Source organism: Sapajus apella, unplaced genomic scaffold, assembly GCF_009761245.1.
Source record: "Sapajus apella isolate SASKATOON/1434 unplaced genomic scaffold, GSC_monkey_1.0 scaffold1, whole genome shotgun sequence".
In the NCBI taxonomy this organism is placed as follows: domain Eukaryota; kingdom Metazoa; phylum Chordata; class Mammalia; order Primates; family Cebidae; genus Sapajus; species Sapajus apella.
Window position 1 is genome coordinate 68,181,071 of NW_022436941.1, and position 64,598 is coordinate 68,245,668.

At 39.7% G+C, this 64,598-nt stretch overlaps 1 long non-coding RNA gene across 1 annotated transcript; it reads right to left on the reverse strand.

The window, feature by feature from the left end:
* Positions 1-4,662: 4,662 nt before the first annotated feature.
* Positions 4,663-53,099, reverse strand: LOC116552106. The gene is made up of 2 exons (XR_004269227.1): positions 52,988-53,099; positions 4,663-4,832 (listed from the first exon to the last, which is right to left on the reverse strand). It is a non-coding gene; the product is annotated as an uncharacterized LOC116552106 (long non-coding RNA).
* Positions 53,100-64,598: the final 11,499 nt, after the last annotated feature.

The window sequence follows — 64,598 nt, forward strand, 5'->3', positions numbered from 1 at the left end:
TTATTTCAGTCCTTTGAAGTTTATTGAGACTTGATTTATTGCCCAACATATAATCAATTTTGGTAAATGTTTTATGTGCACTCAAAAACAATGTACACTCTGGAGTTGTGAGTGCTGGGTTCTATACATGTCAATTAGATCAACTTTGCTAATCGTGCTACTTGCTAATATTTTGTGTGCTTGCTCTAATAGTTACTGAGAAATATGTGTTAAAATTGCTCACTATGGTTGTAGATTTATCCAGTCCTCCTATTATTTTTGTCAATTTTTACTGGCACTCTAGCCAATAAAATGCACATGAGAGAAGAACTTTAAGGTATAAAAATGGGGAGGCAGAGATAAAACTATCCCTATTTGCTGATGAGATTATTGTTTACCAAGAAAACCCAAGGAAATCAACTTTTTAAAAAAGACTACTAAAAACAATAAGAAAATGCAGTAACGTTGTGGGGTAGAAAACATATAAAGAAGTCAATAGTTAGAAGCAAAAACACTATAATGGAGAAAAAGAGTCCATTTACATTAGCCAAAACTACAACAACAAAAAAATGATATTATTTCTTAGGAATAATTTTAACAATAAATGAGTAAGACATGGACCTAAAAAAAACTATTTCAAATATTCCAGGACACACAACAGAAGACATAAACTAATGGGAAAGCATACCACATCTTTTGCCAAGATGACTCAATGTTGCTTGCTCTCTTGTTTCAAGAGTATGCTGATCTTCCTAATTTGATTTTTAAATTTAGCATAATTTCAATAAACCTAATAAACAGTTCTCTTTTTTTAAGGTAGAAAAAAAATCCCAAGGTTCATATTGAAAATAAGCAAAGAAAATTTTCAAAGGAAGCTCTAATTTAAAAAAAAAAAATCAATGAAAGGGGATTACCAGACATAAAAATATTTTACAAGGGCTCAGTAATTAAAACAAGGTAGTAGCAGTTCATGAATAGATGAAGCAATGGAATAAGAAAGTACAGAAAAAGGATTGAAATGGCAAATCAGTAGGGCAAACTTAACTTTTTAATAGTGGTGGGGCAACAAGGTAGCTACGTGGGAAATATCAATGTCAGACTCATTTATCACTCTGTGTTCCATGATATATTCCAAATGAACCAAATCTTTAATATTAAAACAAATCAAAAAATGTAGTAAATAAATAGATGGGATAATTTTTCATAATCTCAGAATGTGGAAGGCTTTTTAACTATCCCCAAATTGAAAACTATAAAAAAGATAAATTCAACTATATAAAAAATTTATTTAAACCTTTGCATGACAAAAGTAAACTTCACCATAATAATAATAATAATAAAGTCAAAGTGGGAAACACAATTATAACTAATTGTAGACAAAATAATCTTTCTAACATATAGAAAGTTCTAGAAATGGATAAGAAAAAGACCAATAACCCACTGGAAAAATGGACAAATACTGTAAACAAGATAATTCAAAGGATATGCAAATTATTCTTAAATATATTTCAATGGTACTTTACCCATAATAAGAAGCATAAAAGTTAAAACTACCTAAGATATCATATGTCACTGTAAAATTGGCAAAAATCCAAAATTTGATAGCATCTTCTGTTGCCAAGTCTATGAGACATAGGCACTCTCATACCATGCTGGTGGCAGCGTAAATGTATACAACCCATACAGAAGGTTGCACTTAGCAAGAGCTAACAAAATTACAAATGTATGTGCTCTTGGATTCAGCAACTACACTTTGGGGGAATTTACCCTACAGATATATTTGCATACCTACAAAACGGCATATATACCATCTATTGATTGCAGCATTGCAGTCAACAGCGAAAGATTAGAAGGAACCTGGATACTTGTCAGTAAAGGACTGGTTAAATAAATTCAGTGGAGTATTTTGTAACAGTAAAAATAACTAAGAAAGCACTTTACATATTGATATGGAAAGCTCTCTAAGATATGTTAAGTGAAAAAAGCAAGGTACAGAATGATGTGTAGAGCATGCTAACATTTACATTACAAAAGAGGGAAAATAAATATTTGTATTATAAATATATATGTTATATGTATTATAAATATAGATAGATAGATAGATTTTTTTTAAGATAAGGTCTCACGCAGTCACCCAGGCTGAGTGCAGTGGTGCAATCACAGCTTACTGCAGCCTTGACCTCCCAGGCTCAAGTGATCCTCCCAGCTCAGCCTCCCCAGTGGCTGGGACTACAGGTGCACAGCACCACATCCAACTAATTTCTGTATTTTTTATAGAAATGAGTTTTTCCCCACATTGCCCAGGCTGGTCTCAAACTCCTGAGCTCAAGCAATCTGCCCACCTTGGCCTCCCAAGGTTCTGAAATTTCAGGCATGAGTCCCCATGCCCAGCCATATTTATTTTCCAAATTTCTCAAAGGGTAAGTAAAAGACTAAAGCAGTGGTTAACTGGCTATTCAGGCCTGGAAAAAGGCAACATGAATGTCCAATGTGAAAAGGAGATTTTTCACTGTAAGACTTTTTATTCTTCTGATGTTTTACTATGTAAATATATTACACTTCCAAAACATTTAAAAATATTTTAATGCAAAGAACTATCCTAACAATGCCATCAAATACATTTACTGCCACACAGGGCTGAAATGCAGTGTAACTCTAGCAAGGCCTCTATGCCATTACTAGGTACATCAGGTAGGATAGTTTTGACTGTAAATGGTAGGAGGACAATGTATTATCTCAATTAACAAAATATCCAAAGTCAACTATCCCAAGGCTGGAATTGCTTCTGCAGTTTCAAGCATCACATAGAGACCTGACCATGAACAGCCAAAATGAGTACTGTCCATGTCCTCTTGTATATGGCCCAGAAGTTTCCCAATAGTCTTCCTCTCAGGTCCAATTGGCCAGTAATGTGTAACGTGTTCATACCCAAGCTGCAACAGAGACTGGGGTGTAGTAGCAATAAGAATAATCACTAAGCTGGGTGCAGTGGCTCATGTCTGTAATCCTAGCACTTTGGGAGGCCGAGGCAGGCAGATTACCTGAGGTCAGGAGTTTGAGACCAGCCTGGCCAACATGGCAAAACCCTGTCTCTACTAAAATACAAAAATTAGCACATGCCTATAATCTCAGCTACTCAGGAGGCTGAGGCAGGAGAATTGCTTGAACTCAGGAGGCAGAGGTTGCAGTGAGCCAAGATCACGCCACTGCCTCTAGCCTAGGCAGCAGGCAAGACTCTGTCTCAAAAAAAAAAAAAAAAAAAAAAAAGAATAGTCGCTAATATTTATTGAGCACTTTATATGCTCCAGATACTACATAAGCACTGTATATGCATTAACTTGTTTACATTTCAAAGCTACCAGTTAGAGAAGTAGTTTTATTACATTCATTTTACAGACAAAGAAACTGAGGCACTAAGACGTCAAATAACTTGCCGAAGGTCACTTAGTTTTAAAGTGATGGAGCTGAGACTCACGCTTTAGCAATACTGGCTCAAAAATCAGTGATCCCAGTGATCCCTATTATGTATATTACCTGAAAATAAATCTTGAATATCTATAGCAAAAGGTTGATTCTATCAGTAAGGAAGAGGGAAGAAAAATGGCTATTGGATATGCAATCAGCAATATTTTTCCCTAGAAACAGATTGCCCAAATTACAGCCCTTGATTGGCACATACCATCCCGTCAGTGTGTGATACTGGCCATTCATGAACATCTCCCCATGTTCTCCCTAGACCTGTCTCTAGTTATCAGGCAGGAAAACACCTTGGGCAATGACTGGGATCTTTCTAAAAGCAACAGCAGCAGCGGCTCCACCTACAGAAATCTCCAAATCCGTAGTCACCATGCCTATCAGGGGACATTGTGATGAACTCCAGGGAGCAGACGTGCTTCCTCCCAGGGGAAAAATGGCAGCAGGAGCCTCGGATCCCCATGGAAGATTCAGGTGCTCTTATAGGCTACCACATATCCACAGTTCAATTGCAGTCCAAGTTTCAGTGCTTTTTTTTATCCAGGCAGAAGTAGTGCAGGACTACTGACCCAGCATTTCACATGCATTGGCAGAGGCACACCCTGGGAATCACATGAAGTTTTTGGTTTGTAAGAAAACCAGCCATGCCTGGATTTCACAGACAGATCCCCCAACCAGTCTGCACTGCTGCTGATCAGATTATCACTGGGCATTTTCCTATTTCAGAGTCCCCCGCCCTCTCTGTGCCACAATTGCCACTTGAAAGCTCCCTACTGCTAATTAAAACATTCGAGATAAAGAGCTCTTATTTTAAATTAAAACTTCCATCCTCTAGGACTTCATAGCAGCTAACTCTGCCCTCATGTGCTAAAAATACTCAGGTTTTTCTCCCCATCTCATTAATCTAGTAGTTTTTTTTTTTTCATATATTTGTCTTTTCATAGAGTCAGAGATGCAGTGAGTCAATTTCCTCACCTCCCAGGCACATCGCCCAGGGAAGGGGGCGGATATATTCTTAGCCTGAAGAGCACTTTGCTCTGTCTTATGTAAACCCCCAGGAGATGGATGCCTCTAGGCTATGACAAAGAGGAGACCAGAATGAGCAGAGTTGGCAAGAGAATGAAACCCTGAACAAGGAGCCAATCTCCTATGGAACATGCTTGCTACCTGCAGATTTAAAATAGAGCCACTAGCCTGTAGGACACCTGCCTTTTCTCTGAGAGGAGTGAGCACAAGGGAGGGATTCTTCTCCAAGTATCCTCTCCCAGAGGTGTCAGAACAGTTGATACCATGCACTCCACGTCTACCCATCAATGTGGAGGCTCGTGGCTATGCCAAGGAGGCACTAGAAGATCTGGCCACCAGAACACCAGAAACTCCTAAGAAGAAATTGTAAGAACTGAAAGTATTAGAAGGAGTATGTCCTCCTGGCCATCAAGACCAACTTTCCTCAGGCTGCAGAAAGACATCGTCATGTTCATATGTGTCCCAACTCATAATGTTAACTGATTTGTATTTCCTAAGCCAAGAAAGCATAGTCATTTATTTTCTCAAGGCTGTGCAGTCTGGTTGATCTACCTGGCTTTGGAGGTTGATATGGTTTGGCTGTGTCCTCACCCAAATCTCATCTTGAATTGTAGCTCCCATAAATTCCACGTGTCATGGGAGGGATCCAGTGAGAGGTAACTGAATCATGGGGGTGGGTCTTTCCTGTGCGGTTCTCATGTTAGTGAATAAGTCTCATGGGACCTGATGGCTTTATAAAGGGGAGTTCTCCCGCACACTCTCTCTTGCCTGCCTCATGTAAGACGTGACTTTGCTCCTTATTTGCCTTCTAATGACTGTGAGGCCTCCTAACCATGTGGAATTGTGAGTCGATTAAATCTGTTTCCTAATTACCCAGGCTTGGATATGTCTTTATTATTAGTGTGAGAATGAACTAACACAGAGGTTAAGCGCTAAAAAGACCAAAGATCTGAGAGATGTGTCCATGTTCTGAAAAACCCTGATCAGGCCTTACAGTGGCTGCTTTCAGCTCTGAAACTTCCCCAGTAGCCTTCAGCTCTGGTGTGGTCACTGACCTTGGCCAAGTCCCATCACCTCTCCAGGCTTTCATGGCCCCATCCTGAGTGAGGAGATGGATTCTGATCCCCACAAACCTAGTCCAGATTAGAAGTTCTAAGCTTCAGAAGAGGCTCGTGCTTCCCTCTGGAGGATGAAAGTGCCTTATGCCTAACCCCTGCCTCTAGCTTCAGGTTTCCTCACTTTCTCTCTTTGACCCTGCCCAAAATCTAGTGGAAATGCTAGGCAGATCCCCTGACAAAGGTCATAGCAGTTAGTTACCTTCAGGTGGCCAACACAATCAATACATTATTTATAGAGTGTGGTCAGCCAAATTATAATCCCCCTAAAAATGCCCACATCCTAATTCCTGGAACCTATAAATATGTCACCTTAATCACAAAAGGGACTTTGAAGGTGGAATTAAGGTTGTTAACCAGTGTCCCGAAAATAGGGAGGTGATCCTGGATTACCCATGTTAGGGCAATCTAACCATGAGCCCCTAAAAGCAATGAAGCTTCTCATTGAAGATGGAAAAGAAATGAAGATGAAAAGGAAAAGCCCGAGAGAGTCAAAGCGTGAGACAGACTTGGCTCCCCATTGCTGGAGGAGGCCACGTGGAAAGCATGAGCTTCCAGAGAATGACCAGCCTCCAGCCAACAGCCACCAAGGAAATGGGGACCTCAGTCCTACAACCACAAGGAACTGAACTCAGCCAACAACCTGAATGAGCTTGGAAACAGAGTCATTCCCAGAGCTTCCAGGAAGAAACTCAGCCCTGACAACACCAGGGAGACTCTAGGCAGAGGACCCAGTTGAGCCCTGCTGTACCCTAGCTTCTGACCCACACAACTATGTGACAATAAATGGATGTTGTTTTAAGCCACTAAATTTGTGGTGATTTATTATAGCCACAATACAAAACTAACCTACAGATGTTCCTGACAATTGCATTACTTTAACATGAAAAGTTTGTCATTCCAGAACACCTCCTTCTGCATCTGATAGTGGAACAGCAAAGGCTGGCCCAGGAGCTGTGCTATTTCTGGCTACTGAGCTCTGTCTTGCTCCCAGAAATTGACATATTTCAAAAACTTGACAGAAGGAGAAACAACAGAGGGAAGAAGGAAAGGAGAGAAAGAGGGAGAGAGGAAAGAGGGAAGGAAGGAGGAAGAAGGAAGAAAGGAAGAAGGGAGGGAGTAAAGGAGGGAGAGAGGGAAGAAAAGAAAGAAGTATGGAAGAAGGAAAGGAACAGGGAAAGAAAGGAAAGGAAAGGGAGGGAGGGAGGGAGGAAGGAAGGAAGGAAGGAAGGAAGGAAGGAAGGAAGGAAGGAAAAGAACTGGTCCTGATGTTGTTATTACTATAACTCCCAAAGGCATCTAACCCCCAACAATGCCATCTTCATAAATTAGGAAATGTAAAGTTGGCTCCACGGCCATATGGAAGAGGATGGGCCAGGAGTGCCCTGAGGATGCTTTGGAATTTAGCAACTTAAATATCTGCACAGAACGTCTTGTGAGCAGCCCTTTGGCTGTGAAAATGCAAATGACCCAGAATGGCTGCCAAGTGTCACCTGGGAGGCTCAACTGGCACAGGAGTCAGGGCTGAGCTCCATTCTTCACTCTCCATCCCATAGAGCCAAACTAGCAGAACACTCAGGTTGTGCCCAAGGGTTCTAAGCCTAGGATGTGTAAAGGGGATGGTCTGTTTCTCTCTCTCTCGCTTTCTCTCACTCTCTCGCTCTCTCTCTCCCCCTCGTCTCTTTCTTCCCTTTGAAGTTCCAAGGTCAAAACTGAAAATTAACCCTGCCCACTCCAGCCCTCAACTTTACGTAATGAGATTATACCATTAAATTTTATTTTTCATAAACAGGAAGAAAAAAGAAAACAAAATTTAAGAGTACATCCAAAAGTCATCTTCCTCTAGCTCTGGAAAGTTCTCCCTGCCTACACAGAGTCATGCAACGTCACTCACGCACATCCCACACCTCTGATCCTCTCCTAGCAAGCACCTCTTGCCAGACCAGGCTCCAGGGAAGCGGACAGCTGGAGAAGCAGAACAGGGGTGACGCCAGATAATCCACCATGGGGAAAGACATGGTATGGTCATCAAGAGCCTTTTGGCTCTGAGAGAGTCCAAGAGATCGTCCCATCTGGTAAAATAATTATAAAAACTGATCTCATTCTTCAAACAGCCCAAGCACTGAGCAGGGACCTGTACTCCATTTTAAAGGTTACAATGCAAAGATTAGGAATAATAATCTATGATCTAAGCCTGTGTTTCCAGAAATTTCAGTAGATGTTCATGAACTTCACATACAGGAAAGAGTAATGTAATAAGGATTGGGGAGCTAAAGGAGGTTCATTTCCCTGGATGCTTCCCTATCTGGATAAATATCACTTCATCCCTTCGTCTACCCAATGACCCCCATATGTGTACTGTATGTGCACGCACACACACGCACGCACACACACACACACACACACACACACACACGCATATGTGCACACACACATGCATGAGCCTCTTGCATTACTCCTCCAAGCCCAAACCTTATCTCAGCACCAATACAAGTCTCTTTCAGAATGCCACTTAAGATATAACCTAGTCTGAAGGATAATCCTTCTCGTACAAGTCAACTTGCAAAAGACACTGGTACCAGGGTAGAAAGAGTACTACGGGAAAGAGAAGAAATCAGGAGATCAAAGTGGGTCCTGCCAGCCAGCCCCATCTCCAGGAAGGAAACCTCTCAGCCTTAGTGTATCTTCAAGATCAATCAAGCCCTCCCTCACCCACAGAGCTGCTGTTGCCCAGCCCCGCTGATCCAAGAAGCCCAGCTGTCTACCGTAATGTGACTTTGCTCGTGGGACTCAGGGCGAAATCTGTCCTGCCATTTGGGAGAGCATTTACCCCTGATTTGATCATTTTTTTTCTTTCTCCAATGCCATCTGTTGAATACTATTACTCTGCTGAAACACAAGCTGTGGTGGTATTAATTTCTTTTTCTCTCTTTCTTCCAAACCTCATGATATGTAAGAATAAATCTTCAAAAAGAGATTTTTAGTATTTGAGTCACTGCTCTGTGAAAAACAACAATAGAAATGAACAGAGCCATGATCATGTGCCAAGCAGTTTACATGAATTAATTCAATTACTCCTCACAACAAAACTATGGGGTGGATTCTATTATTATCCCCATCTCACAGTTTAGGACACTGATGTCACAGCAATGTGGGTTTCAATGAGATACAAGCTATTTAATTAGACATAAGTATGTCATCAGCACCCTCATACCTCTTTGAACTCTTTTGGGGAAGTTAAGTGACTTACCCAAGGTCATAGGGTTACTAAGTGGCAAATCTGGGATTCATATCTACAGAGCATGGCTCCAGAGCGCATTGTCTTAAGCCTCAACCACTGTTCTTTCAAGCGTCCCGGTGGTTTACCCAAGAAATGGCCCAACGCCTACAAAGGCAATGAGGAAATAATGCATACCAATAGCACATTGTTCATAAGAGAAAAGAAATGTGTGTTCTCTGCAATACACTTTCACATACACACACGTACACTCACACACAAACACACTCTTATACACACATTCCTTCTGTGATTCCATTCCTGGATCAAAGAGTTACCAAGGCTGCGTGGGCACAGACACAAGCCTCTTCTTACCTCATTACCTTATGCTTTAGGGAACAGACTAGCCCAGAGGAAATAGAATATTTTTTGAGTATGTTTTGGGAAATAAAAGTAGAGGACAGAGCAGGGCACAGTGGCTCATGTCTGTAATCCTCTGCTTTGGGAAGCAGAGGTGGGCAGATCACTTGAAGCCAGGAGTTTGAGACCAGCCTGGGCAACAGAGTGAGACCCCATCTCCACAGAAATAAAAATTTTAAAAATTAGCCTGGCATTGTGGCAGGTACCTATAGTTCCAGCTACTCAGGAGGATGAGGTGGGAGGACTGCTTGAGCCCAGGATTTCAAGGCTAGAGTGAGCTATGATTATGCCACTGTACTCCTGCATGGGCAACAGAGCAAGAACCTGTCTCAAAAAAATCTAGAGGGCAGAGAGAAGACAGGTTGACCTCCCACCCTTGACAGCCCCTCTTTGTTATGTGGTTGAGGACCAGGGACACCCGCATGATCTGCTTATCGGAGGTAGGCATGCTGTGACTCTCCTTCATCCTGCATCCTCTTCCCTCCTCAGCTCTGCTATGGTATTTACATATGACCACCCTGATCACACCATGTTCCAGCAGCATGTATGCAGATAAGAGAAATGAAGGTTTGGCTTTGAATAACATTTGGGACAACATAAAGAGGGGAAAGGATGATGGCCATTTTCCCTTTTTTTTTTTTTTTTTTACCATTTTTAATCATTGTTTATATTTCAGCATTCTACTAAATGCCACATACAGGAGGGCAAAAGAGTTCAAAGGAACGTGAGCATGCTGATGACGTACTTATATCTAATTGAATAGCTTGTATCGCATTGAAACCCATATTGCTGTGACCTCAGCAATTAAAGGACAGTGCCATTATTGCTACCTGTATTACTTTTAAATCCATAACTGACTGCTATATAACTAGTAGCATCACTGCACCTAACAACTTCAAAATCTCACAATCGACTTTTGTTTTCTGCCCTCCTGGGTCTGTGGGTCAGCTAGACTTAACTCCAAGCTGGAGGTTGTACTTGGTCTGCTCCACATGTCTCTCAATGCAACTGTACTAGCTTCCACTTGAGAAGCTTCTATGATGTGTTCACACAGCAGATGCCAGAAGCCCACGGAGTTATGCCAAACAACGAAAGCACAGGCAAAACTTCTCAGATCCCCTCTACTAACCTTTCTTTCACCAAAGTCACGTGACCAGGTCCAGCTTCAGTGGAGCAGGGAATACAGTCCTCACAGAGACCACGGAGGCACAAAGCAAAGGGCATAGTTATGCAGCTCTGTAACCTGAAGGGAGCAAAGAATTGGGAATAATATCCAATCAATCTACCTCACTACTTGTATGGCCTTCATATTGGATTTTCTCCCCAGAGTACTTTCTCAGTGATCACATCTCAAAATCAGAAAAGCGTTGAAGAAAAGTCAGTAACACATAAAGCCCATTAGGATGAAATGGTGGTGTAGGTATGTCTCAGAGACTCAGGATCCTAACCATGGTTTTGCAAAATCAGAGCTAGACTTTTTGCAAAGTGGCAGTGTAGCTGTGAGGTAGAAAGGGAATTAAAATTGGAATTATACTGTACATCCTTTTATGTAAACAGGCTTTTTAAATCTAGTAAACTATGTCAGTAAATATATGTCATTTTCAATTTTTAGTAATCACAGCATATGCCATTCTCATTATGTGCTAAACAATTTAAAAATTCATTATTAGATATTTTTACCTTCCAACTTTTTACTATTACAAACAATGGTATAATAATATCCTTAACTATACATCTTTGCACACTTGTCCTTATCATTTCTTTAAGAGAATTTCATAGAAATAGAATTTGGGGGTCAAAGAGTAAACATATTTTTAGTTTAGTTTAGTTTTGTTTTGTTTTGTTTTTTTGAGACAGAGTCTCGCTCTGTCACCCAGGCTGCAGTGCAGTGGCTCACGGCAACCTCCACTTCCTGGGTTCAAGCAAGTCTCCTGCCTCAGCCTCCCAAGTAGCTGGAACTACAGGTGCACACCGCCACACCTGGCTAATTTTTTGTATTTTAGTAGAGACGGAATTTCACCATGTTGCCCAGGCTAGTCTCAAACTCCTGGGCTCAGGCAGTCCGCCCGCCTCAGCCTCCCAAACTACTGGGATTACGGGCATGAACAACTGCACCTGGCCATTTTTAGTTTCTTTATACCTATTGCCAAAATGACTCCTGGAAAGCTGTGTGGATTTAGATCCCACAAACCAAATATAGCCAGTGAACTGATTGCAAATGTTGCCCTAATAGACTTATGCAGACCCTCATCAAACTTAGATAATAAGCAAGAGTCCAGAAACACCATGCTTCCAGGATAATTGGATCAAAAAGCAAATGTTATTACTCTGTATCACCTCTGACCCAAGCAAGAGGATGAAAGATGAACGCAACTGGTTGTCCATCAGCCAAGACACTGAGGGCAAAGTGAATCAATAGAATACCAACAGCACTCCATGGTTCAGTAGATCCTTTCAAGACAAATTCATTTCATGAACAAGTTTTATTTAATATAATAATAGCAACACATATCATGGATTTTAAGAAAGAAAAAAACTAATAAGCTATTAAGTGAAAAGTAAAGGCCCTTTTCCCAGTCACCATTGCCATTTTCAAGAATAACTCACTATTAATTGTTCCTTATGTAAATAACCACAAGTTGTCTGTGCATTAGATGCAGTAGGGATATATTATCTTTAAATTCCATGACACTTCCATTTCTGGGAAGATGGAATAGTAGGGACTGGCTTTACCCTACTGCTTTGGACAACAGAAGAACCAGACACAACATGTGAAATAAGACACTGGGTATGAGGCAATGAGGCACACTAATCTTTCAGAGTTGAGAAGTAAATAAGACAGCCTGTGGTTTCACCAGCTTATTATGTGAAGAAAGGGAGAAATGGAAGTATATCACATTGTAAGTTCTTTTACTATACATGAAGTGGCATGATATTATTTGAAAATAGCTCTCTGACTTGTTAAAAAGTATACTATAAATCCTAAAACAATCACTAAAACACACACCTAGGTGTGTCTCAGATGGAGATGAGGAACTTGTTGGAAACTAGTCACTAGAATAAATGTGACTCTTGCTGTGTTTTGGCAAAGAGACTGGCAGCATTTTGACTCTGCCCTAAAACTTTGAACTTGAGAAGGATGATTTAGGGTATCTGGTGAAAGAAATTTCTAAGCAGCAGTGTGTTCAAGAAGTGGCTTGGGTGCTATTAAAAGCATTCAGTTTTATGTATTCACAGAGATATGCTTTGAAATTGAAACTTATGTTACAAAGGAAAGTCGAGCATAAAAGTTTGGAAAATTTGCAGCCTGATGATGTGACAGAAAAGAAAAACCCATTTTCTGTGGAGAAATTCAAGCTGGCTGCAGAAATTTGCATAAGTAATAAGGAGTCAACTGTTGATCACTAAAACAAGTGGGGAAGTATCTCCAGGGCATGTCAGAGATCTCCACAGCAGTCCCTCCCATCACAGGCTTGGAGGCCTAGGAGAAACAAATTGTTTTCTGGGCCAATTACAAGTTCTCATGAGATCTGATGGTTTTTTAAAGAAGCTTTTCCCTCCTTTGCTCTGCATTTCTCTCATTCTTCTCCTTCCTGTTGCCCTGTGAACAATATGTTTGCTTCCCCTTCCACCATGATTATAAGTTTCCTGAGGCCTCCCCAGCACTACAGAACTGTGAGTTAATTGAATCTCTTTCCTTTATAAATTACCCAGTCTTGGGTGTGTCTTTATTGGTAGTGGGAGAACACTAATACACCCACATTAACTAGGAAAACAAATAAATTATAAGTAAAGGGATAGAATAGATATACTATGCTCAAAATCAAAAGAAAACTGGAATGACTATATCGTCCTCAAAATTATCTGGAGCAGACAGTTCCATATAGAGTCTAATGCTCAAATACTTTTGAAGTAATTTTTGATCAGTGTTACCATATTAAGGGGTCATTTAAAACCCAGAAGGAGAGGGGAACTTCTTGCTAGGGCTGAGTCAAGTCAGAGAAGAAAAGTGACTCTTTCTCAAAGACTAAATGTAGGTGTTCTAAGCAGTCCCACCTGAGGCCCCAGTCAACAGCCAGTGTGATCTGTTGCACATGTGAGAGAGAAAGACCAATTTCTTACTTTTGATTTGCCTCAGTTCATATCCAATAGAGCACAAATAGGCTATTCCCACCAATCCTTGCTCTAATTGTAGATGTATAAGGTTATTGCTTTGAACCACTAAGTTCTGAAGTGATCTTTGCAATGGATCGCCACAACTTTCTCCACTCCATCCCTAGCTGCTGCCAACAATCATCACATTCAATATCATAAGATGACAATAGATGTCAGATAACAGTATGCCAACAATTTATACTGATTGAGTTTATAGCATGCACTCAAAAAAATGATAAGAAATGCCAAGCATGTTGCTTTACACCTGTAATCCCAAGACTTTGGGAGGCAAAAGGGAGAATCACTTGAAGCCAGAAATTCAAGACCAGCCTGGGCCACAAAGTGAGACCCCATATATAGTAAAACTTCTGTGGCTTTTTCTTCTCCAACTTCTCACTGCACCCACCAAATGTGTGTGTGTGTGTGTGTTTGTGTGCATGTATGTGTGTATATACACATATATATGTGCATATATGTATATATGTTTGTACCTGTATAATATACACACACACACACACACACACACACACACATACATATACACATTAGGTAGGTGCAGTGGTACACACCTGTAGTCCCAGCTACTCAGGAGGCTGAGGTGGGAAAATCACTTGAGCCCAGGAGTTTAAGGCTGTAGTGAGCTAGAATTGTGCCACTGCTCTCCAGGCTGGGCAACAAAGCAAGGCCCTATCTCTGGACAATTTTTTTAAAGAGTAAGCAAGGGAATGAACAACTGAAAAATTTCAGAAAAATAAGGCTGAGATAACTTTCCTCTAGGTCCCCCACCAATATTCCAATTGTACCATTCAAATTAGAATTCTTTCTTTCTTTCTCTTTCTTTCTTTCTTTCTTTCTCTCTCTATTTCTTTCTTTTCATTTCTCAGCTCCCTTCTTTGACTAGCAAGTTTCAGACTGTAGTGTATTCAGAGTAGCCAGTTTCAAATCCTGGATGTATCATTTTCTTGTTCTGGAAAAGTTGCCTCATTCCCTATGTAAAACAGACAGTGTATACATCATAAGAGGTAAATATGTAAAAATGTTTGGCACAGAGCCTAGTACTTATAACTCTTCAATAAATGTTGTCATTAAATTTAGTATTAGCACAATTATAATTGCAATTTAAGAGAAGTCAGGCGAAGCTTTATGGGCATATGACTTGTGCAGTCAATCAGAAAGGACCCAGTCCTGACATACCTCAATGTAATAAAAGCCATTTATGACAAACCCACAGCCAACCTAATACTAAATAGGGAAAAGTTGAAAGCATGCTCTCTGAGAACTGAAACAAGACAAGGATGTCCACTCTCACCAGTTCTATTCAATGTAGTACTGGAAGTCCTAGCCAGAGCAATCAGACAAGAGAAAGAAATAAAGAGCATCCAAATCTGTAAAGAGGAAGTCATACTGTCACTGCTGATGATATGATTGTATACCTAGAAAACCCTAAAGACTCCTCCAAAAAGCTCCTAGAACTGATATATAAATTCAGCAAAGTTTTCAGATACAAGATTAATGTACACAAATCAGTAGCTCTGCTATACACCAACAGCAACCAAACAAGAATCAAATTAAGAACTCAACCTCTTCTACAAATAGCTGCAAAAAAGTAAAATACTTAGGAATATCCCTAACCAAGAAGGTGAAAGATCTCTACAAGGAAAACCACAAAACACTGCTGAAAAAAATCATTGGTGACACAAACAAATGGAAACACATCCTATGCTCATGGATAGGTAGAATCAACATTGTGAAAATGATCATACTGCCAAAAGCAATCTACATATTCAGTGCAATCTCCATCAAAATACTATCATCATTCTTCACAAAACTAGAAAAACCAATGCTAAAATTCATATGGAACCAAAGATAAGCCTGCATAGCCAAAACAAGACTAAGTAAAAAGAACAAATCTGGAGGCATCACACTCCCTAATTTCAAACTCTGCTATAAAACCATATTCAGCAAAACAGCATGGGTATTAGTACAAATACAGGCACATAGACCAGTGAAACTGGTTAAAGAACCCAAAAATAAACTCAAATACTTACAGCCAGCCTAATCTTTGACAAAGCAAACAAAAACATAAAGTGGGGAAAGGACATCCTTTTCAACAAATGGTGCTGGGATAATTGGCAAGCCACATGTAGAAGAAAGAAATCGTATCCTCATTTTTTATCTTATACAAAAATCAACTTAAGAGAGATCAAGGACTTAAATCTAAGACCTGAAACTATAAAAATTCTAGAAGATAACATCATAAAAACCCTTCTAAACATTAGCTTAGGCAAGGATTTCATGACCAAGAACCCAAAAGCAAATGCAATAAAAACAAAGGTAAATCGTTGGAACTTAATTAAACTAAAGAGATTTTGCAAGGCAAAAGGAACAGTCAGCAGAGTAAACAGACAACCCACAGAGTGGGAGAAAATCTTCACAATCTATACATATGACAAAGGACTGATATCCAGAATCTACAACAAACTCAAACAAATTAGCAAGAAAAAACAGTCCCATCAAAAAGTGGGCTAAGGACATGAATAGACAATTCTCAAAAGAAGATATACAAATGGCCAACAAACACATGAAAACATGTTCAGCATCACTAATGATCAGGGACATGCAAATCAAAACCACAATGCAATACCACCTTACTCCAGTAAGAATGGCCATAATCAAAAAATAAAAATAAAAATAAATCAATTTTGTCAGGGATGCAGTGAAAAAGGAACACTTCTACACTGCTGGTGGGAATGTAAACTAGTACAACCACTATGGAACAGTATGGAGATTCCTTAAAGAACTAAAAGTAGAACTACCATTCGATCCAACAATCTCACTACTAAGTATCTATCCAGAGGAAAAGAAGTCATTATACGAAAATATACTTGGCACACGCATGTTTATAGCAGCACAATTCACAATTGCAAAACTCTGAAACCAACCCAAATGCCCATCAAACAAGTGGATAAGCTGTGGTACATATATATATGTAGCATCATATATATATGAGTATATTATATATATGCCACACTGTAGTATATATATATATGTAGTATCATATATATATTAGTATACTGTATATACCAAATATATAATATAAATATAAATAAGTATATTTATAAATTATATATAAATATAGTGAGTATATTAGATATATAACAAACTGTGGTATATATATGTAGTATCATATATATATAAGTATATTATATATACACCATATATAACATAAATATATATTATATAATTATTTTATAAACATATATTATATCACAATTTGTGTGTGTGTGTATATATATATATATATATAAAACCACAGTTTATATATATATATATATATATATATATATATATATATATATTTATGGCTGAATACTAATCAGCTATAAAAAGGAATGAATTAATGGCATTGTGAATGCACTGTGTGCAACCTGGATGGGACTGAGGACTATTACTCTAAGTGAAGTAACTCAGGAATGGAAAACCAAACGCTGTATTCTCTCACTCATAAGTGAGAGCTAAGCTATGAGGGTGCAAAGCCATAAGAATAACACAGTGGACTTTGGGGACTCAAGGTGGGAGGGGGTGCGTGATAAAAGACTACAAATTGGGTTCAGTGTATATTGCTCGAGTGATGGGTACACCAAAAATCTCACAAATCGCCACTAAATAACTTATTCATATCACCAAATACCACCTGTTACCCAAAAACCTATGGAAATAAAAAAAAATTTAAAGAAAGAAAGGGCCCAGTCTTTCATCTTATGCTTTCTGTTATCATTTTGTTAATAATAATAATTTTCTCTTTAAAATTGTATTTCATAAGCAAAATCCAATGGGATGATGGAGGAGTCTCATGAGCAGAGGACACACATGCAATATGCATGTCTGCTACCATTCCTCACCATCGCTTTCACATATGTCATTGTTGATGCCCTTTCAGCACAGACCTCTGGTAGACCTACAATGTGTGAGGGTTCACTGAGACTCAAAGGGAATATAAGATGAATGTGTTATATTTAAGACTGAACGAGTGAAGGTGCCGACAGCCCCAAGAGACCATGCTTTCATGTCAAATCAGATCTTGCTTCAGATGCTGAAAGAAGGCAATGGCATTCTAAGGAACACAAACCACCAAGGAACCCAATCATTCTTCCTGACCCAGGTTACTTCCCTGTATTAGTCAACCACTTACTCTGAAAATGATTGCATATAAAGAAAAGAAAGATAGGGCAACACATAGTTTCCTTTTCTTTCAGACCTTTCTTACTCACCACTAAGCCAAAGGTAGAGAGTGTTGGTAGAATGTGTGCATATCAATAAGTGAAATAAAAACAGTTCATTTAGTTTTGTGTAGCATTTCCATTGTTCTGGTAAGAACAAAATACATATTCATGTATGAGCTATGAAATACAATTTGTGTAATTTTGGGGACTCTGCATGACAGTTAAATGCTCATATATTTGCATTTAGAACTAGCATTGCACCATATAAAGATGAACTGTAAAATTCATGCTAACAATTTAAATTTTTAATCTTTCTTTACTTAGACTGACATTAAATAGCAATTTTTTAAAAATACCACCATGCCAAGTCAAGGGAGAGGCCATGGAAGAAAGGAAAAAGCTTTACATTTTAGTGTATACTTTTAACACCACTTGTTTTCTATTTTTTAAGAAAAGACAAAAGGCCCTGCCATTTTTTTGCACTAGACCCCACAAATTATGTAGCTGGCCTTGAGAGATGAAGTCTATTCTGCCACAGTGCAATAACTGCAATAATTATAATTCTTAAGAAATCACACATAATAACAAAAAGTACTATAAAAATAGTTTCTTCATTGGAAATAAGAGGCTGTAAGCTAGAGAACTTCAGACTCGTCAAAGACATTTTCCTATAAAATTTTCACTGATAGAGGGAGGATGTTTGCTATTTATAAATATATGGCTACAACACCTAATATCCCTAGCAAATCCAGTATCTGAATAAATCTACTTTTTGCTCAAGAGTAATGGCCTTTCTTTTCTATTGCCACCAATATTATCAGTAGTAAGAGACTCTTTCATGCTCTTATCAGCTTTTTCATCTATTGTCATGTTAAGCAAAGCAAGAAGCCATTCCAACAAAGCAACTGTTTCCTCCATGGCTTGTTTCCTTTCTCTGTGGGTACTACATCCTCATTGCTATTTATTCCCTATTATGATAGCTTTATCATCTATCTGTCTGTGTAATGCAAATCGTATTCTTAAAATAACATCCACTTACATCTACTTCATATCATGAGACACTGAAGAGAAATGTCTATAATTATGATACTTCAACATCTCGACAGACTGAAAAGTAAGAAAACACCAAAACCTGAGAACCTAGAAATTAAGGTGCTATCTGGAAAACAGCAACCCAAAAACTCAAACTTTAAACTGGTTCTCTCATATTATATCTAGAAGGTAACTTGTCAAATCAAATCAATTTCTCTCATGTTACAGCTGTGGAACTTGAAGGCTGGGGACCTTCAACAACTTGGACAGGTACTGAACTCATGGGGGCAGAGTTTAGATACATATATAAATACCTTCGCTGCTGATTGAGAACCGCTCTACCATATCCCGGTGCAATATTTATGTTTGCAAAAAGGATTCTTTGGGAAACCTCTCCAAAGGGGGGCCCAAGTCACTGAAAGGAAAATTCTGGAGTCTTTGTCTAACTAAATTTAATTTAAAATGAAGCAGATCTTTTCTTTGGAAGAAGTTAAAACTATCTGAACTACCCTTAAAAAATAATTTTTAGTTTTTACCTTAAAAAAAGATTTTAAGGACTTTGGGTCTTTGGACAGCACCTTGACAATGTAAGCTAACTTTCATTTTGAGTTTCTTAAAATTCATAAATTGTACCAGGATCAGCAAGTGCCTTTGTTTTATGCCTTCTTGGTACCTCAAGTTAGTTGATGAGGCAGCCATGAACCCCAACACAGGCACATAGATTCAATCCTTTGGACGGAAAATTGCTATTTTCTGAGTCAAATTCAATAATGATCATTTGCAGTATGGCTAGCCACGTGCCAAACACTATCCAAGCTCTATGATTACACACTGACAGCTGAAAGAGAAGATTCCAGCTGTTGTGATTATAACTAAGGAGGGAAGATAAGCACTTGAACATCCGAGCATGACATAACGCGGTGACACACCCTCTCCATAAGCTGAGTGCTGTAGACCACTCCAGGAAGATTTGAAGGATAGCTGCAATTTGCTGATACGCAATGATGAGAGGGGGAAAAAAGTCTGTAGTCATCATTTTAAGTGTGAATGCTTCTTATACTCCTTGGAGGAATATTAGCTTGTTTATTTATTTAGCTTATTTATCTAGGCTCTGGTCATCTCAGTGTAAATGAGTGGATGTCAAAGATCAGAGATACAGAGCACTGAGGAAAAAGAAAGAAAGGAAGGAAAAACAAGAATCCTGCTAAGTCAATTTGTGAGTTATCCCTGTAATTGCACCCCCTTGGATTGTAACATGCTCTCTTGAATGAGAGAAAAAGAGTTATAACTGATGCTTAGGAAAATTTCACATAATCTTTAGTCAATCTTAGGTCTATCACAGCCCAGAAAGCACTCCAGTATCAATGTACTATTAATCAAATGACTATAAACTTCTTTCCATGAAACACACACACACACACATATGCACACATAGAAACTACACATCAGAACTACACAGTAGAAGCAAACATTGCTAGTGATCATTAATATCTAGTTCTCCTCTTCCTAGTCTCCGGCACATAGGAAGAAAACATTATTCGGCCTCCTTGTAATTAAGTGGGTCACATGACTAGGTCTTACCAATGAAATGAGGGTGGACGAGATGTATGTCGCTTCCAGCCTGTGGAAATGAAGTCAGATTCTCCAGTCTCTCTCCTCTCTTATGGATAGCCAAGGAGGCCCTATGTTACCAGCAATGCAAGTACAAGTGAGTAAAGCCTCTGTTAGCCTGATCTGCCAAGCAACTGTGTAAGGCAGAAACCCCCATGACCCTCAGTGCATGTGTACTGTGAGTGAGAAATAAACATTTGCTGTATTAATTACTGATATTTCAGACTTAATATGTTACCACAATGTAACCTAGCATTAAATTGGCTATTTAATTTTTCCTAAAGCATTGGCAGCAAGTAGAATGAGGTTATACAAATCAAGCTAAGCCCATGATGGAATACCATTGTATTGTACCGGGCAGGCCAAGCCTCAGAACGCTTTTCATGCTAAAATTCTTTTAAAGGTGTTTCCTTCTGTGCATATATCCCCATCCTGCTATCACAAGAGCCTGGTCACCCTGGACCCAACTCATCGGATCAAGGACAGGCACCTGCCCTAAAGACAACCAACATACACAGTCTGCCCATCGGCTTCTCTTTCTCAGGAATTCAAACTGGAAATATGGGTGGAGACGACACATAGAGAGACAACATGATATACCTCGAGAAGCAGAGGAAAAGAAAAGACCCAAGCTTTGTTAGTTATGGAGCTCCAAGGTGGGGACCACAAACCTCTTGTTAGGGGCTAAGAAGATTACCAGTTGCTTAGATTGTCTTTTGTATTAATTTGCTAGCATTATCATAACAAAGTACCACAAACTGGGTGGCCTAAACCACAGAAGTGTATTGTCTCATAGTTTTGTAGGCTGGAAGATCAAGGTGTCAGCAGGGCTGGTTCCTTCTAAGGGCTGTGAAGAAGAATCTGCCCCATGCCTCTCACCTGGCTTCTGATCGGTTGCTGGCAATCTTTGCTGTTCCTTTGCCAACAATAGCCAACGGGAGGAAGCAACCCAAATATTCACTGGCAGATGAATGGATAAACAACATATAGTACATACAGATGATAGAACATTATTCAACCTTAAAAAGAAGGGAAAATCTGACACATGCTACAACATAAATGAGCCTTGAGGAGGTTATGCTAAATGAAATAAGACAGTGGAAAAAAAAAAGATACTATGTGACTTCACTTATATGACATATCTAAAGTAGTCAAATTCATGGAAACAGAAAGTAAAATGATGGTTGCCAGGAGCTGGGGAGAGGGGAATGCAAAGCTGTTGTTTCATAGATACAGACGAAGAAAGTCTGGAGATCTTGGGCACAACAATGTGACTATATCTATCACTGCTGACTGTACACTTAAAAATGATTAAGGTGGTAAGTTTTGCATTACATTTGTTAACCACAATTAGAACTTTTAAAATTATTTTTAAAATATTAAATAGTACCTGAAATGAATCTGTTGTTACTCTTATCAACTAGGAAATATAACTTAAAGACTCATTTTGGCAATTTTATAAAGCTACTCACAGCAGATATGAACACCACTTAATTCTTTGATACCATCTGCTCTGCTTCTCCCCCATCCACACTCATTTATTCCTTCACTCTGATCCCAAGATCTGCCACATACCAGGAGTTTCTAACTACAGTGGCTTCCTGAACCCTTGAAATCTTATGCAAAATAATATATGCTGTAAATTTTTCTGAGGAGATGTCTATACAGGTCATCAAATGGCTGATTTGATCAAATGACAAATGTCAAATAACAGAATCAAAAGGAGCAAATAACTTGTCCAAAGTCTCATAACTCATAGATGGTAACAGACCTGGAATTGCAACCCAAGCTTATCTTTGTCCAAACCCAAAACATTGGGTCACCTCTACAGCAAGGCAGAGGTATTAACTATCGGGTTATAATAAAGAGGATGTAATGAGAAAAGATCCCAAAGCCACAGATTAGACCTCATAAAACTTTTGTGAGGACTAAATAAAGATGTTGGTAAAATGCATGGGACATTTTAGGTGTCCCCCCTCTCCCCATACTACCCAGCCTGACACCATAGTGGGAATTAGTTTAAATTGCTGCCCTTCTCAGCAGTATCTGCATTTTAAGTAAAAGACACAGAATTGCAGGCACGAGATCAATTGGAAGATAATATGGGACTCTGTCTAAACTCTCAGATCGTGGGAGGAGGCCATATTCCACTCTTCCTACACAAAAATGCAACCAAGCTCAGCATTGCCATCCTCCTTGAACTTCTCAGGTTTTGCTCAGGGAAGGAATTATTGGTTCTTGTGTCCTGGGAGACAACGGGCTGACCATCACTGGCTTCAGGGTCAATTCATGCCCCAAAACAAGCTCCTCGCTGGGGTGAAGCCCGGGCCTGCGTCTGCTCTGAGGTCTGTTTTTGCAAGCCTGCTTAGGGAATGTCATTTAAAATCTGTCCATCTCCAAGGACAGCATCTTGTCACATGACAGCTGAGCCTGGGGGAGCAGGATGTTACAGACAGAAGTGTCCTTTCTAATGACACATGCAGAGCAGCAGGAAGAGCCTGCCAGGGAAGAGGCCACGGAAGTGAGCACTGACTAACACAGCAGCCTGGAGAGCACGAGCCTGGAGACCACGCCACAGTAAGGAACACCCTGGGATGGGCGCTGAAGAGGAGCTGCAGAGAGCAATTTCATTGCATCGACTCAGGCCCTGTTTCCCCAAGTGGCTTATTCTATAATTTGTTCAAACTTCTGTTGCAAAAGGAAAGTAATTCTGCATTCAGGAAGCCCTATTGATCCTGGCTAATTTGGTCTATAAGGAGCAATTTAAACAGACAGCCAAGTTGTCATGGTAACATCCCTGTTTTATTTATAGTAACAAGTTCAAGGTATGGGAGATGAGAAGCAGTGCATCTTATTGCTGTGATTTTCGAGCTGTGTTCTAAGGAGAGGAGAGTGTGGGGGAAATACTCCAAAGCTGTGAGATAGGGGTGGGGTTCTGGCTTCCAACTCCGTTGCAACTAGAGCAGCCTCACTTTCATCCTTTTACATTTAGCGTTCTGCTCCTTTGTAAATAAATAATAAAAGAAAACCAGAGGGTTGTCTAGAAAGAGGGGGGGATGTGGGGCGGGGGAAGAAAAAGCCACAGCAGCTAAGGTTGATAGAAGAAAAGCTGCAGTTGTCACCCTCAGCTCTCTGTGCCTAGACTTAGATGTGACCACGTGCTACACTCATGCCTGTGTGGTAGGGATAAGAGTTTGAGCTCTTCCTTTTGTTGTTTCTCTCTGTGTGTCTAATCTGACATTGTGACCCCAGGAAGGTGAAGGTGAATACCGGTGCAGGAAGTTAGGAGAATGTAGCATAAGGGAGGTCTCTGCCAGGATCGCAGGAAAGAAAAGTCCACCCCACCTGCCACCTCTGAGGAGTGGGGAAAGGAAAAGAGGAAGGCAAAGACAAGGATTAGACACATGAACACCTCTGGGAACAAAACCCACGAGGTCAGGGGTGGCGGTCTGGGATAGGTTTTGGAAACGGGCTTTGGGTACTGCTGTCTGTCTAGAACTCTGTGGGAGAACACCTAGCAGGTGTCCAAAGACAGCTAGAGTGGCAGTAGCAGAGTGAAACAGGAGGCGTGGAGGAGATGGAGGAGACGGGCAGAGTCAGAGCCTGCCTCCACAGCAGTTTTGTCTCCCAAATGCCTATCTCATGTGCCAGGGAAGGGACAAGCAGGTCATTCCCTGTCCTGGAGGGTAGCTGCTGCTGATAGCTGTGGGTTGAATTATGTCCCTTAAAATGATATGCTCAAATCCTAACCCCTAGTATCTGTAAATGTGACCTCATTTGGAAGTTAGGTTTTTGAAGATGTAATCAGGTTAAAGGAAAGTCATACTGAATTAGGGTGGGCGCTGATCCAATGATTGGTGTCATAGGAAAAGGGAAATTTAGACACAGGCACAGGAGAATTCCAAGTGCAGACACAGGCAGAGATTGAAATGATGCATCTACAAGCCAAGGAATACCAAAGAGTGCCAGCAAGCACCAGGAGCTAGAAGAGGCAAGGAGGGATCCTCCCCTAGATTCTTCAGAGGGAGCATGGCCCTGACCTTGATTTCTAGCTTCCAGAACTGTGAGACAATGAATGTGTATTTTTTTAAGCTACCAGGGCATATTGATTTGTTACAGTAGTCCTAGGAAACTAATATGCCAACACACACATACACAAAATATAGACCCTACTTCCCTAGTAAGCCACTATTATACATAGAAGCATGTTTGGGAAGACAGGTAGGGGAGGGAATGATTGGGAGATGGACTACTGTATTGAGTGGGCTTCCCCTATACTTAGAAGAAAGGTGCCATTGTACCAAGATGGAAGCATAGGCTAAGAAGCCTCCTCTAAGGCCATAGCCCACATGCATACCTGAAAGGTAATCTTGGTTTTACCAGATGTGGAAAGCAGGTGATCCCCTTAGCCTTGGTAGTTGCTGAAAGAGCTATATATCTCCAGCACAAATTGACACACAAAGTACTTTTCATTGATTTACTGGGTGTACAGCTATGCTGATTTTAAAGCAGCTAGAAAATCCATTTATAAAATAGAAGGGCTGTCTTCTGAAAGCATACTAGTTACCAAGTTCATAATGTTCTTGGATCAAAATGGTTTGGAGAGAAGAAAGGAACCTGCCTCTATTTTCCCATCTTTCCCTCCAGCCATAGATCCATGAGTTCTTCTGGCCCACTCCTCAGACAGCTCCTACCCGGAACATTTCAGCCTATCATTTGCTTCAAGGGCCAGGTTTCCCAGAATTAAACAGAAAAGGCTGGGGACTGGGCAAGTTGGCAAAAGGAAGAGAGGGCTCTTTGGCTGTGATGTGTGGGTAGAGGTAACAAAATGATGCCCCAAGTCTACAAACACTGTGAGGTTTTCAGCCCTTACTCTAAAAAAACACATTTTCATGGTCTGGTATCAAAGAAACTATTCTCTGCATCTCCCTGGGCAGTATTTCTCCAATAGAGGGAATCTTAGAAATGACAAAATAGAGATAAGGAGCAACCACAATTCTAGTCTTGAGTAGTCTGGACTGAGCACCCATTTTATTAGCTATTAGGGAAGGTAACCAAGAAATAGAATTGAACATTGTGTCTTTGGCCTAGTCTGAAAAGCAGACTTGACTTTGAGACAGGAGACTCAGCCTACTGACCCTGGGATTCCTTTCCACCTGTGATGTGCATTGAGTTATACCAGTGGTTTCTTCTTTTGTCTTTAGCAACAAAGAAGCTTGCGCACTAGCTAAGACCACCTCCTAAGTCACATGGCTAGTTATAGTCAGACACATTTCATGGGAAGAAAAATGCAATGCCTTTTCCAATTACATGAAATGTCATGTCAAAACACTGTCAGGGATGGGGCTTTTAGCTGCAGAATTTCCTACTAAAACCTTGCAAGGCTAAACATATCTTGTTTTTTTCCATTCTGACCTGTCTCTGGAGGGCTGGGGGAAAAAGGCAGCCCAACAATGAGCTTTATGGCACTGACTTGCTCTGCCTTAAGCCAAACTCTCAGATACGATGGCTTCTGGACTCATGTTTGCATGACATTTATCCAGGTTTAAATCTCCAAGTTTCCTCTTTAACACCAGCTTAGGAAAATGCAGAGGCAGTAATCAGGCAGTAACTGCAAGTTTGCAGGTTTTGCCCAGGGGTGATTTCTTTTCCCTCATCAAGATTCATCACCATCAAGATGGTAGGTTTCTTCATTAATAACCATGACAGTGACCAGCGCTTCTCATTTATCAACTTATTGCTCATCCAAAAATGTCAAGTAATCTAATATGATTAGGTAGCTGTACGCAATGTCTCCTATCTCAGCCCCCTTCTGGACAATCTAGGAGACAACCTGGCTTTATCTTGCATAAAATTGAATAATCATGAAAGAATCTTCAGAGAACTATGGAATCATGGGGCTCAGAGGAATGCCAAGATGTTAGTCAATTCATTCTCTCCAACTCTAGACAAAAGTGCATGGAAGCCATTTGAGATAGCAGTCACATCTAATCCATATGCATGACTACAGAGATTACATATATATATATATAAACATGTAAATACATATGTAAATATGAATACTATATAAAACTAACGGAAAAGTGCCTCATACTGCATTAAGTACTTCACTTACATAATAACTACTCTATAAGGTATTATTATTATTATTCCCAATTCATAGAAGTGGTTAAGAGAGGTTCCAAAAACTCATCCAAACCAGTGGCCGTGGTAAGGTTCAAATACAGGTATCACTGCTATCCCAGAGGGTCCTTGTGAGTAACAGAAGTGTGTTCTTATTGGTGTTGTGTTTGTTCTTTTCACATGAATCCACGCCATCTTTATTTCAATACAATTTAGCAAGTATTTTGAGTGTCTAAAAGCTGCACATTCTTTTCATCATTCTTTAAATCAGTTGATTCTACAAACTCTCTTTGTAGAATCCTTGGTGTTTCCTAACCCTTCTTATGAGGAAGTTCTAAAGTTTAATTTTAATCCCTCCATTGCAATGCAAGCCCAATTTCCCTTATTTTGTCGTAAGGGAAATCAAAACAAATGCTTCCTATTTTTTTATATGGTTGAGGATTGCTATGTGTGCACATGCATTTGCGTGTGTGTGTGTGTGGGCGTGCATGCATGTGCGTGTGTGTGTGGGGGTGGGTGCGCATGCATGTGCGTGTGTGTGTGTGTGTGTGTGTGTGTGTGTGTGTGTAGTATTCCTAACCACAAAAAGGAAGATGATTTTTCCATCAGTAATTTGGAAGAGACCTGTCCATGGCAGATAATCTCCAGCTTCTCTACATATTCAGATGTTTCAGTTGTGTTGTTCAGTGCCACAGTTAAAATGGAGGTCTTACACACGACATTTCTACTACCGCCATCACCCCGGTTAATCCTCTTTTGAGATTCATAAAGCACCAAGGACACACTTGTCTTATGAATAAACAGTTTCTGTTCCTTGCGGTCTGCAATCCATGGCCCAGATGGATCGAGGTGGAAAAATTTAATGTAACATCCAAGCTGTGAGTAACAAGAACTTAAAGAAACCTCAAAAAAATCATTTGTCTCTAAAAAAGTCTTCCAGAAATCAGCAGAATTAACTTTATCAGAAATAGCAGCTAATCTGGTTTTGATGGCAGATGCATTATTTCAAAACACAAGATGCATTTACCTACTTCCTTAAAGACATTTGAAAGGGGAAAACATTGCCTTTAAATCCTCTGATTCTTTAAATTGACATATAAAAATCATATATATTTACAGTATACAATGTGATTTTTTATATATGTATATATTGTGAAATTATTAAATTGAGCCCATTAACATACCAATCATGTCACACACTTACTTTTTGTGGTGCAAAAAGAATTCAAATATATAATGCATTATTATTAAAATTTAGCAATTTTTAAATAATGTTATATAAACTACAGCCACCATGCTGTACAATAGATTTTCAGAATGTATTCAACCTGAAATGACTCTGATCTTTAAAATTCATTTAAATTGCTTGTTTAATTACCTATTCTAGAGAGGCCTCTGGAGGACTAGCTAATTAAATGTTTACAATATCTAACAGCTCTACATCATTAGCAGTAGCTCTCCACTAAGTACCATTACCAGTTCCAGTTCTCCTCCATAGGACGAACATATCATGGAAGATTTCACCGTCCAAGATGTTTCACATTTCAGCCACTCAAATATAAGACAGTAGGATGTTTTTCAGGTGTCAAAGCACTAATGTTGGCCCTTTGAAACACATGGAAGCAGAAACACAACTATTCTCTATAAACAAGAGACCAGGGCTGTAGGAGAATTTTATCTTTAGGGAACCAGATGAACTATATTGTGTTCAGCCAGGTTCTTAAAGGCTTTTTCACTACCGTCACAGTCAGAACTCTGACCATTGTGTACCATGGTATTTGCTCCCAAACTAAGGGAACACCATTATCTGGACAGCTGACAATGCGCAAGAAGTTTTAAAGGCCTAGGAGTTTGCATGATTTCAAAGCCTCTAAAAATATGATGATCAACCACGCTTGGGAACCATTGGTCAATAGTGCTCTAGACTGTGCCATCCCTAAACAGAATTGAAACCTAGGTCAAGAGAGGCACAGAGATGAGCAATGTTGTTGCAAGGAATAGGGAAGAACCAGAAAAACAAGAGTGGAGGGGGTGGGGAGGCGGAAGAAAGAGGGGGCTGAAAGTGAAGGGCAGAAAGCCAACACTGGCCCAGGTCGCTACTCTGTTTAGCAACAGCTCAACCCAGGAGCAGGCAAGGGTAGGGAATGGGTCCATCCACGTGGACTGGAGGCATTGTAGTGCAGTAGTGGAGAGCATACCCTCTGGCATCAGACTGCCTGGCTAGGAATCCTGCCTCTGCCTCTTATAAGCTGTGGGACATTGGGAAAGCTATGTAACCTCTCTAGGCCCCAATTTTCTCATTTCTAAAACAGAGGTATTAAAAGTAATGGCCAAACCACAGTCACTTTTGCACCAACCTAATACTATAGTAGCTACATCCTAGGGATGTTAAAAGTATTAAAAGAGCTTTAAGTGCTTAACACGGTGCCTGAATCCTAGTACAGTCATAAGCCTCTTAACAATGGGGATATCTCCTGAGAAACGCATTATTTGGTGATTTTGTCATTGTGCAAACATCGTAGAGTGTGCTTACACAAACCTAGGTGGTATAACCTACTACACACCTAGGCTATGTGGTACAGCCTTCTGTTCCTAGGCTACAAACCTGTACAGCACATTATTGCACCCTACTAGGCAATTGTAAGACAATGATGAGTATTTGTGTATCTATACAGATCTAAACATAAAAAAGGAACAATAAACAGATGGTATTATAATCTTATGGGACCACCATTCTATATGTGGTCTAATGTCGACCAAAATTTTGTTATGCAAAGCATGACTGTACTGTTCTCTCTCCCCATTGTGACCCAGCTGTTGAGATTAAGTTGTAAGTATATAAAACTACATGTTGAAGAGGAGAAACTTCTCCTCTACTCTCTTGTGTTTAGTCAGTGGGGGCTTGTGAATTTAACTGACACAAGACAGATTAATAGCAGAAAAGAAATACAAATGTATTAATTTCTTTAAATTTTACATTTCTGGGAATTCACAGAAAAGAAGTGACACTGAAAGAAGTGGTTAGACTAGGGAGCTTATATATCTTTCTTAACAAAGGAAAGGGGAATTGGGTTTCAAGGACAATAAATTCAGTGAAAATAACTAGGAAATATATGAGAGAACTGACGGAAAATAAAGGTGATTTTAGTAAGGTTAGTTTATGCAGACTCGATGCCAGCTCTCCATCTCCAGTGATAATGATCATGTTCCTCATCCTGGTTCAGGAAACGGAAACTTATACCACCTTCACCAAGGGAAATTCATGTCCTGCTTTTAGGCAGATAAAGGGAGACCAGAGACCACTTCCTGTATATGTTGATCTTTGACTGACTTCAGCTCAAAATAATCCTTAAGCTAAAGTGGCATATTTTGAGGTGGCATATCCTGATCTCCTTCAACGTAAAGACTAGCTAACGTATGTTGATGGTGAAACCGATGACCTAAACCTCATTAGCACCTCACACTGACCCACTGGGTCATCTGTTCACCAGTATGTGAAGCAGATCATAATGAAGGAAAAAGGTTTGAAAACTACAGTGATCCAGAGGAACTTGGCACAACTTTTCAGTTAACTTTCCGGCATGTACATTGCATGAGCGGAGGCTATGGGTAGTAGAAGTTGAGGGAGGTCTGCAGCTGCCTAAAACTGACCGATCACTGGTATAGTGGGAGGACCACTTGACTGAGTGGGATGACTGAATGGTGCATCTTTGACAGGCATTGCACTTCTCTGAGCTTTACTTCCCTCATATATCACATAGGCATCCTATTAGGTTCATGCAAAAGTAATTGCAGTGGTTGCCATTACTTTTCATGTCAAAAACCACAACCAACCTAATAATACCTTCTACGGAGCACTGTGAGGGTTAAATAAAATAGCACCAGCAGAAAGAAAACTAAGAAACATAGGATCTACTGCATTCTTTTACCCAAATCATTTTTCAAGGATTCCTGAAACATGAATTTAAAGATTACCAATAAATAGGCTGTAAATTTCCAGTGCTTAGAGCTAATGCCAAAACTGGGAAAGCTTTGCTTTATTTATGTTTGTGTTTTGGAATTTTATTCATGTGTTTTGTTTTGCTTTGTTTTTAGGAAGGCTGGGAAGTGGAGGGGAGAGGAAATATTTACAGACAGAAAATAGGCTTTTCCTGAGAAATCAATAGTGACCAGGAAAGCAGTGAGACAAATGCCCAGGTTTCATTTCTGTCTCATTCCTCATGGGTTTAGTCCCCAGGGAGGAGTTTAGGACTCAGGCCAACCCGAGCCACAAGCCAGGCTCACTCAGGGCTATTTATAGAGCCAGGCTGTTGGGTCGCTCTCTTTCTACATGGATATTTCCAGCTCTTACTGATTCAAAACAGCTCTTGACAGCCCTGGCTCATAACAGTGTGTGTTTAAGTGCTTTTACATATCAATATCCTAGGTCTCACTGAATGCATAGATTAAAACAATGTTAGTCATGCTGGTTTATTCCACTGAGTAAAATAAATTAGTCAGTAGTAAACATGCATTGTTCTCCTTTGTTTTACGAGAGAAATATTTAGCTTCGTTGTCACTGACTTAGCCTTTTCCATCTCCTGGAAAGATAAAAATCCATCTATAACAATGGCTTCAACTGTGCTTGTTTTAAGAATGTTCTAATATTTCTCCTCTCCCTTAATAAGAATTCTGAGATTACAGTGTCTCCTCTCCCCAATTTAGATGGCGTTATGAATTATGGATATACCTTCTGCTGAAGCCCCCAGTCGCTGATATTGAACAGTTTTGATGAAATACTGCAGCCAGCTTAAATTGTTTTTTCAGAGACTCAAATAGACTATTGATAAAAACAGCTCCAGCTGCCAGACCCAACCCCTGATAAGGAGTGTGTCTTTATTTGGTGAGAAAATGTGGGCTTGCTATGTTAGCCTTGAATTGTCACCAAAAGTGAAGGAGGTAATGGAGATAGAGACCTCATGGAACTAAGGATAAGAGACCCTTAAATCCTCTTTTGGGGGGCTTATCTTGCACAAGGATGAATTGACTGGGGAAAGAGTAACACTTATTCTCAGTGTTTTCCTTCTGGCTACATGACATAAAAATCTACAGTAATATCAGTTTTGGTGGGTAACTAGTGACCCAAGTAACACCAAAATGAATTTCTTAGTAGTAAGAATGTATCATATTGAAAAACAATTTTTCAAAAGAGTGGCTTAGAACCTCACAGGCTTTAAACACTTATTTGCTATAGTATAAGGTGTTGCCACAATATCAAGCCACACTACATACTTGCTATTCTATTTTTCTAAATTTATATGTAAACTTGAAACCCACAACCTGACAGTAGAAGTCAACCAAGTCATGGAGCCCTAAGATTTCTTTCATATCTTTCTAATATTTTTTTCTTTTCATATTTGTTTTTCTTTTCAAATTACAGAACTGATATATGTCATGCAGAAAATTTGGAAAACACTATAATCCACACTCAGAGGTAACTATTATTAATTGATACAATTTGGATCATGTCCCCACCCAAATCTCATGTTGAAATGTAATCTTCATTGCTGGAAGTGGGCCTGCTGGGAGGTGATTTGATCATGGAGTGGTTTCCTCATGAATGGTTTAGCACCGTCCCCTTGGTGCTATTCTTGTGACAGTGAGTTCTTGTGAAATCTGGTTGTTTAAAAGTCTGTTACACCTCCCCCAGTCTCTCTTCCTCCTTCTCCAGCCATATGAAGTGCCTTATTCCCCTTTTGCCTTCCGCCATGTTTGGAAGCTTCCTGAGGCCACCCCAGAAGCAGAAGCCACTACACTTCCTGTTCAGCCTGTAGAACCGTGAGCCAATTAAACCTCTTTTCTTTATAAATTACCCAGTCTCAGGTATTTCCTTATAGTAATGTGAGAACAGACTAATACATTAATGTTGTATGTCCTTCTAGGCTCTTTTCTTTGCCTATATATGCAGATATACCTTTATACATATATGCGCATTTTTTTACAAAACTGATGACATACTCGGTATTTTATTTTATATATAACTTTGTCACTTAGTAAATTATTTTATAAACATTTTTCTAAAGTGCTACATTTGATTTTTCATGGCTATACAGTAGTCCATCACATGGGTGTACCATAACTTACTTAACAAATCCACTATATCTATATGTTAGGTGGTGTCGCTATTATAAAAACTTTATGTTGAATATGCTTTTGCATATATATTTGGCCATAACTCCACAAATTTCTTTAGGATGAATTCCATAAGGCATACTTTTAAAGCTTTAGTCACAGTTTCATCAGGAAATGATGTAGCACTAACCCTCCGTCAACTATGTATTAAAGTGCCTGTTTTTCCAACACCCCCATCATGGCTGGATATTGTAATTTTTGAATAACAACTTGTCAGTTTGATACCAAAAAGAAAAAAATGGAAATAATATCTCATTGCTTTCACTTTCACATTTTGTTTCTTAAACAGACTTTATTGTACATACAATTTATTAATATTTTTTCTTTTGTGACTTGTTCATTTGTGCCATATGCCATTTTTATACTGATCTGTTTATATATTTTTCACAGATTTGCAGAAGCTCTTCATTAAAAAAATCAGAATGACATGAGCAAGATGGCCGAATAGAGACAGTTGGCACTCATCTCTGCCAAGGAAAAGGACCAAGCCAATGAGTAAACAGCTAAGATATGACTGGAGTGTAGAAGGGACAGCACTGGAGTGCAGTGGGAGTGGAGGCACCTCCATGCAGCCCCATCTGTTTCACCCAGATCAAGTTGGCCCAGAGACAGGAGGTAGTTCTCCTTGCAGGGAAAGGGTAAGAAGAACTCCACCAGCCCCCACTGCCACTGCAGACACTTACAGTTCTTACAACAGGAGAACCCCCCGGTCCTCACAAGCCCTGAACGCAGTTTGGAGAGCTGCCAGGAATTCACACAGCTACATTGTTCTGTATTAGGAGCACAAGGTGTGTTCTCTCCACACCCCATCCAGCCCCTGTGAGCCAAGCTATAGCAACATGGTACCATGTTGAGACCAGAGCCACCTCTGGAGTGTGCCTCCCTGGGGGCCAGTAGCTGCTGTACCTGTCCAACGCTGGGGCTCCATCTTCATTACACCAAGCCCACATGGGTGGTTGAATGCCACAACCCCAGCCTGAGCTGATCACCAGCTGAGACTCTGGTCCTACACACCAGGAAAGAAACCCATACACATACACTTTCTGCTAGAGGAATAGTCTGCCAGTCCCACCAAGGGTAAACCCACCCTTGAGCTAGCCAAACCACTGTGTGTCCTCCCCTGAGCAGGGGAAGTCCCTGAGTTATCAAGAAGCTGATATACCCCCAAAGCCAGTGGTGTAGCTTCATGCTTGTGCCCAGGGTCTGAGAAACAGCCGGTGGCATCCACCTGCCCCCCTTGGACATATCCCTAGCCTGCCCAAAAGCCTCATGCCCATATCTCAGGCCTGAGAAACAACCACACAGGCCATGCCCAGAAGACATGTTTTCAGGCCAGCTGAGCAGCTGTGCACTTATGGGCCAGGACAGAGAAACAGCCCCATGGGCTGTGCCTCACAGGCATATCCCAAGGTTGACTGAGAAGCTGTGCACTCCCATCCTAGGCCTGAGAAACACCCTATGGGTCAGCCTCAACAGACATGCACCCAAGCTAGCCAAGAAGCTATGCAGCCATGTCCTGGGCTTGGGTAACAGTTCCACAGGCTTACTCTGGCATATACACTCTTAGGCTGACCTAGCAACCATACGCCCATGCCCCCAGCCAGTGTAATAGCCCATGGTCCCAACCCCAGCAAGCCAGACCCCAAGTTGACTGATCCACTGTGTGCACACATGTGCCCCTAACCTGAGAAACAGCTCAGTGACCCAGTGAGCACATTCCTAACAAAGCCACATCACCACCATCACAACTCTCTCAGCCTAGGCTACTGAGACACTCACAAACATTGCTAGTGTTGATTGCAGCTGAAGAAACCACACAGAGACTATACTACTGTGTCCACCTAGAACCAAAGCCAACACACTCCAAACAATACCCAAGACCCATATATATGAATAAGTCTTTTCCTATGAAACCTACTTTATAAAACTAGAAGAGGTGACAATTCTACCAGATGTATAGAAATCAACTAAAAACACATCAAACATGAAAAAGCAAAGAAACATCAGGCTTCCAAAGGAACACAATAATTCTTCTGTAGCAGACCCAATCATAAGAAAATATACAAAATGTCAGAAAAGGAATTCAAAATAATAATCTTAAGGAAATTATGTGAGATACAAGAGAATACAGACAGACAATTCAATGAAATCAGGAAAACAATTTATTATTTGACTGAGAAATGCAACAAACAGATAGATATATTTAAAAAAAAAAAAAAAAAAAAACAGAAGCCCTAAAGCTGAAAAATTCAATCAATGAAATTTTAAAATACAATTGAGAGCTTAAATCACAGACTAGACCAAGCAGAAGAAAGAATTTCTGCACTTGAAGACAGATCTTTTGAAATGACACAAAAAAGAATAAAGAATAAAAATGAATGAAGGAAGCCTATGGGATTTATGGGGCATGACTACACAAACAAATACTCACATTATCAGTATTCCAGAAGGAAAAGAGAAGGGAATAGATATAGAAAACATATTTAATGAAATAATAGCTATAAACTTTCCAAGTCTTGAGAGGAGTATGGATATCTAGATGCAGGAACCTCAATAAATCCCAAATGGATTCAACCTGAACAGATCCTCTTCAAGGAACATTATAGTCAAATTGCCAAAAGTCAAAGACAAAAAGAATTCTAAAAACAGCCAGAGAAAAACATCAAGTCACATATAAGGGAATCTCCATTAGACTCACAGTGGATTTCTCAGCAGAAACTTTACAGGTCAGGAGAGAATGAGATATATTCAAGGTACTGACAGAAAAAAAAAAAAAAAAAAAAAAAAAACACTTCATAGCCAAGAATATTATACCCAGCAAAGCTATTCTTCAAAAATGAAAGAGAAAATCCTTCACAGACAAGCAGAAAGTAGGGGAATGTATCACCATTAGACTGACCTTACAAGAAATGCTCAAGGCAGTCTCACATCTGGACATGAAAAGATAATAACCACCATCATTAAAAAACAGAACTATAAAACTCACTGGTAGAGCTGATACACAAAGGAAGAAATGGAAGGAACCAATCCTTATCATTACAGAAAACTGCAGATACAAAAAAATCAAATAGAAGAGTAAGTAGGTAATAAACAGTACACAAAACAAGCAGAAAACAATCAATAAAATGAAAGGAGTATACCTTCACCTATCAAATAATAACCTTGAATTTGAAGAGACTAAATTTCCCATTTAAAAGATATAGAGCAGCTAAATAGATTATTTTAAAAGACCCAATCATGTTCTGTCTATAAGAAACGTTACCCATAAAGACACACATATCCCTTACCATCCCTTACCATAGGTAAGGGATATCCTATGCAAACAGAAACAAAAGTGAGCTGAAATAGCTATGCTTCTATCAGACAAAATATATTTCAAGTCAAAAGCTGTAAAGAGACAAAGAATGAGATTATATAATAATAAAGAGATCAATTTGGCAAAAGAATATAACCATTATACACTGAAATCCCTAGATATATAAAGCAAATATTCCATCTAAAGGGAGAGATAGTTCTTAATACGATAATAGCTGGGGACCTCAACATGCCTCTGTCAACATTGAACAGATCACCTAGACAAAAAATAAACAAAGAAATGTGGGATTTAAACTACACCATAGAGCAAATGGACCTAACAGACATTCACAGAACATTTCACCCAACAGCTGCAAAATACACATTCTTTTCATCAGCACATGGAATATTCTGCAGGATTGATCATATGTTAGGACACAAAACAAGTCTTAAAAAAATATTGTTAATGCAAATCATATCACATACCTTATCTGACCACAGTGCAATAAAAGTAGAAATCAATAATATTAAGAACATTTAAAACTACACAAACATATGGAAATTAAACAACATGCTCCTGAATGACCAACGGGAGAAGAAAAAAATTAAGAATAAAATTTAAAAATTCCTAAAACCAATGAAAATAGAAACACAACATGCCAAAACCTGTGGGATAAAGCAAAGGCAGTATTAAAAGGCAAGATTATAACAATAATCATTTTTATGTATAGTCTACATCAAAAAACTAGAAAGGGGCAGGCATGGTGGCACATGATTGTAATGAGGGAATGTATTCTCTCCTCGGGTCCACAAGGGAGTGTGGTTTCAAAGGCAAAAACTTCCCAGAGACATGCCTGACCTGCCTTCTTTCACATCTCCATTCAGGAGCTTAGAGGTCTTTGTTTAACTTTCACACACGTGGGACACAGACTGCCCAGGTGAGCTTCCTTTGTTTAGAAAAGCCCATGAGAAACTATGGGAGGACCGGGCCAAACAACAAATCAGATGTCAGAAATCAAAGATCAATCACTCCAGTGGAAGTTTAAAGGAACTCCTTTCATAGGACAGAAAACTATTCTGAATAGGGCAGGAAGAATTCCCAGGTTAAAAGTCCCCTTCTCCCACATCTCCCACAACTCCATTTCTGGATTCCCCTCTCACAACAGCATCGGAGCTTGCTTGTGCTCTCTCGCGCTCTCTCGCTCTCTCTCTCTCTCTCTTTCTTTCTCCTGTTTCTCTCTCTCTGCCTAAATAAATCACTTTCTGCAAAACTCTTTGGGGTCTGATATTTATTTAAATGAGGTCACTATGCCTAGTGGGGTCCTCTCCCCCATTCTTGAGTGAGGAGGGACCAAGGGCCCGGAAGAACACATCCTATCAGGGAGCTGAGCCTCCCCCATGTCCCACAACCTGGTCTCAGTAATAACAGAATTTTGGGAGGCCAAGGCAATCAGATTGTTTGAGCTCGGGAGTTTAGTCCAGCCTGGGCAACATAGTAAGACCTTGTCTCTACAAAAAAAATACACAAATTAGCCAGTTGTGCTCATATGTGCCTGTAATCCCAGCTACTTGGGAAGCTGAGATGGGAGGATCACTTGAGCCCAGGAGGTTGAGGCTGCAGGACGCCAAGATCATGGCTTCCTGCCCAGGAAACAGAGTGAGATCCTGTCTCAAGAAAAAAGAAAAAAAAGAAAAAACTGAAAAATTTCAAATAACAACTTAACAATGCGTCTAAGGACTAGAAAAGCGAGAACAAACCAAACTCAAAATTAGAAGGAAACAATAATAATTAAAGCAGAACTAAACAAAATTGAGAATTTAAAAAATTAAAAAGATCAGCAGAATAAATACAGGGAAAGCATTTGATAAAATTTAATAATGCTTCATGATAAAAACTCTCAATAAATTGGGTATAGAAGGAAAGTACCTCAATATAACAAAGGTGATAAATGACAAGCCCACAGACAACATCATACTGAATGGGGAAAAGCTGAAAGCTTTTCCTCTTACAACTAGAACAGGACAAAGATGTCTACTCTCTCTACTCTTATTCAACATAGTACTGGAAGTCTTAGCCAGAGCAAACAGGCAACAAAAAGAAATATAGGGCATCCAGATAGGAAAAGGGAAAGTTAAACTGTCCCTGTTTGCAGATGACAAGATATTAAACCTAAAGCCTCTACCAAAAAACTCTTAGAATTCATAGACAAACTCAGTAAAGTTGCAGAGTACAAAATCAACATACAAAAATCAGTAACATTTCTATTTGCCAACAGCTAACAATCTGAAAAAGAAATCAAGAAAGTAATCCCATTTATAATAGCTACAAATAAAATAAAATATCCAGGAATTAACTTAACCAAAGAAGTGAAAGATTTCTGTAATGAAAACTCTAAAACACTGATGAAAGAAATTGAAGAGGACACCAAAAAATGGAAAAATATTCCATGTTCATGGATGAGAAGAATCAATTGTTAAAATGTCTATACTACTCGAAGCAATCTACAGATTCAATTCAATCCCTATCATAACAATGACACTCTTCACAGAAATAGAAAAAGCAATCCTAAAATTTATACAGAACCACAAAAGACTCAGAATACCCAAAGCTATCCTAAGCTAAAAGAATAAAACTGGAAGAATCATATTTACCTGACTTCAAGTTATACTACAGAGCTATAGTAACCAAGACAGCATAATACTGGCATAAAAACAGACACATAGACCAATGGAATAGAATGGAGAACTCAAAAATAATCCACACACCTACAGTAAACTCATTTTTGACAAAGGTGCCAAGAACATATACAGAAGAAAAGACAGTTTCTTCAATAAATTGTGCTGGGAAAACTAGATATTCATATGCAAAAGAATAGACACTGGACCCCTATCTCTTGCCACATACAAAAATAAAATCAAAATGGATTGGAGACTCAAATCTAAGACCTAAAACTTTGAAACTACTACAAGAAAACATTGGGGAAAATCTCTAGGACATTAATCTGGGCAAAAATTTATTGAGTACTATCCCACAAGCACAGGCAACCAAAGCAAACATGGACAAATGGGATCATATCAAGTTAAAAAGCTTCTGCAGAGCAAAGGATACAATCAACAAACTAAACGGACAACCCACAGAATGGGAGAGAATATGTGCAAACTATCCATCTGACAAAGGATTAATATTCAGAATGTAAAAAGAGCTCAAACAATTCCACGGAAAAAAAATCTAATAATCCAATTAAAAATGGGCAAAATATCTGAATAGACATTTCTCAAAAAAAGACATACAAGTGGTAAAAGATATATAAAAAGGTGCTCAACATCACTGATTATCAGAGAAATGCAAATCAAAACAATAATGAGATATTATCTCTTCCCGGTTAAAATGACTTTTATCCAATAGACAGGCATTAACAAATGCTAGTGAGGATGCAGACAAAAGGGAACCCTTGTACACTGTAGATGTGAATGTAAATTAGTACAAACACCATGGAGAACAGTTTGGAGGTTCCTTAAAAAACTGAAAATTGATCTACCATATGCTCCAGCAATCCCAGGGCTGGGTATATACCCCAAAGAAAGAAAATCAGTATATCAAAGTGATACCTGCACTCCTACATTTGTTGCAGCATTGTTTACAATAGCTAAGATTTGGAAGCAACCTAAGTGTCCATCAACAGATGACTGGATAAAGAAAATGTAGTATATCTACACAATGGCATACTATTCAGCCAGAAAAAGGATGAGATCCAGTCCTTTGCAACATCATGGATAGAGATCATTATGTTAAGTGAAATAAGCCAGGCACAGAAAACAAACATCACATGTTCTCACTTATTTGTGGGATTTATAAATTAAAACAATTGAACTCATGGAGACACAGAGTAGAAGGATGGTTACCAGAGGCTGAGAAGGGTAGTGGGAGGCTGGGGTATAGTTGCAGATGATTAATTGGTACCAAAATTTAGTTAGAAAGAATGAGATCTACTATTTCATAGCACAACAGGGTGATTAAAGTCAATAATAACTTAATTACACATTTTAAAATAACTTTAAGAGTGTAATTGTACTATTTGTAACTCAAAGGATAGATGCTTAAGAGGATGGATATCCCATTCTCCATGATGTGTTTATTTCACATTGCATGCCTGTATCAAAATATCTCATATGCCCCATAAATATATACACCTACTATGTACCCACAAAAATTAAAATTTTTTAAAAATGAATCAAAGACATAAATGTGCATCCCAAAACTATAAAACTGCTTGGAGAAAACACTTCAGGACATTGGTCTGGGAAGAGATTTTATGAATAAGACCTCAAAAGCATAGTCAATAAAAGCAAAAATAAACAAATGGGATTATATCAAACTAAAAAGCTTCTGCAGAACAGCAGGAACAATCAACAGAATGAAAAGACAACCTAAAGAATGGGAGAAATCATTTGCAAATTATTCATCCAATGGATGATTAATATCCAGAATATCAAGGAGCTCAAACAACTCAACAACAACAACAAAAATCCGATTTTAAAATGGTCAAATGACCGAAGTAGACATTTCTCAAAAGAAGACATACAAGTGGGCAACAAATATATATATATATATATATATATATATATAAATGCTCAACATCAAATGAAAACCACAGTGAGGTATGATCTCACCCCAGTTACGATGGCTATAATCAAAAAGACAAAAAATAAAAAGTGCTGGTGAGGATACAAGGAAAAGAGAACTGTTATACACTGTTGGTGGGAATGTAAATTAGTACAGCCACAGGGAAGAGAGTATAGAGGTCCCTTTAAAATCAAATTTAAAAACTGCAAATAGAACTACCACATAATCTAACAATCCCACTATTGGGCATTTAGCCAAAGGACGGGAAATCAGAATATTGAAGAGAGGTCTGCACACCTATGTTTACTGCAGCACTATTCACAGTAGCCAACTATGTAATCAACCTAGGTGCCAACAACAGATGATACAGAAAATGTGATATATATACATATGGAATACTATTCCACCACAAAAAAGAGTGAAATCCTGTCATTTACAGCAACATGGATAGAGCTGGAGGACATTAAGTGAAATAAACTAGGAACAGTAAGTTAAACATTTGCATGTCCTCACTCATATGTGAAAGCTAAAAACGTTGATCTCATAGAAGTAAAAAGTAGAACAGAGGATATCAGAGGCTGGGAAGGGGAAGGGGAGAAGGGATAGGGTGAGTTTTTTCTAAAAGATACAAAATTTACATCTAGACAGCGGAATAAATTCTAAAGTTCTGTACCACTGCAGAATGACTGTAATTAATCATAATATATTATATACTTTCAAATAGCTAGAAGGAGGAATGTTCCCAACACAAAGAAATGATAAATGTTTGTGACTGTGGATATGCTAATTACCCTAATCTGATAACTATATATTATATGTATTGAAACATCACTAGATACTCCATAAATGTGAATAGCTATAAATGTCAATTAAAAAATAAAAAATCTTCTAAACAAATATGAGTGTTTTGTCTGTCATTTATTTTATAAATGTTTCCCAGTTTCTGTTTTGTTCGTTTTATGACACCACACATTTCTAACTTTTATGTGTTTAAATCTACTGTTTTTGTTCTTTGTTTTCTGCCTTATATAGTCTTTTCTCTTCCTCATCCTAAGATTGTGTGATATTTATATAATTTTACCTTTTCTATGGTTTCATATTTATATGCTTAATTCTTAAGCAGTTAAGAATTTATTTTGGAGTAAGTCATGGGATCGGAAAACAAACTTAATTGTTTCCCGGCGAGCAGTCAGTCACGGAAAAGTCTATGTACCTTTTCCTCTCTAATTTAAAATGGAAATTTTCTTACATACTTTTAAATATATATGTAAGATCTATTTATAGACTTTTAAGGTTTTCCTACTTTTTCTCTTTTTATCTATCCACCAGTAAAAATATTTAAACCATGTTGACATTATAAATGTGTTCTGACATCTGGTGGTAATAGATACCCCATGATTCTTATTTTAACACTTGTTATTACTGTTCTCATTGTTTATTCTCCAAGATAAACTGGGGGATCATTTTTAAGTTACAAAAATAATGTTTGAATTTTGATTGGAACTGTGTAATAAATTTTTTAATTAATTGTGGGAGAATTGCTATCTCTCCAATAGTGATAATCACCATCAAGAAATAGTACCCCATTTGTCTTAGCTGCTCTTAAATGTCTGCAATTTCCCTTATAAAAATACTTTGGCTCTTGTAAGGTTTTCTCCCCCTATTTATTTTACCTTTTAGAGGCTATTGCAATGGGTAAGGAAACTCTTGGTTTGGCCATATTACTAAATTCTTTTTTTAATTTTATATGGTTTTCACTGATATTTTTGGAATTGTTCTAGGTGGCCAACTACATAATCCATAAATAATGATAATTTTGTGTCTTCTTTTCCAGTATTTGACCTCACATATTTTTTTCATGTCTAATTGTTTTTTATAATTTCCGGAATGATGTTGAACAATAATGGTTAGCTTTCTTGCTAGTTTTTTAATTTTCATAGGAATAATAATAGCTATTTTTTTTAAGCTGAGATAGAGTTTCACTGTGCTGGCCAGGCTGGTCTCAAACTCCTGACCTCAAGTGATCCTCCTGCCTTGGCCACCCAAAGTGCTGGGATTATAGGCATGAGCCACTGCCCTGGCCTGGCAATAGCTAACATTGTTTAAGGGTTTATGATATGTGAGGCACTGTTCTGAGCAACTTAGTGATTCACCTATTGAATCCACCCAACAGCTCTTTGACGTAGGTACTGTTAATATTCCCATTTTACAGAAAAAGAAACTGAAACACAGAGATGCTGAGCAACTTGCCCAAGGTCATCCTGTAAGTAACTGACAGAGCCAAGATTTCAATCAAGGCATTCTGATGAATAGGTTGGTGATGATGACCTGATAACTCTCTCCAGCCATAGATTGAATCCTTAGCCATACCTTTAGCTGTCATACTGCTAATGCCAGCCTGCAGAGAACCGCCACCATCAGGCTCCCCAGTGTCAGTGAGATGATGAAATTCCAAAAGAGCTCAAGCCAGGTAGCAACACTTAACCACCAGGGACAAGGGTGGGGGGCATAACTACCGTAATGGGCAGCATGGTCACAGTGGAAGCTGGGGCATCCATATCGTTCCCAAGGACAAAATAGATGGTCAACCAACAGGTGTACTGCTTGAGACATAGGATCACAAGAGGTTAAAAGTGGATGAGCAGAAAGTTGACATGCACTCCCCAGTGGGAAGTCATGATGGCCCACCCAGTTTCCACACCTGAGCCAATTCTCAGACCTAGAACCGACCAATTGAAGGAGTGGCTGAGTCCCCTTGTGGAGAACTCTGCAATGTCACAGCAAGTGTCCTCAGTCATGATTCTACCAGTCCTTCCCAAAACAACAGAGCCATTTACCTGATTAATCACACACTGGAGAAAGAAGAATATCTGCATGATTTTTCAATGGTTCTTCGATACAAGATCTAAGTTGACACTGACTTGGGGACCCAACACACCAGCAGGGCATCCCTGTTACAGAGAGGACGTTGAAGGTCAGGTAATAAGTGGAGTCTGGTCCCGCATCTGTCTTATTATAGACTCGAGGTGTTTGTAGACCCACCTGCGATCATTTCTCTAGTTCTTGAATGCATAAACTGGACCAATATGGGCAGGTAGAATCTTGTACTCGTTGCCTGATCTCTGGAATAAGAGCCCTGTGATAGTTTTTAAGCTATTGTCTCTCAGCTTCAACCCACCCCTACCTCTTCCACCTCCCACACACACACTTTTATGTTCTGCTTTGTGATGCCAGGGCTGGGGCTCTGCAAGCCACATTTCTGCTTTGCCAGCTGGCTCTACATTCAGCTCTTCCAATATGGGAAACTTGAGGAATAAGAAGGCGTGTGCTTGGTGTTCCTGCCGCAGCACCTCAGGCTCATTGCTCCGCTCGGCATTCACAGTCTGCTGCAGTCACAGCGTGCATTCAGTTTGCAGGATTTCCAACACTGGCAGGACAAATCTCACCGTGGTCCTCTGAAACACTGGCACAACTGACCAGGACCTCTTCCTCAGAGTTCTGGGTCACAGCCCCGGGGAATGCCTCCTTTGAGCACAGAGTCATCAACATAAGCTGAGTACTGGCCCCATCAGAGGTCTGAGATTCAGCTCCTACTGCAAGCTTTTACGTACCAGTAATTTCAACTTCTTCCCTTGTTCCCCCAGCTGTGGCTGAGATATCTTAGTGTTCTCTCTTTGCCTTTCCAGTTTTTTAGTAACGACTTAATAATTCTTTACATTAAGTTCTGTCTGTTAAAATAGCATGTGTGGTGTCTATTGACTGAAATGTTATAGGAAAAGCCTGGTGAAAAACTTGAAATTTCCGCCCTCTGCCCTGACAAGAAAATGAGAAGCAATGCTTCACCACAGGAAGAAGGGCAGAGATTGGGGCTATCCTCAAAGACATAAAGGAGGGTAGGATGGTGGTCCCATTGTATCCCCATTTAGCGCACCAGTGTGTCTTCTAGAAAAAGCCAGTTGGGTCATGTATTTTATGGAGGACTATCATGACCAAGTATTAACCCCAACCACAACTGCTGTTCCAGATGCAGTGTTTTTACTACAACAGATCAGCATGGTCTCTTGTACTTGGTATAACACTACTGAATTGGAAAATGCATTCTCTTCAACCCCTACTAGAAAGGAGCATCAAAACCAATTTGCTGTCACTTAGAATAGACAAATATGTACATACATTCACTGCCATGCCCTCATGGCTAGGTTACAATAAAGGTTAACAGGATCAAGATCATTAGGATATTCTGTAGGCAACTGCAAGGTTTCACTGTGCTGGCAACATCATTTAATTGTGCCTGGGGGACAGGAAGGGGTAAGTATTCTGGTCAGATACATCAGGATCAGAAGTGGAAGAGGAAGCTTACACACATGCAAAGGCTTTACTGTGGTCAATAAAGCTTTCAGGGACCCCATATTTTGGGACATGCCAGGTCACTGCTCCAAGAGGAAAACAAATATGTGCACTTTGTACCTCCTACCACTAAGAAAGTGGTACGATGCCCAGGGGACCTCTTCAAATTTTGGAGACCACACCCACCGCACTTGTGAATACTGCTCCAACTCATTTGGTAGTGAGTCAGAAGGCTTCTAGTTTTGTTTGAGTGGGTGTTATGGGCCAAATGCATCGCCCCAAAATGTATCTGTCAAAACCCTAACCTCCGGTACCTCAGAATGTGACTATATTTGGAGACAGGCCCTTTACGAGATGAATTAGTTAAAATAAGGAAGTTAGAATGGGTTCCAATCCAATCTGACTAATGTTCTTACAAGAAGAGGAAATGTGGACACACAAGGAAGTGCCAAGAAGCTCACATGGGATTGCACAGAAAAAAAAAAAAAAATCCATCCTAATCTGAGACTTAGACTTCTCAGAGACAGAGAAAAGACTCTGAGAGGACACAGCAAGAAGGCACCCATCTGCAAGCCAGGGAGAGGCCTCCAAAGAGACCAGACCTGCCACACCTAGATCTCAGACTTCTAGCCTTCAGAACTGGACAAGATTTTGTTGTTTAAGCCACCCAGTGTGTGGTATTTTGTTATGGCAGCCAAAGCAAACTAATACAGTGGCCCCGGAGCAAGTGAGGGCGCTGGAACTGGTCCAGGTTGTGGCACAAGAAACTCTAGTGTTTAGGCCCTGTGACCCATGCTGCTAGGCTCTCTAGGACCTTTGACAAGCCTCAATGGGAGAACCACAATGCGGGGCTCCAGAGGTCTAGAGCAAGTCCATGCCACCCACAGAGACAGCTCTTCATTCAGAAAGCAGCTCCCGGGTGCCACTGTGGCCATGAAGTAACTGAGTACCTGAGCATGAGACATCAAGTGACCATGCAACCAGCACTGCCTTTTATGACTGGATAATATCAGACCCGCCAGGACATCAGATTGCACAGAAAAAAAAAAAAATCCATCCTAATCTGGCACTTAGACCTCTCAGAGACAAAGGTCTGAGTTATTCCATAAGGTGAGCAATCTAAACCAGCAGAAATGCTGGCCAAGGGAGAGGAGGGTCTACAAAAGGTAGACTAGAGGAGAGCTGATCAATGAACATCGTGGGAAAGACTGTGGCAGTAGACAGTGAGATCCTGGCCCACTAATGCACCCGTTGCCTTTTTTTTAAAAAAAGTTGTATTTGTGACCTTCAAGAAGCAGTAATGGGATAGAATAAACCTAACACAGGGCACAGGTGGATCTGAGTGGCACAAGGTCTTGACTGCTGTTGACATTGTTGGTGCCCTGCCCAGATTCCCGCACCCTTAACACTTCAGAGCACAGCAACCTTCTACTTGTCAGCACCTAGGTTCATTTGCCTGGGGGTTTCCTCTGACCTACAGAGAAACTCTGATCCTGTGCACATCAGGTCAGATGTGGATGGAAAATTACATCATGGCCTCAGGAGCAGCCTTTGATTAATAACTGATGGGAACTGGCATATAAGTATCCCAGGTCCCTCACTTCTTAGGTGAGATAACTCCAACGCCCATGTCTTAGATGACCACTCAGTGTTCCTCAGAGAAATTAAACTCTGTTACCATAGTGGTAATTTGTTTTATAAGAACCTTTATTTGCTGCCCTCTCCTCCTGGTCGTTTCTTCCCTACTATACCTTTCGTGATCCTTCCTCCATTCTCCACCCCCAAAAAAAGTGATTGGCTTTACTCTCTCAATGTCTGCTGCTGGGAAAACCCAAACCAAGGTAAGACACTACTCCTATAAAAATATAGACAGTCTCTCTCTCTTTCTGTCTCCCAAGTCTCACTCCCATCACCCAGACTGGAGTCCAGTGATGTGATCTCAGCTCACTGCAGCCCAGGCTTAGGTGATTCTCCCACCTCAGCCCTCAGGTAGCTGGGACTACAGGCACGCACCACCACACCCAGCTAATTTTTTGTATTTTAGTAGAGATGGGGTCTCCCATGCTGGGAGACCTTAACCTTGCCCAGGCTGGTCTCAAACTCCTGGGCTCAAGGGATCCATCCACCTTGGTCTCCCAAAGTGCTGGGATTACAAGTGTGAGCCTCCGAGCCTGGCCCAAAATATAAATAATCTCTAATCAACAATACACTCCTAATACCTTCCCACTGTTGTCTGGGATCACTCCCTCTTATACATGCAGAAAAATAAAGTAATGGGCTGTAGAAATTATGAGAAATGAGTACTTTGGCCACTTAATGGGTCAACACCTGCAAGATAAGGCAGCTACACTATATTCTGATGGACAAAAGCCTTGAGTCTCTGCCTAAGGGAGAACAGAGAAGGTCTAAACTCTACATTTTTCACGTGTCACTCTTGTGTGACCTAAAACCTGGCTGTGCCATAAGGCATTTCTTAACTCTACTCCATTTGTCTCATATGATGAGCAGAGATTCCTCCAAAAATCTGGCATGTGTCATCCATTTTTATTCTTTTAAAGGCATCATTTCCATATTTTCCCTGTCTTTATTTTCTGTGCTATTGTAGCTATTTTAATGAAAGATATTTAATGAATGAGACTGCATGGTGGAGGATGCTGGTCATATGATATTTTGATCTTAACACTGCAGTATTCCATCTCATGAAGTGGTGAAATGATAAAATGAAAGATGGACTTCCAAAGGTTCATGAAGACCTTTCTCCTGGAATAAGGCATTCTTTCCAAATAGAGCCACAGTAGAGATGTACCGTCAACAAGAATAAGCTACATTGTGTAAAGCACTGGAAATTCAAGTCCTCACTAGCATGGTTCCTCAATGATTCCTAAGAAAATTATTCATGAGCTTGGAGAGACATAGAAAAAGAGATAAAAAATAGAGTGAGCACATACAGAGAGAGAGAAGAAAAAGAGAATGGTGGGTCTACATTTCAAAGAGGATGCAAGTCATAATTATTTCCCTAGAGACCTAATAAACTGGTCATTCAATAATGCTTGGAATACTTTGAGAAGAATTAAGAAACAATTTCATTTTATAGTCAGCATTCCCAACTATTTCATTCTGCAAGTGACATTTTAATGGCCAAACAATCACAATGCTGCAATAAATTCTGGAAGCATAGGGGTTATTTTCCTTTTGGGCTGGGTCATGATTTGAGTGATTTTTCATTGGTTAAGTTCCATTATTATCCGGGTGACACCTCTTGCAATAATAACCTTGCTTTGCTCCCCATCTTGTCATATTTATCTTTCGTGACCAGCTGCCATTCACCCTCTGACCCTGTGATAGTAGCTAGTCTGCCCTGACCTTTGCAGCTGGGAAACCTGAAGGGGCTAATGAGCTCCCAGTTCACACCTATCCTAATTAGCTATCTTTAACAGCTGTAGGAAACAGTCAGTTCTTTGTGATCTTTCTATTATAAAAATTGAGAGAAAGTTCATCTAAACTGGAAGGGGAAAAAAGTGCACTTTGAAAATCCAAGGAGCTTCTCACTCAAGCTGAAATCTTATTTTAACACTTCCAAAGACTCCCACTGTGACTCCCAATACTTACTCTGGGGCTGATGATGTTGGTTTAAAGATTCAAGTGCATAGTCAGCATGCTGTACCTAAAAAGTGCTAGGAAGTGAGGATCATGAGACCCTATGAGCCATGGCTAGCAAATAAGATGCATTACACATTTTAATATAAAACATTTGAGTCACCCAGATACCTGATTTCCCTGAATCCTCCATTCAGTACTCTCTAGGGATACACTTGAAATCACATCTTCTTATTCAGTAACAAAAATCCCATAAAACAGTGTTTATTTGACTTTAGTGAGCATTAAGATTACATAGAGAGGTAACCTCAAGCCCAGCCTGAGATTCTTGTTCTGATGGCAGGGGTCGGACCTAAGAATCTGCATTTTAAATAAATATGGACCAAGTTTATCCTGATTTCTGGCCTTAAAAGTTTCAGTGAGAGGATCAGGAAAAATAACTAATGGGTACTAGGCTTAATAACTGGTTGATGAAATTATCGGTACAATAGACCACCATGACATGTTTATCTATGTAACAAACCTGTGCTTGTAACCCTGAACTTAGAATAAAAGTTTATACATACATACATACATATATATATATATATATATATATTTACAAGCCAGACTTTTTAAATTGATACATAAGACTTATGCATGTTTATGGGATACATGTGAAATTTTGTTACATGCATAGAATTGTAATGATCAAGTCAGAGTATTTAGGGTATCCGTTACCACACTATTAGTTATTTGTATGTGTTGGGAACATTTTGAGTCTTCTTTTCTAGCTATTTTGAAATATATAATGCATTGTTGTTAACTATGGTCACCCTACTCTCCTATTGAACATTAGAACTTATTACTTCTAACTCTCTCTCTATCTATCTATCTGTACATTTGTACCCATGAACCAACTTCTCTTCATCTCCCTGCCACATACACGTACTCTTCCCACACAAGCCAGATTTTGACTGTAGAATTTTTCTAGTCAGTTGGATTTTCTGAGTGGTAAAGTGGAAGGCACTTTAGACCCAGAATAATGGACTTATGTTTAAGTCTGGTATCCCTACTATAGAATGCACTGATATATATATAGTCTTATTTGGTGAATGATAAAGAAACATGACAATTTAAAAAAGTTCCAATGTCTAAAAGTTGAAACTGGGAACTGTGATAAGACCTAAAGCTTCATCATGATTTAATATATCATTATCAAAAGGTCACAGAAATGCAAATGGAGCATCTGAGATGAATGAGACAGGTTAATCCAGCCCATATGCCTATGGCTGTTGAAGCTTTGATCACATTTTTCAAGTGGCCCTTTTATATCCAAACTGCTTCCAATGTAAAAATTATCCCAAGGACTAAAAAGGCCAACTAACTCATTGAACACCTAATTTGCCTAGCACTGTTCTAGTTATTACCGGAAAGTCAAAAGTAGAGGAAGATACTGTCCCTGTCCTCAAGAAAGTAGAAGAGATTACATCATCCCCATGAAATCTGAAAAGAACGCTGAAATGCTAAATTGGCTCCTGATGTTAAGAAGAAAGAGATCCATGCAGGTTGCAGTGTCTGGAGAAGGCTTTATAGCAGGAGGTTGGAGTTACACTGAAATTTGACTCGGAAATATTTGAATTGAATTGGGAAAAAGAAGAAAGAGAAGAATATTATGTGAATTATGTCAGATCTGGAATGAACACACATGTCAGAAGTCTAAGCCAAATGCATCAGATTCCACTAGCTTCTTGGGTGTCTACATGGGTATAAGGTCTCACTTAGCTTTAGAAGTGAAGATGTAATTGGAGGTGAAAAATGCACCAAAATTACAACCTACAGAGTGAATTCTGGAGAGAAAAACGAGTAGACAGTGGGGATGAGGACTGAACCGGGATAGCCCGAGTTCCATGCCTGGATCTGCTGCTGCCTGCTGCACCGCACTGAATCATACATTTAACTTCTCTGTGCCCTGGCCTCCCTTCTCCTTCTCCTCCAAGATGGGGCCAATATTGCTTACTTCATAAGGAGTTCTGAGTACATGACAGAGGCACCTTCAAATAGCTGAGAACTAACCCATGAAAAGGAAGTTTGAGAATTTACGAAAGTAAACACTGAGAGTAACAAGTCAGCAGAGGGACTTGTTTACAAGTCTGCTGCAGCTGCAGAGCCTGAGGCAGCCTACGGGCTGAGATTAGAGGAGAAAGCCAAGGACCCCACTCCCTGGAATGAGCTACCTGAGAGAGAGGGACCAAGCCCCAGGTATGAGCAGGGGAGCACAAAAACAATACTAATTCATTCTTCCTGATCTTTCCTTCCTGAACATGAATCTTGGGAGAGACAGAGTGACCCAACCCAACCAACAGTGTGGATAATGAGGAAGACCTGTCTCACCCACCTGAATAAAGTCCCAACAGAAAGAACTGGGAGAATAGCCAGGCTCTCCAAGAAGGGGATAGAGTTAAGTCCACATGAGTGGGAGTGGAGTAGAGCTTTCTGCACCTCAGCACAGAGGAAACTAAGTGTGGGGTCTGAACCACGCCTTAAGATAAATATGGCCTGGTGACTGACCGATCAGACTGGCAGCTAAGGAGGCTCATCTAAAGGAAGACTGGGCTGGGTGTAGTGGCTCACAATTGTAATCCCAGCACTTTGAGAGGTGGATGTGGAAAGATTACTTGAAGTCAGGAATTTGAGACCAGCCTGCCCAACACAGTGAGACCCTGTCTCTGCAAATTAAAAAATTAGCCAGGTATGGTGGCACCACCTGTAGTCCCAGGTACTTGGGAGGCTGAGGCAGGGGGATCACTTGAGCTCAGTAAATTAAGGTTGCAGTGAGCTATGATCAGGTCTGAGTGACAGAGTGAGATCCTGTCAAGGAAGGAAGGAAGGAAGGAAGGAGGGAAGGAGGGAAGGAGGGAGGAAGAAGGAAGGAAGGAAGGAAGGAAGGAAGGAAGGAAGGAAGGAAGGGAGTGAAGGGAGAAAGAGAAAGAAAGGGAGAAAGAGAGAAAGAAAGACTGGTCTCAGAAGCATTCTCTCCAACACTCCGTTGAGAAAAGAGAGGAGACAAAAGTCCATTCCTCTATGGGCTGAGGTCAATATGCAAGAAAACGGGAAGGAAGAAGAGAGAATAGAGGATTTTCCTTCTAATGAAAGTGGGTGATTTTTTTAATGTCAGTTTGTGATTCCCTTGATTATGACAAGTTTCTTCTATTCAAACCTCAACAGGGCCCTAGTACTCATTGCTACGGCCATGTGACATCTCCACTCACCTTTGCCATCACGGCAGCAGCCTGGGTAGTGAGGCTGACCATCTGGAGGCCTCTGGCACTGACTCCATCAGCAACCAAGGGCTGAACACTGGGGTGTCCGAGGGAAGCAGAAGAGACTGGTTTTCAGGTCTTTCCATCTCTGTCTCTAGCTAGCACTTAGCCTACGGATGTATATTAGGTCATCAGTGAACATCATCTGAATAAATGTAAGACCAAGGAAAGGGAATTATTTCTCTCTCTGCAAAGTAGATTGCTACAGAAGGAAGGCTGTGTCATCTGCAGGCACATGGAATATTGTCCTCACAGAACTGCCGTCTGTGTAGCTGACAGTTGGGTCTATAGTTAAAATAACCTGGGAATGGCAGCTTCTTATGACCCGACCTCAGGCAGTGGATAAGAGGTGTGTCTTTTATCCACTGTGTCAACAGCATATTCATGAGTCTGGGAGTGGTGGCAAGAATAGAATCCCAACCCTAAATCCCACCCATTAGTTGAAGCCTTTTCCAATCTAGAGTTCAGTGAACTTTGAACTCCTAATTGTCGCCTGTCCTGTTCACTTAGTTCCATTTTACTTATGACCTAATTGGTATTAATAGCTTCTATTCATATTTGTTTTTCATATTTCTGTATTTCCTCTCTCCAACTCTCTTTAGTTAATAGTTCTTGGTATCTTTTACAATGCATAATACATGGCAAGCATTTAATATATATTGATTAAATGATAATAATGCAGCCTTCATTAAGTGCTTATTAAATGCCAGACCCCATAAAAATATATTTATTATATTATTTCTCAAAACAAGGTGAGTGCTATGATCCCCACTTTACAGATAAGGAAACTGGGAGTGAAAGAAGAAACATCTGAAATCATACAGTCAGTGGGGGTGAAGCTAAGATTTGGCCCCACTCCGGTCTAACCCCAGAGCTCATACTCCTTGCCTCTCTGCCATGAGTGGATGGAAGGAAGGATTTCTTCTTCAAGATATTCTTACACAGCTTTCTCCAAGTACAAGGCTGAAGTCAGTTCTTCCAGTTCCATAAGTCACAAAGAGATGCCCACAAATTTGTGACTGGGAGCCCACACTGAGGAGCAATTACTGATGTATCCTCTGGGCTTATTTTTTTACATAAATGTAATCCAGCACCCAGATCACTCACAAATCAGCCTGAGCCACAGTAACCCACAGGAGCATGGCTTCTCATTTCCCAACCTAGCAGTCAAGGAAAACTATTTTTAAAGTCCCAAATCTTTATAATCAACTGAACTATTACCTGACACAAACTGTGAAGCAAAGTATTGTTAGAAAAAAGAAACAAAAAATATATACCTTATGCTGTTGGGTTAATGGATGCTTCTGAGTTCAAAAGAGCTGTGGTTTCATCTCCCTTCCACATCTAATTTTAGCTGTTTCCTGCCCTTTGATTTACTTGGCCAACGGCTCCCAGAGTTAATTGGCTGGGAGGCTGAGATGCCAGAGACTGAAGTAGCTGTCGCCCACAGCTCTTCTGCGGGGGCAAGCACACAGTCTTAGGATCAGTCCCTCTGGTGGGCAGGGAGGTCCAGCTCAGGACTTTTTTCACAAGGGTCATAAAGGCCAGGTGGGGAATGGCAGTGTCCGGTGGAGGGAGAGAGCTGCCACACTGCCCAGTCACTCATGTGGCAGCAGCAGGGAGGAGATCAACAGCACCCTTGGCCACCGAGGTGTGCCTCTGTCACAAACAGTAAGGCAAGAGGTTCTGAGGACTGAATTCAGCCTCTTTTTCACTGTGGAGGCCATATCTTGGTGAAGCGAGGACCTGCTTCTACACTAAAATAAACATTTGTACAGGGGCTCATTTTTGCTACATACTCACCTGGTTTAAAATGAATCAGGCCCTAAGCTGTGTGTAATAATCAGGAGTTCACAGAGAAATTCACAAACGGAGTCTCAGCAAAATCAAATTAGCTCAGCATACGCAATATATAAGGCTAGAAACATCCATGCAGATACATCTCGGTCTAAAAATAAAGCTATTTCTTTTTGAACAAGCTAATGGGGCGAATTATTTTGGTTTTCTGAGAAATTATCTTTTAAAGAGCAAAATTTTTATCTGTATGCTAGAATATAATAGACTTAACCAGTGTGGGCCTGATGACTCATTCATCCAGGCCAGGCAGATAGAAGACAATTTTACTTTATAGGAATCAAGTTCTGATTTACAGAAAAATTCAATTGTGATTTCATCACAAAGCAAAACCTAATTAAAGAACTCTTATTATCTATTTGCATGCATAGAGCTGAGCTCAGTGCCAAGCTAGCAGTGTTTTGTCTTTGGATGTAGCTTTTGGCAGGGCTCATGCCATTACAGCGCCTTTCATTTTAGAATTCAACAAGGTGACTCAACTTTTCATTAATTATGGGACAGTTGCTATTTATCATGATAGGAAGCCAGTATCAAAACCTTCATTTTTCAAATAAGAAACTGAAAACACAGTCAAGTTCAAAGACATGGCCAAAGTTATCTACAAAGAATTGCTCTCTGGAAACACTAGTCTCTCAGTTTCCCAAACTCCTCTATGTCCGGAATGTTCTTTGCACCCTCCCTCCCCACCTCCTACCCCCAAGCACCTTTTTACCTGGTTAACTCATTCATTCTTCAGATCTCAATGTAAACAACCCTTTCCTTATTGTATGTTTCATACAGCTGTGTACCTATTTTTTATAACACTTACCATAATTTGAAACAATATGTTTATTTTTGTTTATTCAATGAACATCCATCTCCCCGACTGACTATAAACTCTACCAGGGCTGGGACTGGATCTGCTCTTGTCCATCACTGCATCTCAAATGCCCAGCACAGCACCTGGCTCATAATAGGCTCACAATAAGTATGCATTGAATGAATGAATGGATTTGTTTTCTGCGTAGCATACAATTTTACATGGCAGACCTACATATTTAAAGGCTATTGTAGTACTAACCAAAAAGTTATGCACGGTTTTCTAACCTTGATGCAGAAGTGAAAATAATGATTTCAAAGATAAAAGCCAGTGTTGCCTCTCTCACCGACGCCTACTTACTGCTTGCCACCTTGTCACCACTGCCATGAAAGAATCCTTTGTTAAAGGGAAAAGATCACTTTCTCCCAACATTTGCGCATGGTGTTTATACACATCTAATAACACTGTTAATATCAAGCCATAAAAATTAACTGGCTAAGTTTCCAGTTCTTCAGTGATAGCTACACTCATAATCTTTACTCACAGAGCATCTGAGCTAAACCAAGATGTGCCAGAATCCCCCAGGTGGCTTTTCAAATAAGAGAGCATCTCTAAGATTGCATTGTGCCTCAAGAATATTAAGTGTGCCCTCACATTGCAGTTTTCAATTACTTCAACATCCAAAGATCTCTAATAACAATACACGTCAGGCAAGTAAACAAGGTCTCTAAAGAACATTCCTATGAAGAATTTGCAATACAGGAGCAATGTGGAAAGCAGTACAAGCTTCTGCCTCACCCTTTCTTTGATGCAGACTTTCCGATGCCAAATTCAATATTGGAAAGCAAATGAAATTGTCTTAGGCCCTCTCTTACCTCTTGCAGTAACTGTCCCCACCCCCTTACCTTTGCAGATTCTCTGTATATTCTGTTCCTCGCCCAACTCAGTGCTCAGTCCCCCACCCCCATGGCTCAAAATCCTGCCCACTCCATTCACCCTCCCACTGAGTCCCCCGCCACCAGCCACTAACAAAAGCCTTGCTCTCTACATCAATGTCCATGTGTATTTTAATTAGAGGCTATATCACCCCCAAAGAGTGATTTTGCTAATGGTGAAATATCAGGCATCAGTTTTGAGATGTAATGTATCCCAAAATTAGAGCAAATGGTGACCTAATCTTCTTACACATAAGACAATTTCATCCATTTATCCCAGAGAAAATTCTTTCTGGCATAACAAAGAACCCAAGTGGCTGGGATTACATCATTGTTTTGATTCTGCAATTCCCAAGACTCTTTTTACAGCTGTAGATACCCTGAGAAGACCTACCAAAACAACAACAAAAATCATGCCTGTGTCCTCAGCAACCCTCTCCATTAATGCCAGTATTTATCAGCTCAATCTATTCAACAGCAAAGTGGGGCTTTGTATTTTTACCATCTTAACATACCTCTGAGCTGAAAGGGTACAACACAACAAAGCAAATTTAGCCAATTCAGTATCTAACTAGAATTAGCAATCAGCATTTTGCTCTTTGGAAAATCAGAAGTCGTTGCTGTTACTTTGCCTTGGTGTGGTTCTTAATCTACTTCTGACATCTTTGAAGGTGAAGTCCATTTCACACAACAGGGAACAGGGTTCACACAAGATTAGACAAAAATTTCCTCTCTGAGCCTGCCAGGGTGGCTGGACAGTTAGTCTTAAATGTCTCAGTGAAAGGGACTTCAAGAGAGCCCCTCACCCTACCTCCTCCTCACTGTCAGCTCCCAGTCCAGACCCACATCTGCAGCAACCTCCTAGCTGGTGCCCTGCCACCAAGCTAAGAACTCCCCCATCAGTGCTCAGTAATGACTAGCACAATCCATCTAAACACAAAGCCAGCAAAGGGGCCAGCACACTAGAATGTCTGAGTAAATGTCTACTCACTGATTAAGTGAAAATATGCATGGATAAAATCTTACACCAAACACTCGGAGCTTTCTTAATGTGGGGAGAAATTTCGTTTCATTTTTCACATCTCTGTTGAACTGGTCCCAGCAAAAGGGGTGACATTTTGAATTAGATGTTCATAACGACTGCATCATGTTTTAATTACCCTCCAAACAAACATCCCTCCAGGACAGGGTGCGGTTCAGAGAAGGTATGTGGGCTGGAGCACGGTTAGGCATGAAATAGGCAATGCATTCTTATGATTCAAACATATTTTTAAAAAACCAAAAATGTCTCCAGTGAAAAGTCTTCTCACTTCTGTCTTCTATCCAATTGATTTTCTATTCAGGTAACTGCTATTCTTATTTTCCTATGAATTCTTAGAGTTTCTTTATACATATGTTAAGAATATGCATTATCCCTCCACTACCTTTTTAAATAAAAAGTAGCATATTATGTATACTGTCCTGCACATTCTTTTTCATGGTGATGTAATATTTTGTTGTATAAATATACTATGATTAATCAGTCTCTATTATAAGTTTTTGTGTTGCTTCCAATCTTTTATTATTTCAAATGATGCTACAATGAATAAGGACGTATAAATTCATTCTATACCTATGCAAATATATCTGAAGGATGAATTTACAGAAGTGGAATTGCTCTGTCCCTTTTTAAGCTACAGTCTTAATGATTTGCTTTTAGTGGACACCAAAACATTCCTGGGTCAAGATCTTTGCATCAAAACAACCATATCAATGTTGATGCCGGAAAGGAAACCCATTTTAACAGCATTGGTCAGTGTTGGAAAAAATGTTGGTTAACTTTCAACTGCTACCAACCCTTCTTAAATGTGTGGACATTTATTGGGTTTTGGCCATCCAGAATTAAAACCCTTAAAAATGGTGCATGCCTGTAGTCCCAGCTACTTGGTAGGCTGAGGCAGGAGAATTGCTTGAACCCAGGAGGTGGAGATTGCATTGAGCCGAGATCGCACCACTGCACTACAGCCTGAGCGACAGTGTGAGGCTCCGTCTCAAAAGACTAGAAACCATCATTCTCAGCAAACTGACACAAGAACAGAAAACTGAACACTGCATGTTCTCATTCATAAGTGGGTGTTGAAATGAGAACACATGGACACAGGGAGGGGAACATCAAATACTCGGGCCTGTTGTGGGGTGGGGGTCTAGGGGAGGTTAGCAGCGGGTAGGGGGATTGGGGAGGGCTAACATTAGGAGAAATATGTAATATAGGTGACGGGGGGGATGGATGCCGCAAACCACCATGGCATGTGTATTTCTATGTAACAATCCTGCACGACCTGCCCATGTACCCCAGAACTTAAAGTATTATAATTTTAAAAAACTCTTCAAAATGGCCTGCATACCAAACTTTAAACATTGCATCTCCTGTTTACATTTCTCAGAAATAGAGATGACCTTAGGCAAAAATCTACACTGAATCACAGCAAGTGCTTAATGGTTCCTTTGGATAGTCAAGAGACTTGGCAGGAGCCAGTTAGGAGAGTGATTTAAAAAAGGATGATTTTAAGTGGGTTCACGTGTGTTAGAACTGCAACAAAAAGTAAAATACTGAATTCAACCTTCACAACAGTGGTGTCCTCTTGATGGGAAGTGTGGTAAGCAAGCCAGGAGCGTCAAAGGCACTGGTAATGTTTTATTTTTTTAAGCTGGGTGGTGGAAACATGGGTGTTAACTTTATTAATATCATTTATGCCATCTATATACTGCATAATATGTGTGTATGTATATTCATAACTTTTAAGAATATAAATGTAGTCAAAAATGCTAAAAAGAAAAATAATGAGAAGTAACTTGACTTACTAGATGTGATATATACCTTTAAAATATTATGATAATGATATAGGAAGAGAGACAGAAAAATGGAACATAAAAGTATAAAGATTCCAGAAATTGACTCAAAAATTGAATTATGTGATAAAGATGGCATTTACAAATCAGTAAGAAAAAATATAGACTATTCAATAATGTGTCGGAGACAGGCTAGAAATTTGAAATATATACATGAATCCCTAACTCTTTCTTATATCAAAATAAATTCTAGATGAATCACAGACTTAGATGCAAAAAAATGAAACTATTTACAAAAAATTAAAACTATAAAATCATAGCAATCCTCAAATAAAATTTAGCTGCCATATATATATATATATATATATATATATATATATATATTGGAATGAAGGAAGTTTTTATAAGCAAGACACAAAAGCAGAAGACTATAAAAAAATCTTCTTTGGGAGGCCGAGGTGGGTGGATCACCTGAGGTTGGGAGTTCAAGATCAGCCTGACCAACTTGGAGAAACCCCATCTCTATTAAAAATATGAAATTAGCCATGCATAGTGGTGCATGCCTGTAGTCCCAGCTACTCTGGAGGCTGAGGCAGGAGAATTGCTTGAACTCGGAAGGCGGAGGTTGCAGTGAGCCAAGATCATGCCATTGCACTTCAGGCTGGGCAACAAGAGTGCAACCCCAGCTCAAAAAACCAAAGCAAAACAAAAAATCTTGATTACATTTTATTATATGATTGACTGCAAAACCTACAAATTAAATATTATGTGGTAGGCTGAATAATTGCCTCCCAAAGATATCCATGAATATGAATATTACCTTATACAGAAAAAGGATTTTCTACGTCCTTTAAGTTAAGAATCTTCAGGTGGGGAGGATACCTGAATTGTCCAGGTGGGCCCTAAATGTAATCACAAGGGTCTTTATAAGAGGTAAGCAAGAAGGTCAAAGGACTCAGTAGGAGTTGTGAAGACTGAAGCATGAAGTGTGGCAAGGAAGGGGTACAGGACAAAAACACAAGGCAACCTTTAGAAGCTAGAAAAGACAGGAACACACACTCCCAGAGCCTCCAGCCCTGCCAACACCTTGACTTTAGCACAGTAAAACTGGACTTTGGGCCTCCAGAAAGGCAAGAGAATAAAATTATGTTACTTAAAGCCACAAGCATGCGATCCTTCATTATAGTAACAATAGGAGACTAACACATTCTGTTATTTCAAAAAAACCACAAATATTTTAACAAAATGACAATACATTATAGCCCTAATATGTAAATAGTTTTTAAAAAATCAATTAGAAAAACACTTTGATATTAATAGAAATACAGGAGAAACTAACAGGCAATATACAAAAGAAAAAAATAGCAATTGACCAACATACAGGTAAAAAAATTCAAGTTTCTTCATAATCAAACATATAAAGAACAAATATTTTTCACTTTTCAGATTAGCAAAAAAAGAAAAAGCTTGCTAATACTCTATCTTGAGAAACGTGTTGGAAAATGGGCAGTTTTCCATACTATACTATGGATGGGAGTATAAACCCATATAACATCTCTGAATGACAATTTTTCAAAATGGTTCCAAATTATCAGCAGGCTTAGGCCTTAATTTTCATACTCTGCTTTTATGAATTTACCCAAAGTTGCAATTCCAAAAATTGTGTAAAGAAATACATGTAGAATTATTTGTTTAGTATTATTTGTAGTGGTGAAGAATCATGAACCACCTAAATGTTTATAAATAGGAGATTCACTGAGTAAGTTATTGTACATCTGTATAATAGAATACATACTGGCACTAAAAATATCATTGACATGAAAAAATATGCAGGCATATCTCCTTTTATTGGGCTTTGCTTTATTGTACTTGGCAGATATTGCAATTTTTACAAACTGAAGTTTTGCTATGTTGCCCAGGCTGGTCTCAAACTCCCGGACCCAGGCAACCCTGGGTCAAGCAAACCTACTGGTGCCATTTAGCTCATAGCATGTGCTCGCTTCATGTCACATTTTCATAATTCTCACAGTATTTCAAACTTTTTCATTACTCTTATATCTGGTATGGTTATCTGTCACCAGTGATCTTTGATGTTACTATTGTAGTTGTTTTAGGATGCCAAGAACCACGCTCATATAAGACGGCAAACCTAATTAATAAATGGGTGTGTTCTGACGGTTCCATCAACCAGCCATTCCCCTACTTCTCTCCTTCTCCTTGGGCCTCCTATTCTCAAAGACACACCAATACTGAAATTAGGCCAATTAATAACCTTACAATAGCCTCTAAGTGTTCAAGTGAAACGAAGAGTCATGTTTCTCTCACTTTAGATCAAAAGCTAGAAATGATTAAGCTTTGTGAGGAAGGTATGTTGAAAGCCAAGACAGGCTGAAAGTCAGGTTTCTTGTGCCAGTTAGTCACATTGTGAATGCAAAGAAAAAGTTCTTGAAAGAAATTAAAAGTGTCACTCCAGTGAACACACGAATTATAGGAAAGCAAAAGAGCCTCATTGCTGATGTGGAGAAAGTTTGAGTGGTCTGAATAAAAGATCGGACCAGCCACAGCATTCCCTTAAGCCAAAACCTAAGGTGAAGAAGCTGCAGAAGAAAAATTGGAAGCTAGCAGAGGTTGGTTCATGAGGTTTAAAGAAATAGGCCATCTTCATAACATAAAAATGCAAGGTAAAGCAGCAAGTGCTGATGCAGAAGCTGCAGCAAGTTATCCAGAAGATCTGGCTACAAACATTGATGAAAGTGGCTATGCTAAACAACAGATTTTCAATGCAGATGAAACAGTCTTATGGTGGAAGAAGGTGAAATCCAGGACTTTCATAGCTAGAGAGATGTCAACACCTGGCTTCAAAGCTTCAAAGGACAGGCTGACACTCTGGTCAGAAGCTAACACAGCTCGTGACTTTAAGTTGAAGCCAATGCTCATTTACTATTCTGAAAATCCTAGGACACTTAAGAATTATGCTAAATCTACACTGCCTGTGCTCTATACATGGAATAACAAAGCCTAGATGACAGTGCATCTGTTTATAGTATGGTTTACTGAACGTTTTAAGCCCAATTTTGAAATCTACTGAGAAAAAAGATTTCTTTCAAAATAGTACTGCTCACTGACAAAGCACCTGTTCACCTAAGAGCTCTGGCAGAGATGTACAAGGAGATTAATGTGGTTTTCATACCTGCTAACAAAATATCCATTCTTTGGCTCAAGGAGTAATTTTGGCTTTGAAGTCTTATTTAAGAAATACATTTCATAAGGCTATAGCTCCCATAGGTAGTGATTCCCCTGATGGACCCAGGCAAAGTAAATTTAAAACCATCTGTAAAACATTATCTAGATGTCATTAATAATATTTGTGATTTGTGGAGGAAGGTCAAAAAATCAACATTAATAAGCCAGTTACAGTGGTTTATGCCTGTAATCCCAGCTACACGGAGGCTGAGGTAGCAGGATTGCCCACAAGACTGTTGTGGGCTATGATGATGCCTGTGAAGAGCCACTACGCTCCAGCCTGGGCAACACAGTAAGATTCTGTCTCTAAAAAGAAAAATTAACAGGAGCTTGGAAGAAGTTGATTCCTACCCTCGTGGATGACTGTCAGAGGTTCAAGACCTCAGTGGAGGAGGTGACTGCAGATGTGGTAGAATAGCAAGATGATCATGAGCATTAAAAGTGGATCCTGAAGATATGACCAAATTGCCGACATCTCATGATCAAACTCACCAACAAAGATTCTTATGGATGAGAAAAGAAAGTGATTTCTTGAGATGGAATCTACTCCTGGAGAAGATGCTATAAACGTTGTTGAAATGACAACTAAGGACTTGGAATATTTCATAAACTTAGTTGATGAAGAAGCATCAGGGTTTGAGAGGACTGACTCCAATTTTGAAAGCTCTACTGTGGGTAAAATGCAATCAAACAGCATCACATGGTACAGAGAAATCTTTTGTGAAAGAAAGAGTCCATCGATGCAGCAAACTTTATTGTTGTCTTCTTTTTAAAAATTGCCACAGCCACTCCAGCCTCCAGCAACCACCACCCTGATCAATCAGCAAACATCAACCTTGAGGCAAGACCATCCACCAACAAAGGTGCCAAGTCACTGACGGCTCAGATGATCATTAGCATTTTTAGCAATAAAGTATTTTTAATTAAGGTATGTACATTGTTTTTAGACATCATGCTATTGCACACTAGACTACAGTATGGTATAAACATCATTTTTATGTGCACTGGGAAACCAAAAACTTCACGTGACTTGTTGTATTACAATAGTCATTTTATTGCAATGGTGTGAAACACACTCACATTATCCTGGGGGTTGTCTGTATACTGAAAAGGTGTACAAAATGGTATATATGTTGTCATCTCATTTATGTAAAACAATATATTATATGAAATTCTGTATTATATATTGTGTTAGTTTGACTGTTATTTCAATTCTTCACTTCTCCTTTGCCATGTGACCTTGTAGTGCACTGGAGTGGAAAGACTGCATTTCCCATCACCATTAATCTTTGGCTTGACCATTTGATTTGTTTTGGCCAAGGGAATGTAGGCAAAAGTGACAATGTGTCAGTTCTAAGCCAAGTCCTTAAGAGGCATTGCATGGTTCTGCTCACATACTTTTATATCTGCTATTGCCACAAGAAAAATATGTTCTGGGAAACTGCTGATTTAAGAGGAATGTAAAAACAAGTGAAACAGAATGAAACCAACCCAAATCCTGAATCAAGCCAAATTAACCCACAGTCTAAAAAAAGGCACTCAAGTCAAATCATAGACCATGAGCAATAAAAATAAATCTGTGTTGTAACCCACTGAATGTTAGTTGGTACATTATGAAGCATTATTTTGACTGTAACAAAAGCATACATTGTATTATTTAATTACATACTAGAGAGAGAAATCTGGAGAAGAAATTGCTGTCATATTAACCTTGCCTATCTCTAGATGACAGGATTTAGAACTGATCATTACTTTTTTACTAATCTCATCTAGTCTTATTATATATATGTATTTTCCCCCTTGACATGGGGCCTTGCTCTGTCACCCAGGCTGGAGTGCAGGGCTACAATGACGGCTCATGGCAGTCTCAACATCCCTGGGCTCAGGCGACCCTCCCACATCAGCCTACTGGGTAGCTGGGACTACAGGCAGCCCACACCACCAGCCCTGGATAATTTTTTGTATTTTTTGTAAAGAGGGGGATTTGCCGTGTTGCCCAGCCTGGTCTCGAACCCCTGGACTCAAGCGATCCCCTCACCTTGGCCTTCCAAAGTGCTAGTATTACAGGTATGACCCATCACACCTTGCCTAAAATATACATATTGAGAGTCATCCTGCTATGTTGCTCAAACTCCTAAACTCAAATAATCCTCCTGCCTCAGCCTCCCAAGTAGCTGGAATTATAGGCATGCTCCACCATGCCTGGCTCGTTACTTTATCTAAAAGCTAACAACTCAGCCCAGCCTCATTTCTGAACCCCAGATCCATCCATCCAATTGCCTACTCAACTCATGTGAATGTCTCAATCTTAATATGTCCAAAACTGAACTCCTAATATTAAACTCAAAAATCTGCTCTACTCACAGTCTTCTCCATCACAATTGAAGGTAAGACCGTTCAATCGTTCAAGCCAAAAAATGTGGAGTAATCTTCCTTTCTTTCTTTCTTTTTTCCTATTATACTTTAAGTTCTGGGATACATGTGCATAATGTGCAGGTTTGTTAAATAGTTATACAAGTGCCATGGTGGTTTGCTGCACCCATCAACACTTTATCTACATTAGATATTTCTCCTAATGCTATCCCTCCCCTAGTACCCACCCCCAACAGGCCCCAGTGTGTGGTGTTCCCCCCTCTATGTCCATGTGTTCTCATTGTTCAACTCCCACTTATGAGTGAGAACATGTGGTGTTTGGTTTTCTGTTTCTGTGTCAGTTTGCTGAGAATAATGGTTTGTAGCTTCATCCATGTCCCTGCAAAGGACATGAACTCATCCTTTTTATGGCTGCATAGTATTCCATGGTGTATATGTGCCACATTTTCTTTATCCAATCTATCATTGATGGGCATTTGGGTTAGTTCCAAGTCTTTGCTATTGTGAATAGTGCTGCAATAAACATTCATGTGCATGTGCCTTTATAGTAGAGTGATTTATAATTCTTTGGGTATATATATAATTCTTGGGTATACCCAGTAATGGGATTGCCGGATCAAATGGTATTTCTAGTTCTAGATCCTTGAAGAATTGCCACACTGTCTTCCACAATGGTTAAACTAATTTACACTCCCACCAACACTCTAAAAGCATTCCTATTTCTCCACATCCTCTCCAGCATCTGTCATTTCCTGACTTTTTAATGATCGCCATTCTTTTTTTTTTTTTTTTTTTTTTTTTTTTTGTTTTTTCCCTCTTTTTACCCAGGCTGGAGTGCAATGGCGCGATCTCGGC